General features: G+C 37.0%; 3 protein-coding genes across 5 annotated transcripts; 1 reads left to right on the top strand and 2 right to left on the bottom strand.

The window, feature by feature from the left end:
• Positions 1 to 23,301: 23,301 nt before the first annotated feature.
• LOC105442702 lies at positions 23,302 to 28,150 on the bottom strand. Its single transcript, XM_011675069.2, has 2 exons — positions 27,708 to 28,150; positions 23,302 to 24,956 (listed from the first exon to the last, which is right to left on the bottom strand). Exons 1-2 carry the CDS (start codon positions 28,084 to 28,086, stop codon positions 23,890 to 23,892), a joined length of 1,446 nt encoding a protein of 481 aa, XP_011673371.2. The 5' UTR covers positions 28,087 to 28,150; the 3' UTR covers positions 23,302 to 23,889.
• An 11,662-nt stretch (positions 28,151 to 39,812) lies between these two features.
• LOC579608 lies at positions 39,813 to 54,785 on the top strand. The gene is made up of 9 exons (XM_794954.5): positions 39,813 to 40,159; positions 42,215 to 42,440; positions 43,635 to 43,820; positions 45,676 to 45,967; positions 48,133 to 48,289; positions 48,709 to 48,875; positions 49,506 to 49,642; positions 50,873 to 51,039; positions 52,003 to 54,785. The coding sequence occupies exons 1-9, from the start codon at positions 39,878 to 39,880 to the stop codon at positions 52,393 to 52,395; spliced, it is 2,007 nt and encodes a 668-aa protein (XP_800047.3). The 5' UTR covers positions 39,813 to 39,877; the 3' UTR covers positions 52,396 to 54,785.
• Positions 54,786 to 56,543: 1,758 nt separating this feature from the next.
• LOC579550 lies at positions 56,544 to 63,792 on the bottom strand. Of its 3 annotated transcripts, none has more exons than XM_011675066.2 (10): positions 63,337 to 63,792; positions 62,145 to 62,387; positions 61,439 to 61,574; positions 60,613 to 60,875; positions 59,764 to 59,910; positions 59,114 to 59,337; positions 58,567 to 58,755; positions 58,135 to 58,309; positions 57,683 to 57,828; positions 56,544 to 57,163 (listed from the first exon to the last, which is right to left on the bottom strand). In XM_011675066.2, the coding sequence occupies exons 2-10, from the start codon at positions 62,286 to 62,288 to the stop codon at positions 56,881 to 56,883; spliced, it is 1,707 nt and encodes a 568-aa protein (XP_011673368.2). In that variant the 5' UTR covers positions 62,289 to 62,387; positions 63,337 to 63,792; the 3' UTR covers positions 56,544 to 56,880. The 3 variants fall into 3 exon arrangements, with proteins under 3 accessions (XP_011673368.2, XP_784753.3, XP_011673366.2); XM_779660.5 differs by having other exon boundaries at positions 63,309 to 63,791; XM_011675064.2 differs by lacking the exon at positions 63,337 to 63,792 and adding an exon at positions 63,098 to 63,230.
• Between the last annotated feature and the right edge of the window lie 8,297 nt (positions 63,793 to 72,089).

The raw sequence follows: 72,089 nt of genomic DNA, 5'->3' as shown, positions 1-72,089 counted from the left end.
GATTATTATGTTCTTATTACCAGGAATCACGATTTCAATAAAAAGGGATTCTATAATATTATTGCATGTTGAGAGATTATCTAGAACGGTATAATTCAGTTTTTTAAGGCTATATAAAGCAACGCCGCCACCCAGTCTTTCTTACCTATTTTTATGAATAAAATCGTAGTTATCAATAGAGTATGGGTGATTGGAATCACAAGTTAACCAGGTTTCAGTAAGACCAATTTAATAGGGATAATGGGTTTTGAGAGGGCTTATCAAGAAGCGAAAGTAGATCATCGAAGTGCCTATTTAAACTTCTAATATTCAAATGAAGCAAGGAAAACGTATCATTACGAAATTCTTTCACTACATTACGAAACTGATTAACAGTTACATATTTAGAAACGTTACGTTGAGCAGGATCATCAAAATCAAAGTCGAATTCTAGTTCTTCAAGTGAAGAGTTGATATTGTCCAGAATTATCAAATGAATTAGCAGGGGTGTTTGCTTCATCCTCAAGTGGAATAGGTCTGTGTAAATAAATAAAAAAAATCATCATCATTCACCGTATGGAAATGAATTCAGAATCAGTATCCGAACAAGAATAATTGACGATATGAGGAAATAAAATACATGATACATTTTGGCGCTGTCAAGGAGAGATGGGGAAAGGAAGAGAAAAATAGAGCATCCAAAGGCAGCAAGGAGAAAGAAGAAATGAACAATACATATGCATAAACTGTACAGAACATAGAAGATTGCTGTCGCTGAGAGAATAAACACGATTAGAAGAGATGGAATAACCACTTGAAACAAGGAGAGGAGAACAGACACATGAAGTTCATATGTAAGAACAAAAACATAAAATGAAACTCTGTCGGCATTACGAACATTAAAAGGCAATCGATACATGCAGGGGCATGTCATGATACAGGAAAAGCAAACGATGAGCCATAAGGCCCTATGACAATAATAATTGCGAATGAGAAAAAAAATCAAATAACGATGAATAATCCTTAAAATATAAAATAAGCAGATGATGTGTTGGAGAAAAAAAGGTCACCAAATGAAGTAATATGACAAGAAAAGATTGATAAACAGCTTGCGTTACATGTGATAAGAATTATCAAGAATTAGAAGCATGGTTCTTTTCAGATATTGTAATTAAACAAGGAAAACAATGGACTAAGTATTGTATTACAATTAAAAATGTTGTGAGAATCATGCACGGGTTGGAATATAATACAGAAAAAATAATGTAATGCTAAGGTTGATGAGGCCAATCAATCGTGGTGACAAAACTCAATTGCATTGGCAGTATTTCAATAAACGAATAATTCAAAAATCGAGAAAAGAATGTACAAGAAATTTAACAAGTGAATTAAAAATATCAAGCATAAGCGCCGGAACACCCCGCGCGGACAACGTGCAGAGGGGCATAAGTATTGTTCAATGACATACCCCTCCCCCAACCATCGTCCGCCCGGAGCCCCCCGGCGCACTTGGTACCACATAATATGCATGGTCCTTTTGAAGAATTTTATAACAGAGAAGAAACAATAAACGATTGAATGATTGTATTACCCGATTGCATGGCCCATCAATTGGTTACAACGAAGTTAAAGATACAAAACAGCTGTTATGTTGTGTCTGGATACGACAAGTCAATCAGTGTGACACAAACTCATTTACAATGCTATTTATTGAATAGAATAACAAATTCGAGTAACATAACAAGAAACAAAAGGATAGCGGGAAATATATATTTGATATGTATAATCGAAATGCATTACCCGATTACCCGAGCCGATTTGTTAGTTGAAAATACAACATATACAATGGAAATCAAGTATTTGTTGGAGATGCCATCGTAATAAAAACACAATTCAAACCGCAAATTATTGAATAAGGAATGTCATTATCATCAAAAGAATACACGTGTTGCAATCTGAGTAAGAACATGCTGTGAAATACCAGCAAGAAAATCATGGCTCTTTCGACAGTGTAACTAAAATAAAGACAGCATGATTGACTTGAAGAACAATAATTGTATGAACCATCGGCGTGTTACTTCAGACTAAAAATACTAAGAAAAAATGCAATGGCATGGTTACAGGAGCCAAGCCTGTCGTAAACATAATTTTCTTTTGTCATTGTAAATTCAAAAATAAACGAAGAATTTGGATATCATGGTCAAATGAGTAAGTACAACATACATCAACATGTGCTTTAGAAATACCAGTGGTAGAGAAGGAATGTTCTTCAAATATTTTAATTAAACAAAGAGGGCATGATTAAAAAATTACATTACTCAATAATAGTGTGAATCATCAGCCGGTTACATAAAATAAACACACGCGATATAATGCTATGATTAGAGAAGCCAGGCCGACTATGGTTACAAATCTCGGTTAATATTGCTATTATGTGTACATAAGACATTTAGGGGTGGTCGAAAGAATACAAACAGGAATTTAAAATGTGATTTGAAATAGAAGGGGTAAAGGTATAGCTCTTTCAATAACTTGGCTGGAAAGCATGATTGATCGATCACGCTAAACTCAATTGAATAAACACTGAGCTGGTTGCAATAAAATTTAAACCAACAAAATACCAAATCAAATGAAATGTTATTGTTAGATAAAACTGATAGTAATATACAATAAAGTACACATTGCTTTTATGTACTGAAAGGAAAAGAAGGACGAACCACAAGAAGATGCAAATAAGGACCCACTCAAGAGCTCATTTGCCAATAACCTACTAATTTAGATAAGTGGATATGTTGAAAACAATGGGGTTGAGGAACAATATAGCTTTCAGTAATATAAAAGTTCCTTAAAAATCCCCTTAAAATTTCCATTTCAAAACTATATCGAAGATCCCAAGAGAAATTATGGTATAAATGTCATTAATGAGACACAATAACATAACATACTAAGGTGGTGTACTATGATTACATTCTTTTTCCTCCTTCCTTCTTTCCTTTTTCTTTTTCTTAAGAGTATGATAACAATAATGCAAAAAATAGGTGTAACATCCGAGAGTCGAAATGATCCTCCTACACCAGAGAGATCGCTATATAGCGGTGAAAAACAAATTCGGTTCAAAATTATGTACAAGAACCATAACCTTAAATATTTTTCAAACGGATAATTCAAAGATTCAATCAATAAAGCAAGCCAATGATTTGGGGCTATTTTTTAAACTCAAGTAAACATTCAGAACAATGTTTCATTCTGAGATTGATTGATCATTGACCAATCGGAACGAAAAAGAAAAGAAAACATATAGCCTACTAGCCCGTAAACCTGTAAAAGGTCAATCAGGAACATGAACTTAAGAATACAGGTAGGCCTATTTTTCCAATTCCAAACACTTAGCTTGCTTAGCTTAACTCACCTTTTCCCCCAGTGATCTATGTGATATACTTCCTGTACTGTACTTTCTTGTCCTCTTTACATATATTTGTATTTGTAAGCGCTATGGTACTTATTGTTTTTAGCGCTCCTAAATATTCGATATTATTATTATTATTACAATCAGTCGACTAAAACTGTCAACTCAGGGACCGAAAAATGTATTTAACTCCCATTATTTACTCACAACAGAACTTTGTTCATTATTATTCGAACACTGTCCGATCAAGAACAAAAAACAAAAAACAACCCCCAGATAAAATTAAAAATCACGATAAATTGGCCAAACCGAACAAATTGATATTTTTTACCATTATCATGAGCTTGCAATCTTTTTCGAGCCTGCATGTTATTAGATTTTGATCTAAATTTGGGGGTACGCCTATATTTGAGGCTCACTTGTTCAATTCCAAAGACTTATCCTAAAAACAGCCCCCATTATTTTGTGGAATTAAGGGTCCAAAAGTGTACATAATTATACATGAAATTAGACACAATTTAACATGATAGAATAAAGCGACGTATTACATAATATCTTTCATTATTTAAATGTCCTTCTATCAAAAATATGCGAAGTCTGTAACAAGTAACTTGCATGCATGTCTTAATCAGTAGAATGTGTATGCAAAGGAAATATCCAGAGGCCTGCATACTAAGGAAGGATTTTGAATTCTATAGTAAGTCCGCCGAGGCATGACATCCATTCATCGTTGGCAACATTAATTAGTTTTTGTATGAATAGTATGCGTAAATGAATGGTATCACATGCAAACAGCGGAGTCACGATGAAGAAATAAATGATTTGCATTTTCAAGTCAACTTTGCTATTACTGTAGGTTCTGGGATTAATTGACCTTCATTGACCTACACATGCAAACAATTCTGGAAGTTATTGTGAAGTTATATTACAGCAGCCATTTTGTTTAATTCAAGCTTCTTATCTAAACATGATGTAAAGTCGAAAAAAGCAATACAAAAATACAGAAAATTAATTCGGTGATATGGGTAGTGTTTTCTCCCTAGATTTTTCATCTGCTGAAAGTATATGAGAAGCGTTTGGGAAAGCTTCCGCTCGTGGCATTTGTCGCAACAATGAATGACTTAATATGAACAATAATGAAACGTTAACTCAGTCAACTAATTAAAGGGAAAATCTAATCATTTTCAAGATTTTCATGAAGACTCAAGCTGGGATCCAGATAGCCTGTCCAAACCTGATGAACGATGTGACCATAAAGGATCCAGATAAACGACACATGGTTGAATAAAAACATACGCAATGCAGAAAATGAAGACAGATACCTAACTCTGATTTGGGAGATTCAACATGAATCTTTTAAGGGGACTTAGATCATGAAGTAAAAGATAAAAGGTAATAGAGATTGGTTAGGCTTACATTTTTCATCGATCTTAATCTCTGTAGTCATTCCATGTAGTCGCACCTTTCTCTTTCCATTGTAAATGGACATTGGTTCCCTTGACAAAGATTCTTGTCGCTAGTACCTTCTCCTTCCGTAACTTGTATGCTTCGTTCGCGAGGATCCAGCGGCGGGTCTTCATCGAAGGCGGTAGGTCGGTCCTAACAGTTAGACGCGTTTGGGCGTGGCCGGTCTCAGCGGGGGTCTTCATGCGCTTTCTATGTTGGTCTTCGAATGCCGCTAAGATGTTATTTTTTTCGCGCATAAAACAAAACCGTGCTATGATGGGGACAGGAGCTTGCCGGGCGGCTTGGGCTCCCGACTCTCGTCGCGGTAGACGGTGAGCGTTCGCTCTGGTGATGCTTGATGCTATGCGGTCCTCTATTCCAAGAGAGACAAAAGCCGCTTTCATTACGTCGTAGATGATTTCCCCTTCATTTTGTGGTAGGCCGTAGAAGAGTAAATTAGACTTCCTATCGTGTATTTCCAACGAGAGGATTTTGTTTTCCTAGGATTGGATTCTTTTTTGAACAGAATTTTTTAGTTTAGGCAATTTTTGATTCTCAATTTCCAAAATTTTTGCCGAATTGAAGTCCACACTGGTTTTGAGGTCATCAAACCTTTTGTTGATGCCAGTAATATCAGCAGATATTTTGTCTAGTTTACTAGATAAGAAGTTCTTGAAGTCAAGAATGTTATTCTGAAGGTCCCCAAGGGTGGGCTGGGACTCGCACTCCTCTGGCGAGTCATCGCCTCCCGACGTGGCAGCAGCGACTTTAGATGCTTTGGTGCGAGTCATCATGTCCGGCAACTTGTACCTCAGTGTATGCACATAATTAATGGGCGTTGGCTAATTTAGATTTCTGGGGTCCAAAATGACACGAAATGGCTGGAATACTCACATACAAGTTTGAATTTGAGACCAACAACGCGTTAGTCCAGTCACAAGATTATTAGACCGGTCAAATGATTCTAAAAGCAGCGTGGAAAATGATAATGGGCGTTGGCTGGAGAGCTCACTCGCTACACGTCCGCTCCTGCATGTATCATATTCAGAATGAATAAATTTCTCTTAGTGCATAGGCTTATAAGCTGAATGGCCTAGTTTGAAGTAGAGTAATATTTGCAGCTCAAAGCAATTAATACAAATATTTGTTGATCTCAAACCAAATCGAAGAAGATGTAATTTATATACCTGAAGACTCTGTAGCATTTCCTGTTTTGTGTTTATTTATATATATATTTTATAATGATACCCTTGGCTGGTTAATCTATAAAATCAGACACTATTTCTCAAAATGATAATAAACTAACATGGTGAATTTCTATTCAATACAAATGTATACTACTGCTCTGTACATGTTTAAAAAAGATATATTCATTCAATACTTTACAAAAAAATACCGGTTTTACATGATTCTAGATTCTCATTGGATTCTACAGAGTACAGGCTCTGTTACACCATGTAAGTCACTTCGTATTATTTCAACTTTTCCTATAAGCATTTTAAAAATTGCCTTTACGATATGTTTTAGATTTACAATATGTCCAATAAAGACTAAGCATTGCTTTTACTATCAACATGACCAATGCGTTGATCACTATATACAAGCTTGCTAAGAATGCACAGGTCTCCTTGGTTATAGGTATCGCATTGTAAACATAGTCAAATCCATTACAGACGTTGTGTGAAGAACTTCTACAATTATTCGAAGATTTCATAAAAGCGATAGTGCCTCCTGAGCATTCTTGATAAACGATGTGTTATAATATACAGAAGAGGTCAAACACTGGGGGGTGAATGAGGAAGAGAGAGACAGACAGAGAGAGACAGAGAGAAGGTCTAACCCTCTGAACAATTACTCGGAAAAGGACCATTCCAGAAATCGACTTTCTGATCGACATTCATCCTAGACCATGAAGACTGAAGAGTCAGATAGGGTCCAATCAAAGCAAAGACAAGGGTCCATTTGAGCTCTGGGCTTCCAATATGATCGATGTATGTTGTGTGAAGCTGAATAGCCACCCAGAAAGGGCGGTGTTGGTAGGACCGAATCCTTTCAAGGGCGTGGGAGAACCTCTGCCATAGGTATTCAAGATTCATGCTACCGAGCGCTATGCAAGGGAAAGCAATTAACATGATCTTCTCTGACCAGATGGTTATGTCTAGATACAGCTTGGCCTGCCTGTCAGAGGTATCCTGGAGGGTCTGTCCAGATATCACATAGTCCCAGGAGAGTCGCGTCAGGAGACCCCAAGAGGTCGTTATCATGGTAATAGCCATCCAAACACCCATCAGCTCTCGTAGAATGAGGTAGTCACGGTGTACGCGTCGTATCTCGCAACGGGCTGCGTCAACATCTCCTGTCAATGACACGCGTTGTACATTGTTCACCACACGATTGAGGTCGTGATGAAGCGACGCGCGCTCGATGTATATTAGATACCAGAAGAGACCGTATGCTACCAGTCCCCATGCCGAGGAAATGTCACTGAATAGAAAGTAATTCTGATGGCATTTGTGATGGATGACCGCCGATGTTATTGCTCTTAGGATGGCCTGAGTCAACGGCCAACAGATGAACATCAACATGAACAACGGCTTCAAGAGATGGCGATTCCTGGGAGAGCGTAGGACAAGGACTCTCCTTAGCACATAGGCCATGTCAAGAGGACAGCTGTGCATTCCATCAAGACCTGGTAGGAGCGCTGAGAGACGAATCATCAAGGCATATACTGGACCGAATAAAATTGGAAGAGTAAAGGTGACGTAGGAGATCATGTAGAGCATTTCGCTGGATGACCCCCATAAGTTGTATAAATACGTGCCCCCATCAACCAAGAAAAGTATGGTCAGGGTAGAAAGGTAGAGAAGAGAAGCTAATTCGAGGAGAACATTCCGCCAGCCCCCTGTAAAAAAAAAGTTAAAACATACCATGATGAAGCCTATGTCGTTGGTGTAGGCCTATCGGTTTTGGTCTAAGATTTAATGGCCGATCCAATGAGGAAGCTTTGTGCTCTTTTGTTTAAAGTAGAACGATATCATTCATTATTTCAGATTGAAAGGTAATTCCATCTGCGACATAAACGTATATCAATACAAGCCAAAATTAGACATTCTTTTTATGTGACACTTGACTAACGGAAGTTATACCAATAATATCTAATACTCAATTGTCATCTTCAAAAACTTAATGTCAGTTTTTGTTCTTTGTTGTTAAAATAAACAAAGATTAATGTAGTACGAGACTTTTACACTGAATGACCAACAAGTGGAAATGAAAGCGAAACTCAAAATAATGTGATTGTTTGGATTTATTGATCACGAATTTTGTTGCATTAAACTATAAAATATATTCTGCGTTTAGATGCTTAGGATTTTACTATCCAACAATGTTGGACTTTATTTTGGAGTCAATGGTTAAATGGGTTTGGGGTTCAGAGAGGAGGGTAAAATAGCTGAGCTGAGGAATATTCTGTTTGATTTGATATGATTTATTTTCTTCTGAATTCCATATAGATATATACAATTTTAGGTAATATAACATACATAAATACTTAAAGGTATTTTCTGACAATGGTAATTACATGATCAGTGGCACACAACATATGACTAATAAATTTGTAACAATTTCATGGTTCAAAGTAATATGTATCATCTTTATTGACGTACTGTTTATCTATCCAAAATCTAGGGATGATATACAGTGCGTCCCAGAAAAAACAAAACCGAGAATCATGTTTTATCATAACTTAATTACAATTATAATTAATAAATTACACATATTCGGAAATTATGGAAATGCAAGCATTTTTTTAAACAAACAGAACTTTGTTATTCCTGACTCATTTTTCCTGATTGATGTGTCATATGAAAGGGAAGAAATTTAACTTTCTGGAAATGTGATTTTCTCCTTGAAATTCAGATATCGCCCGCCAAATGACTTTTTGGTTTCCTCTCTTCAAATTGCGTTTAATCACTCATGCGTGAAATATGCATCATATGAGTTTCATCAAATGAAAGAGGAGGATCTAAGCTTTCGAAATATGTGTCATTTATTAATTATAATTGTGATAAAGTTATGATAAAACATCGATAGTTCTCGGTTTCGTTCTTTCTGGGATGCACTGTATGATAATAATGCGATATTCAAATAGCATTTTCTCAATCGATGCATCGGGAGAAGTCCATCCCGACTAAGCCACATTGGTTTTACATATTGAAAATCACCCTTGCTTGTTAATCTACCTGCATTTTTTTAAAAAGTAGTTGTGTTTCTTTTTTTTTTTGGGGGGGGGGGTTGAATTTTTTTTTTGGAGGGGGGGGTTGAAAGGGCAATTAAATTAACTTAAATAATAACAAAACGAAGTCAAATTTGCAACTAAATAATAGTTTTAAAAAATGACGAAAGCAATTTGTTTTTGTCACATACTTTTACCTAATGATTTAAAGGTAAAAGATAAATAAAAAGTCACATAATTATAACAAAGAAGGAATCACCAAAAACTCACGTTTAGAATTTTTATTTTTCCCAGAAGGTTCAAACTTTAACGCAATGAAATCGATGTCGCTTGCGTCTTCCACGTCCGTCTGCGTTTTGTTCGTGATCGTTTCCGTGATGTCGGATACCTCAGGTCTTTCTCTGTTGACGTCTTCGTCGCGTTTCTGTCGTCCGAGGTCATCTTTTGACGATGTTAACTCGGGATAGGAGGAAGGTTTCCACATTCCGACTACAACGAGAGCAAGAAACACAGCAATTGGCAGATGGTCATCGCCATCTTCATCATCCTCGTCTTTATTTCTTGAACTTTGCTTTTGTTGCTCGAAAGCAGACTGATCACCATCAAATGTTCCATAGTCGATCAATTGGCGGGCTTCCCTAGAGTATGGATCCATTTTTGATAGTTGGAGTGGAGCTAGACTTTTAGTGTGCCTTGAATGTTTCCAGAGCGAGTTGAGAATGCCGGAGTACCGAGCGAGCTGCCGATTTTAATGAGCAAATAAGGAAGTTACATTGACAAAGCAATGCGCCTCAAAACTGCAGTTACTCTATTATACGCTTTCATAGAGAGGAAGTAAGACCATAATATTGGTCTGGGGACTCCAACCATAAATTAAAATTGTGTGCTAACAGTTTGTCAATTAAAGTTACAGAGGTGACAATACCTTGTGTAATCTTTGTGATTGGAATGTAGACTAGTCATGAAAATCTAGGACTTCCCTTTACAATGATTGAAAGATATTGCTTCATTTTTTACCGTCATTTAGAGCTGAGACTTTATTTAATCCTGCCACTTCTATAGCCAGACAGAGGTGCTGTGGTCTCGTGGACAAGTTGCTAGAGAGTGGGTCACATGGCAAGGGGTTCGAGACACTGCCACATCACTAACTAAAATTGCCTAATTTATATCTTATTTCCTACACTCAACCGTGGTGTATTTGGATACCTTGTTGAAATAAATAAATAAGAATACATACATGGGTATATATCGATCGATGAATAAATAAAGACGGCTGACATTGTATCATCTTGTTGATAGAGTATCCGTTCGTAATTAATGTATGACTTAATTCGACATAAAAAGCAGGGATAAAAATACAAACCAGTGACAGTTACAGATACTGGGAACAAATTTGTATACCTAGGTGCTTTCGTTAGCTAATTTCGAAAAGTGAAACGAGACATCAACATTTCCACTCTACTTTTATTTTACTCGTTTACTCTTTTGTTGATCAATGCAAGATTCACGAAATATCTACCTAAATATGCCAAAAGATCAATTTTTGGTAGGACAAGGTGATTTGTTAAAGTGCAGATGTTTGATATTAAAAACATCGAAACTGTAAGTGGCCTCTGTGTTTTATATTTGCTTAGCTCAAAATAGAATTTTGTATAAACATTTCTTGTCAAACAAGGATGTTAGCCTTGACCACCTGTTTGAAATCTCCCCCCCCCCCCTCTCTCTCTCTCTCTCTCTCTCTCTCTCTCTCCCTCCCTGTCCAATGCACCCTCCCCATTCCTCTCTTTCTCTCTACTCTCGCTTCTCTCTCTCTGTCTCTCTGTTGATCGTCAGAAGATACATCAACCATGTAACTGATGAGACAGAATAACGAGAAAGCCAGACCAGCTAATATCTTTCTTCAAAATTATGTCTAAAGTTATGCCATCAGGAAAAAAATGAAAGCCATTTCCCTACAGATCAATGTTTTAAAAGTAAAGGTACTTCCAGGCGATTTGTTTTCTGCTCTACAAAATGTCTATATTGCAGCATCTCTACCCCCTCCCCTTTGCACCCTGACACAAGCGGGAATAAAGTGGATTATCCATTTTTGTATTAGTCACTGCAAAGCAACCTATGAGTCCAAGGACCAATTCGAAATGGATTGTCTTTGCTTGTATTCATTACGGACTTCTGTATATCGCAGAGAATGTTAAAGGTAATACAAAGTTTTGGTATGGGATCATGAATTTGGTTCAAATTAACATATTGGAAGCAAATGCGATCTTTAACAATTCAGTGATCGTTGTCGCCGTTGAAATCGAGTCTAAAGTTATGAAATTGAAAATAATACACTCTTTATGTTGTATAGCTCCCTCTCAAGGTCAAGATAATAATTAAGCCATAAAACAATGTTTCTTGACTAAAATCGACCGATTAGCTATTCCCGTTGGAAAATTATATATCACAACTACACATTCTGAGATTTTCATGGTCGCAGGTACCATTATACGGCCGTAGGCGCTATTTGAAATTTATCAAAATTTACCGGGAGCACCGGTAAATTTTTATAATCAATTATTCTCGAAAGCAGAAGTGTTTTAGGGGCTAAATTTTCTAGTGCTTATAATACATCCACAGGGGCATCCAAATATATCAAAATTGTAAGGAATCACTATCCACCAAATTTTCAAATTTCCCAAAACTTTGTATTATCTTTGAGAGGAAAAACAAGAGTAAAGTGAAAATAAAATGAAACGTTGTACAGTTGCTGTCTTCAATGAATTTGAAGCTAAGTGTCGATTAGGTTTTTGACTTCAAGCTAACTTTACATCGCTAAAAGTGGTTTACCTGTGCAAGAATAGCGGATGCTTCAGTCAAAATTACACAGCTATGGAAATGATTTTTTTTTTTTTACTTAATAAATAAAAGGGGCCCATATCAGAGGTGAAAAGGAATATTTATTTGAAGAGGCAGGGGCACTACTTGAAAAGGGTAAGCGGTAAGTGTAAAAGGGAAATGGGGGCACTCTTCCTATCTAAAAAAAAATAGCATTTTGGGGGCACTTGTAAAAGTTGGGGGTCACTGTGTAATCGCACATCTTTCTTACAATCTCTCATAGGCGACTTCCATCCTCCTCACAAACATACTACCACCTATTTGGAATGTCAAGAATGACGAATCTTAAAAACTTTTTGCGCTGGCCTATCATGACGTTCGTAAAATTGACTTTGATTTTCATTTCACGCATTCTCAGTAACTAAAGAGTATTTAATTCCGAGCAGTTCCATTTTACCACCATATAACTAACTCGATGGCATGGAATTGAGATATCAACGGAAATCAATCTCAATAGCCCTGTTCGTCACATTTTTAAATATGTGAGAATGGCATTTACGTATTAAGTTTCCATAGCGTATAGATTGGGGTATTATATTTGACATCTTGATATTTTTCTTGAAAGTCTTCTCGATCGTGTTAACTGTTTTTTCATGAAAGTAAATGAGAACATGAAAGTGAAAGGCGGATATGGAGCGATTACCTATCCCCCATGTTGACACTCCGCCTGCATTTGTCAACTCCTTTTTCCCATTAAAAGTTTAACGCACTTTTTTCGTCCTCCCAATCCTTCTTATGTTTACCTGCTTTGTGATAATCATTATAATTGTCTGAACGTTAGTGTTTGTTTCTATTCATCCCTCTCTGTCTCTTTCTCTTTCGCCCTCTCTTTCTTTTACTCTCTCTCTCTCTCTCTCTCTCTCCCTCTTCCTCTCGTACACACTTTCACTCTTTCTCTCTCTCTCACACACTTTCACCCCTCTATCTCTCTCTCTCTCTCACACACGCACACACACACATAAACACTTTCACTCTCTCTCTCTCTCTCTCACACACATACGTTCACCTTCTCTGTATCTCTCTCTCTCACACATACACAACACCCCCCCCCCCTCTCTCTCTCTCTCTCTCTTTCTCTCTCTCACGCACACAAACACACACACGCTCTCTCACTCTCTGCTCCCCACACACACACTTTCACCCTCCCTTTCTTTTTCTCTCTGTCTCACACAAACACACACACTTTCACCCTCTATTTCCTTTTTCTCTCTTTCTCTCTCTCTCTCTCACACATACACACTTTCACTCTCTCTCACTTTTTGTATTGTTTTTTTTATTGATTCCAAACAATACAAATCAATCTTAGAAATAAAAAAATTGTTTTTCCTTGACATGAATTCGCAACATTTTCATTAAATAGATTGTACGATTGATGAAAACAAAACTGAAATCAGTTGAAGAAGAAATTGGTAAAACTGAAGACTGTAAAAATGTTTTGTGTTTTCTCATATACATAGCTTAAGATGATACTGTTACGGCCCTCCATCCTAGAACGGGTCCTGGATGCTGGAGGGCTGGCCTGTCCCTTGCCTCTGTTACCGTCATCTGACGAAGAATTTGCCATCCTGAATAATGCGAGCGGTTTCTATTTGGCTTGTAGTTTAGAGGCCCTGACGTGGCTCCGTTTTTCCAAAGTATATGAGTGTGGAGATGAGAGGTGTTTTGGATAGCTGGACGTGTATTCTCCAAGAGAGGATTATATTACAACAGTCTATGGAGACTCAACTAATTACACGTTATGAAACGATGGATTGTTTAACTGTATACTTTATTAATACAAACATAAGTCAACTTCTCCAACACGTTATCATAGTTAACACCGACACCAATTATCTGTATTAATCTCAACAAGTAGTAAAGGCAGTGATTGCCTTTTGTAGAAACTCTATTTCTCGCTTCCAGTCCTTTTCCTTACTTTAGCTCAGCTGGAGCAAAGCGGAGAGTTCGCTATCTGACCAAGACGAGAGCCAGCGTCGAAGTGACAAAATATTAGCTGGTTACTGCAATTTATAGCATCTGAGACGCTCTGAGAGCTGCTTTACGCATGGTGCGCCCGTAATCGCGCTCTGAGCCCTTACGCCCCAAAAGCTTACTGCCCTCTACGTTTTCTGCAAGATAACTACCTGTAACGGGCTGGTCCGTTACAATACCCTTGGCTGTTAAATTGATAAACAACAGCCACTATTTCACTAGCTCTTCCAATTTCCTACTAACATGGTGAACTTCTATTCAACACAATGCATACTACTGCTCTTAAAGGGATAGTTGAGTTCTGTTTTCAGACCACAAATGCCTTCAAAGTGCATGGTTATTGCTCTTATTCTTATCTATGACATTTATAGTGCCCTTTTAGAACCTAAAATTGATATGAAGGTAATTTTAGACCCCACAATGTGTGAAATATAGCTAATACGATCGTACCAATTCAGCTCCACTTTCAAAGAATCACACTGACCGTTAAATAATTATTTAATTAAAAATATATAAGTAATATAAGCAACACGAAAATTCCGATAAAAAAGCCAACATCAGCATTGGCTGAAATACAACGTAAAAGGCGTTATTTCGTTTTTTCAACGGTTTTTTCAAATTTTTCAAAATATCTAATATTTGTGGTGGTACACAAGTATTAGAAATCGTTATATTTCAGCCGTCTCTGAACCGATTTTGATCAAACAAAGATGATTTTGTCATTTGAATATGATGTTCTTTCAGATTTGAAACTCAGTTTTTCATTATCTCACACAAAAAAATATTTTGTGTAGCGCGCTCTGCAACAGAACTCAACTATCCCTTTAACATGACGAAGACAGATTTAAATTCAATACTTTCAAAAAGATTACAATTTTCACATGATTCTAGATTTACATTGAACTTTACAGAGTACATGCACTTTAACAACATATTGATGAGTTACTTATTCGTTTCAATTCAATGTTTACTATAAACATTAAAAATCACCTATAAGATATTTTAACAATTTACAAAAGGTCCAATAAACATTAAGTTCTGCATTTACTATCAACATGATCAATGCGTAATAATTCACTATATACAAAATTGCTAAGAACGTACAGTTCTCCTTGGTTATTATGTATCACATTGTATACATAGTCAAATCCGTTACCGACGTGGTTTGAAGCACTTCTATAATTACTCGAAGATTTCATGAGGACGATAGTGCCTCCTGAGCGTTCCTAATGAACGACGTGTTGTAATATACAGAAGGGGTCATATACTGGTGGAGAATGAGGAAGAAAGACGGACAGAGACAGAGAGAAAGAGAGAAGGTCTAACCCTCTGAACAATTGCTCGGAAAAGGACCATTCCAGAAATCGACTTTCTGATCGACATTCATCCTAGACCATGAAGACTGAAGAGTCAGATAGGGTCCAATCAAAGCAAAGACAAGAGTCCATTTCAGCTCTGGACTTCCAATATGATCGATGTATGTTGTGTGTAGCTGAATAGCCACCCAGAAAGCGCGGTGCTGGTAGGACCGAATCCTTTCAAGGGCGTGGGAGAACCTCTGCCATAGGTATTCAAGATTCATGCTTCCGAGCGCTATGCAAGGGAAAGCAATAAACATGATCTTCTCTGACCAGATGGTTATATCTAGATACAGCTTGGCCTGCCTGTCAGAGGTATCCTGAATGGTCTGTCCAGAGATCACATAGTCCCAGGAGAGTCGCGTCAGGAGACCCCAAGAGGTCGTTATCATGGTAATAGCCATCCAGACACCCATCAGCTCTCGTAGAATGTGGTAGTCACGGTGTACGCGTCGTATCTCGCAACGCGCTGCGTCAACATCTCCTGTCAATGACGCGCGTTGTACATTGTTCACCACGCGATTGAGGTCGTGATGAAGCGACGCGCGCTCGATGTAGATTAGATACCAGAAGAGACCGTATGCTACCAGTCCCCATGCCGAGGAAATGTCGCTGAATAGAAAGTAATTCTGATGGCATTTGTGATGGATGACCGCCGATGTTATTGCTCTTAGGATGGCTTGAGCCAACGGCCAACAGATGAACATCAACATGAATAACGGCTTCAAGAGATGGCAATTCCTGGGAGAGCGTAGGACACGGACTCTCCGTAGCACATAGGCCATGTCAAGAGGACAGCTGTGCATTCCATCAAGACCTGGTAGGAGCGCTGGGAGACGAATCATCAAGGCATATACTGGACCGAATAGAATTGGAAGAGTAAAGGTGACGTAGGAGATCATGTAGAGCATTTCGCTGGATGACCCCCATAAGTTGTATAAATACGTGCCCCCATCAACCAAGAAAAGTATGGTCAGGGTAGAAAGGTAGAGAAGAGAAGCTAATTCGAGGAGAACATTCCGCCATCCCCCTGTAAAATAAAAAATTCAAATATACCATGAGGAAGCCTACGTCGTTGGTGTAGGCCTCTCGGTTTTGGTCAAAGATTTAATGGCCGATCCGATGAGGAAGCTTTGTGCTCTTTTGTTTAAAGTTGAACGATATCATTCATTATTTCAGATTGAAAGGTAATTCCATCTGCGACATAAACGTATATCAATACAAGCCAAAATTAGACATTCTTTTTATGTGACACTTGACTAACGGAAGTTATACCAATAATATCTAATACTCAATTGTCATCTTCAAAAACAGAATGTCAGTTTTTGTTCTTTGTTGTTAAAATAAACAAAGATTAATGTAGTACGAGACTTTTACACTTAATGACCAACAAGTGGAAATGAAAGCGAAACTCAAAATAATGTGATTGTTTGGATTTATTGATCACGAATTTTGTTGCATTAAACTATAAAATATATTCTGCGTTTAGATGCTTAGGATTTTACTATCCAACAATGTTGGACTTTAATTTGGAGTCAATGGTTAAATGGGTTAGGGGTTCAGAGAGGAGGGTAAAATAGCTGAGATGAGGAATATTCTGTTTGATTTGATATGATTTATTTTCTTCTGAATTCCATATAGATATATACAATTTTAGGTAATATAACATACATAAATACTTAAAGGTATTTTCTGACAATGGTAATTACATGATCAGTGGCACACAACATATGACTAATAAATTTGTAACAATTTCATGGTTCAAAGTTATATGTATCACCTTTATTGACGTACTGTTTATCTATCCAAAATCTAGGGATGATATACAGTGCGTCCCAGAAAAAACGAAACCGAGAATCATCGATGTTTTATCATAACTTAATTACAATTTTAATTAATAAATTACACATATTCGGAAATTATGGAAATGCAAGCATTTTTTTAAACAAACAGAACTTTGTAATTCCTGACTCATTTTTCCTGATTGAGGTGTCATATGAAATGGAAGAAATATAACTTTCTAGAAATGTGATTTTCTCCTTGAAATTCAGATACCGCCCGCCAAATGACTTTTTGGTTTCCTCTCTTCAGATTGCGTTTAATCACTCATGCATGGCATATGCATCATATGAGTTTCATCAAATGAAAGAGGAGGATCTAATCTTTCGAAATATGTGTCATTTATTAATTATAATTGTGATAAAGTTATGATAAAACATCGATAGTTCTCGGTTTCGTTCTTTCTGGGATGCACTGTATGATAATAATGCGATATTCAAATAGCATTTTCTCAATCGATGCATCGGGAGAAGTCCATCCCGACTAAGCCACATTGGTTTTACATATTGAAAATCACCCTTGCTTGTCAATCTACCTGCATTTTTTTTTTAAGTAGTTGTGTTTCTTTTTTCTGGGGGGGGGGGTTGAATTTTTTTTTTTGGGGGGGGGGGGTTGAAAGGGCAATTAAATAAACTTAAATAATAACAAAACGAAGTCAAATTTGCAACTAAATAATAGTTTTAAAAAATGACGAAAGGAATTTGTTTCTGTCACATACTTTTACCTAATGATTTAAAGGAAAAAGATAAATAAAAAGTCACATAATTATAACAAAGAAGGAATCACCAAAAACTCACGTTTAGAATTTTTCTTTTTCCCAGAAGGTTCAAACTTTAACGCAATGAAATCGATGTCGCTTGCGTCTTCCACGTCCGTCTGCGTTTTTTTCGTGATCGTTTCCGTGATGTCGGATAACTCAGGTCTTTCTCTGTTGACGTCTTCGTCGCGTTTCTGTCGTCCGAGGTCATCTTTTGACGATGTTAACTCGGGATAGGAGGAAGGTTTCCACATTCCGACTACAACGAGTGCAAGAAACACAGCAATTGGCAGATGGTCATCGCCATCTTCATCATCCTCGTCTTTATTTCTTGAACTTTGCTTTTGTTGCTCGAAAGCAGACTGATCAGCATCAAATGTTCCATAGTCGATCAATTGGCGGGCTTCCCTAGAGTATGGATCCATGTTTGATAGTTGGAGTGGAGCTAGCCTTTTAGTGTGCCTTGAATGTTTGCAGAGCGAGTTGAGAATGCTGGAGTACCGAGCGAGCTGCAGATTTTAATGAGCAAATAAGGAAGTTACATTGACAAAGTAATGCGCCTCAAAACTGCAGTTACTCTATTATACGCTTTCAGATAGAGAGGAAGTAAGACCATAATATTGGTCTGGGGACTCCAACCATAAAATAAAATTGTGTGCTAACAGTTTGTCGATTCAAGTTACAGAGGTGACAATACCTTGTGTAATCTTTGTGTTTGGAATGTAGACTAGCCATGAAAATCTAGGGACTTCCCTTGACAATGATTGAAAGATATTGCTTCATTTTTTACCGTCATTTAGAGCTGAGACTTTATTTAATCCTGCCACTTCTATAGCCAGACAGAGGTGCTGTGGTCTCGTGGACAAGTTGCTAGAGAGTGGGTCACATGGCAAGGGGTTCGAGACACTGCCACATCACTAACTAAAATTGCCTAATTTATATCTTATTTCCTACACTCAACCGTGGTGTATTTGGATACCTTGTTGAAATAAATAAATAAGAATACATACATGGGTATATATCGATCGATGAATAAATAAAGACGGCTGACATTGTATCATCTTGTTGATAGAGTATCCGTTCGTAATTAATGTATGACTTAATTCGACATAAAAAGCAGGGATAAAAATACAAACCAGTGACAGTTACAGATACTGGGAACAAATTTGTATACCTAGGTGCTTTCGTTAGCTAATTTCGAAAAGTGAAACGAGACATCAACATTTCCACTCTACTTTTATTTTACTCGTTTACTCTTTTTGTTAATCAATGCAACATTCACGAAATATCTCCCTAAATATGCCAAAAGATCAATTTTTGGTAAGACAAGGTGATTTGTTAAAGTGCAGATGTTTGATATTAAAAACATCGAAACTGTAAGTGGCCTCTGTGTTTTATATTTGCTTAGCTCAAAATAGAATTTTGTATAAACATTTCTTGTCAAACAAGGATGTTAGCCTTGACCACCTGTTTGAAATCTTTCCCCCCCCCCTCTCTCTCTCTCTCTCTCTCCCTCCCTGTCCAATGCACCCTCCCCATTCCTCTCTTTCTCTCTACTCTCGCTTCTCTCTCTCTGTCTCTCTGTTGATCGTCAGAAGATACATCAACCATGTAAACTGATGAGACAGAATAACGAGAAAGCCAGACCAGCTAATATCTTTCTTCAAAATTATGTCTAAAGTTATGCCATCAGGAAAAAAAATGAAAGCCATTTCCCTACAGATCAATGTTTTAAAAGTAAACGTACTTCCAGGAGATTTTTTTTTTTCTGCTCTACAAAAAGGCTATATTGCAGCATCTCTTCAAAATTATGTCCAAAGTTATGCCATCAGGAAAAAAATGAATGCCATTTCCCTACAGATCAATGTTTTAAAAGTAAAGGTACTTCCAGGCGATTTGTTTTCTGCTCTACAAAATGTCTATATTGCAGCATCTCTACCCCCCTCCCCTTTGCACCCTGACACAAGCGGGAATAAAGTGGATTATCCATTTTTGTATTAGTCACTGCAAAGCAACCTATGAGTCCAAGGACCAATTCGAAATGGATTGTCTTTGCTTGTATTCATTACGGACTTCTGTATATCGCGGAAAATGTTAAAGGTAATACAAAGTTTTGGTATGGGATCATGAATTTGGTTCAAATTAACATATTGGAAGCATATGCGATCGTTAACAATTCATTGATCGTTGTCGCCGTTGAAATCGAGTCTAAAGTTACGAAATTGAAAATAATACACTCTTTATGTTGTATAGCTCCCTCTCAAGGTCAAGATATTAATTAAGCCATAAAACAATGTTTCTTGACTAAAATCGACCGATTAGCTATTCCCGTTGGAAAATTATATATCACAACTACACATTCTGAGATTTTCATGGTCGCAGGTACCATTATACGGCCGTAGGCGCTATTTGAAATTCATCAAAATTTACCGGGAGCACCGGTAAATTTTTATAATCAATTATTCTCGAAAGCAGAAGTGTTTTAGGGGCTAAATTTTCTAGTGCTTATAATACATCCACAGGGGCATCCAAATATATCAAAATTGTAAGGAATCACTATCCACCAAATTTTCAAATTTCCCAAAACTTTGTATTACCTTTGAGAGGAAAAACAAGAGTAAAGTGAAAATAAAATGAAACGTTGTACAGTTGCTGTCTTCAATGAATTTGAAGCTAAGTGTCGATTAGGTTTTTGACTTCAAGCTAACTTTACATCGCTAAAAGTGGTTTACCTGTGCAAGAATAGCGGATGCTTCAGTCAAAATTACACAGCTATGGAAATGATTTTTTTTTTTACTTAATAAATAAAAGGGGCCCATATCAGAGGTGAAAAGGAATATTTATTTGAAGAGGCAGGGGCACTACTTGAAAAGGGTAAGCGGTAAGTGTAAAAGGGAAATGGGGGCACTCTTCCTATCTAAAAAAAAAATAGCATTTTGGGGGCACTTGTAAAAGTTGGGGGTCACTGTGTAATCGCACATCTTTCTTACAATCTCTCATAGGCGACTTCCATCCTCCTCACAAACATACTACCACCTATTTGGAATGTAAGATCAAGGATGACGAATCTTAAAAGCTTCTTGCGCTGGCCTATCATGACGTTCGTAAAGTTGACTTTGATTTTCATTTCACGCATTCTCAGTAACTAAAGAGTATTTAATTCCGAGCAGTTCCATTTTACCACCATATAACTAACTCGATGGCAAGGAATTGAAAATCAATCTCAATAGCTTTCGTCTCATTTTTAAATATGTGAGAATGACATTTACGTACTAAGTTTCCGTAGCGTAAAGATTGGGGTATTATATTTGATCTCTTGACTTTTTTCTTGAAAGTCTTCTCGATCGTGTTAACTGTTTTTTCATGAAAGTAAATGAGAACATGAAAGTGAAAGGCGGATATGGGGCGATTACCTATCCCCCATGTTGACACCCCCCCCCCCCTCCGCCTGCATTTGTCAACTCCTTTTTCCCATTAAAAGTTTAACGCACTTTTTTCGTCCTCCCTATCCTTCTTATGTTTACCTGCTTTGTGATAATCATTATAATTGTCTGAACGTTAGTGTTTGTTTCTATTCATCCTTCTCTGTCTCTTTCGCTCTCTCTTTCTTTTACTCTCTCACTCTCTCTCTCTCTCTCTTACACACTTTCACCCTTTGTCTCTCTCACACACACACACACACACACACTTTTACACTCTCTCTGTCTCTCTCCCTCACGCTTTCACTCTCTCTCTCTCTTTCGCACACGCACACACACACATACATCCTCTCTCTCTTCTTGCTCTGATACACACTATCTCACTCTGACACGCACACACACACCCCTCTCTCTCTCTCTCTCTCTTTCTCTCTCTCAACACACAAACGCACACGCTCTCTCACTCTCTGCTCTCCCCCAACACACTTTCATCATCTCTTTCTTTCTCTCTCTCTCACACACATACACACTTTACACACTCTCTCTCTCTCTCTCTCTCTCTGTTTCTCTCCTCCACCCACAAACACACACACACACACTTTTCCACATTCTCTCATTTTCAAAATTCATACTTTAACCCTCTCCTTTTCACATACACACACACTTTTATACATACACTCACTCTCATAACACATACTTTCACCCTCTCTCTCTCTCTCTCTCATACACACATACACATGCACGTTCACACACACTATCTCTTTCTTTCTCTCTCTCTCTCTCTCTCTCTCTCTCTCTCACACACACCAACCCACACACTTTCACTCTCTCTCTCACACACACCAACCCACACACTTTCACTCTCTCTCTCTGTATACTTCTTTGTTAGCCTCTCCGTTTCCTATTTTCTCCTTTAAAAGTCTATATTATAAGCAGGCAAAAAGAATAACGACAGTTTTATTTTGAAAGGATAACATGTTTATTTTCTCACCTAAATCAGAACAGCCTAAGTCATAGTGAGAATTTAGTACAAAGTTAGGTCCAAGGTATTTGAACATTCAGTGTCCTATTATGTAACAAAAATAATTCTTAAACATTAACACGATTAGTTTCCTTAATAAGATCTTCATACATGTAGCTATAGTAATGCTAACAAATTAGTAGGCTACCGCCATCGGGTGTAGATTAACCTTTTACCTGTTAGTTGGTAACGTATGGACAAGATACCTTGAAATGGCCCTTCTATATGAAGTCACAAATTTGGGTAACATTACTAATATCCTGAAATAGTCAAAGAGAAATAGGGGAACGGTCTGATTTGTTTGTATTCGACGTGCTTTCTATAACTACTAGGCTTACACATTTCCTTGGTTCTCGATGACAGGCGGAACTGAACTGCGTTGTGATGCGTCTTCGGAACTACGATGGCTTTATATCGACATCCCAATCGCCAGGCAAAGACATGGGTGACATGATCCTAGTTAAAGTGGAGAAATATTTGCTACTCAACAGCAATTGATACAAATATATTTTCGATCTCAAGTCGAAAATGAAAAGGGAGAATCTTTTTTTTTCTTCTCATATACATAGTTTAAAATGATACCCTTGGCTGTTTAATCGATAAAACCAGCCACTATTTCACTAGCTCTTCCAATTTCCTACTAACATGGTGAACTTCTATTCAACACAATGCATACTACTGCTCTTGAAGGGATAGATGAGTTCTGTTTTCAGACCACAAATGCCTTCAAAGTGCATGGTTATTGCTCTTATTCTTATCTATGACATTTATAGTGCCCTTTTAGAACCTAAAATTGCTATGAAGGTAATTTTAGACCCCAAAATGTGTGAAATATAGCTAATACGATCATACCAATTCAGCTCCACTTTAAAAAAAATCACACTGACCGTTACATAATTATTTAATTAAAAATATATAAGTAATATAAGCAACACGAACATTTCAACAAAAAAGCCAACATCGGCATTGGCTGCAATACAACGTAAAAGGCGTTATTTAGTTTTTTCAACGTTTTTTTCAAATTTTTCAAAATATCTAATATTTGTGGTGGTACACAAGTATTCTATTCTCAACTAGGTAACACAACTATCACTTTAACATGACGAAGAAAGATATAAATTCAATACTTTCAAAAGGTAACAAGTTTCACATGATTCTAGATTTACATTGAACTAAATTGAGTACATGCACTTTAACAACATATTGGTGAGTCACTGATTCGTTTCAATTCAATGTTTTCTGTAAACATTAAAAATCACCTATAAGATATTTTTAAAATTTACAAAATGTTTGATAAACACCAGGTTCTACCTTGGCTATCGAGATGATCAATTAATCACTATATACAAAATTGCTTAGAATGTACAGTTCTCCTTGGTTATATGTATCACATTGTATACATAGTCAAATCCGTTACCAACGTTGTTTGAAGCACTTCTATAATTATTCGAAGATTTCATGAGGACGATAGTGCCTCCTGAGCGTTCCTAATGAACGACGTGTTGTAATATACAGAAGAGGTCATATACTGGTGGAGAATGAGGAAGAGAAACGGACAGAGACAGAGAGAAAGAGAGAAGGTCTAACTCTCTGAACAATTGCTCGGAAAAGGACCATTCCAGAAATCGACTTTCTGATCGACATTCATCCTAGACCATGAAGACTGAAGAGTCAGATAGGGTCCAATCAAAGCAAAGACAAGTGTCCATTTGAGCTCTGGACTTCCAATATGATCGATGTTTGCTGTATGTAGCTGAACAGCCACCCAGAAAGGGCGGTGTTGGAAGGACTGAATCCTTTCAAGGGCGTGGGAGAACCTCTGCCATAGGTATTCAAGATTGATGCCACCGAGAGATATGCAAGGGTATACAATGAACATAATCTTCTCTGACCAGATGGTTATGTCTAGAAACAGCTTGGCCTGCCTGTCAGAGGTATCTTGGAGGGTCTGTCCGGAGATACCGTAGTCCCAGGAGAGTGTCGTCAGGAGACCCCAAGAGGTCGTTATCATGGTAATAGCCATCAAGACACCCATCAGCTCTCGTAGAATGAGGTAGTCACGGTGTACGCGTCGTATCTCACAACGCGCTGCGTCAACATCTCCTGTCAATGACGCGCGTTGTACATTGTTCACCACGCGATTGAGGTCGTGATGAAGCGACGCGCGCTCGATGTAGATTAGATACCAGAAGAGACCGTATGCTACCAGTCCCCATGCCGAGGAAATGTCGCTGAAGAGAAAGTAATCAAGATGGCATTTATGATGGATGACCATCCCTGATATTGCTCTTAAGATGGCCTGAGCCAACGGCCAAATGATGAACATCAACATGAACAACGGCTTCAAGCGATGGCGATTCCTGGGAGAGCGTAGGACACGGACTCTCCGTAGCACATATGCCATGTCAAGAGGACAGCTGTGCATTCCATCAAGACCTGGTAGGAGCGCTGAGAGACGAATCACCAAGGCATATAATGGACCGAAGAGAATTGGAAGAGTAAAAGTGACGTAGGAGATCATGTAGAGCATTCCACTGGAGACACCCCAGAAGTTGTATAAATACGTGCCACCATCAACCACGAGAAGCATGGTCAGGGTAGAAAGGTAGAGAAGAGAAGCTGATTCGAGGAGAACATTCCACCAGCCCCCTATAAATTAAATGTTGAAACATAGAATAATGAAGGAATTGATCAAAAGTTTAATGGCCGATCCCAAAAGGAAGCTTTCTGCTCTTTTGCTTAAAGTACAACGAAGTTACTAAACAAATGTGTTTGTCCATGTGTCAGTTTTATAAGTATTAAATAAAACAATATAGGCCTATCAATGAATTTCAAAAGAAAAAGGGGTAGAGAAGTAAATAAATAGACTAATGTAATAAATATAATTAATAAATAAAAATTGAATACAAAAAGAAACAGACATGACCCCCTCCCATCCCTCGGTATTAATGTTGACCTTGTACAATCGTGTGTCACTCAACACCTCCCCCCCCCCTTCCCCCCGCCCCCATGAGAACAGTGCCCCCACCCCATCCCATTGACAATACAAAGATACATGGTTGTTATACGTATCATTAAGATATATCTAAAAGTCAATTTATAAGTTGATGAAGGTTTGATTGCAGAGTGAAGGGCAATTCCAATTGCGACATAGGTCTACACGAATATCTAATGCATCCAAAATTAGACATTGATTGTGTGTGACACTTGACTAACGGAAGTGAAAACTTGTCATCTTCAAATACTTAATGTTTTGTTTTCTTGTTTAAACAAAGAAAGATCTTGTAGTACGAGACTCTTCACACGGGATTGCCAACAAGTGTAAATGAAAGCGAAACTCAGTATAGAGTAATTTGTCTGATTAATTGCTGACATTTTTTGTCGCTTAAAATTATAAAAGGTATTCTCCGTTTAGATCAAACACTGCCTGGCTGCATTTCGAGACAATGGATAATTGGGTTTCGGTTTCAGAGGAAAAGAGGGGATAAAATAGCTAAGCTGAGGAATATTCTTTCTTATTTGATGTGATTCATTTTCTTCAACATTTCAACATAACAAACTTAAAATACTGAAAGGTATTTTTTACAATGAATCATGAATATTAAAAATTATTCATAATTATTAAAGAAAAAAAAGGAAGAAAGAATTGTCAAAGCATCATATTTCATCAAATTTTATGAAAATTATTTGCGGAAGAAGGACTGCCATTGAGGGCAAAATGCTTGAAAATATGATAGCCCCCCAAAACCTCATGAAACGGATGAACAATTTTTTTTTCAATTCTATGTTACCGTAATGAATACGTGTCATCATGTAAACCAGTCATTGTTCTCATGTCATTGTTATACACTTGGTAATAACCGAGGCAGTTACTTCACATACACAATCCTTTTCTTAAAACGCAACAAAAACCTCTCAGTAGTTGAATAACATGTACATTTCTGTATACCTTAGCATTTAAAAAGAGTAGCCGCAAAACAATTGTTCCTCTATCCATCCACCTCTCTCTCTCTCTCTCTCTCTCTCTCTCTTTCTCCCTGTCTCCTGGAGCAAGTGAGTTTTTGACATTTCTTGCCATTGAATTCCTGTTGTTTTTTGCCTGTTTTATGTCATCATATTTTGCTGTCGTTGTAATCATAAGTTAAAGAGCTGCATGCACTACAAGCGCATGCTCACGCTGCAGCACTTTTGTATTTGCTATTATGTCAATCGTTCCCAAGATTGCGATTCGGAAAATTTTACCACTATGTACAAACTGTTCTTATTTTTACTGATTATTATTGTATAAAAACATGCAGTAATCAATAAATTAAATCAAGTCAAATTTATCAAGCAGAATGGACAAATAATTAAAAGCCATGTGTAAAATATAGGGATAATGATCATGATTCTGATGATGATTAGGAAGATTAAAATAAACGAAATATATACAGGGATTAAAAAAGAAAAAATATTATGACAAAGACTGAAAGGTTGACACAGGAATTTTACGGAGAGATAGCATATTCTGATAATAACATAACATAACAGCTATACAACATAAATAGTTTATTATGGACAATTTCATCACTTTAGACTCGATTTCAACCGCGACAACGATAAATGAATATTGTAAATCGCAGTATGTTCTTTTGAACCAAATTTATGACCCCATATCAAAAGCTTTGTATTACTTATAAGGTTTTCATTTGCAAAAATAATGGACTTGTGTATAAGAATTATAGTGGACTAGTGCATACGCTAAGGGCTTTCTTTTGTAATAATTAAATGTAGTTATACTTTTTTATGTACGGTAATATCAATGAAATATTATAAACAAGCGGGACATAAAGTAGCTTTTTATTTTCTATAATATACCAACATTCCTAAAAAATAGTTTATTTCAGCAAGTAAAACCTATTTTATGCACTGGCGGATGCGGGGGGGACACAATTGATGTTTATGCCCCCCCCCCCCCTCCCCACCACACCTCTGAAACTCAAGTGACATATTAAAAGGATATAACACCAAAGGGTGCATGTCATTACCCTCTTTCTAAAGTTCTTTTCTTGCTTTTTATCTGCGCAATATGCAATTCATGAATGTTACGTTAAAAAGATTGTCAATGATTCTGTTATTTACCCTCAGGCATTGATTTTTCTATTTAAGTCATTGCTGAGAATGTTTTAAAGGAATGAATGTGTCAGCAATAAAATTAATACTAAGCTGGGAATGTGAATATGTATTGAAATTATGAAAATAAAAAACCTCGCTTGAGGGAAAGAGAGAAGGAAAAAGAATTGCAACAAACAATTTTTTTTTTAATTACAAAAGGAATTTGTTACTTTTACCTAGTCCATTAAAGGTAAAAGAAAACAAAGTCACGTTATTATAACAAAAAATGGATCAACCAAAACTCACGTTTAGAAGTTTTCTTTTTCCCAGAAGGTTCAAACTTTAACGCCATGAAATCGATGTCGCTTGCGTCTTCCACGTCCGTCTGCATTTTCGTCGTGATCGTTTCCGTGATGTCGGGTAACTCAAGTCTTTCTCTGTTGACGTCCTCGTTGTGTTTCTGTCGTCCGAGGTCATCTTCTAACGATGTTAACTCGGGATGGGAGGAGGGTTTCCACATTCCGCCTACAACGAGTGCTAGAAATACAGCAATTGGCAGATCATCATTTCCATCGTCATTATCCTCGTCTCCATTTCTTTGCTTTTGTTGCTTGAAAGTAGAGTGATCGGCAACAAATGTTCCATAGTCGACCAACTGGTCGGTTTCCCTAGAATATAGATCCATGTTAGATAATTGGAGAGAAGAATCGTAGTGTGCCTTGAATGTTTTCAGAGCGAGTTTTGGATTGCTAGAGTACTGAGCCAGCTGCCGATTTTAATGAGCAAATAAGGAAGTTTCATTGCCAAACTAACTCGCATCAAAACCGCAGTTACTATATTACACGCTATCAGATTGAAAGGAAGTCAGAACTTAAAATCAACAGAGACCATGATATTGGTCTGGATGCTGCAACCCTAAAAAAGAAAAAATGTGAGTAAACAGTTTATTATTAGAGTTACAGAGGTGACAATACCTTGTGTAATATTTTTGTTTGGATAAACCTTTATGATAATCTTGGGACTTCCCTGGACAATGGTTGCGAGAAATTGCGTCATTTTGTTTACCCTGTATATATGGAGCTCTGACGTTATCTAATCCTGCAACTACTATAGCCAGAGAGAGGTGCTGTGGTTACGTGGACAAATTGCAGGGGTGAGGGTCACATGGCAAATGATACGAGGCACAGCCACATTACAGACTAAAATTGCTTAAATTAAAGTTCATTTGCTACACTCAACCCAGGTGTATTTGGATACCTGGTCAATTTTTTTTAATAAGAATAAATACGTAAGTAAATTAATTGATTGATAAATAAAGACGGCTAACATTGTTTCATCTTGTTATATCAACGGATTATCCGTTCGTAATTAACGTTTGAAAAAATTCAAGATAAAAAAGCAAGGATAAAAATACAAACCAGTGGCAGTTACGGACACCGGAAACAGATTCCTATACCTAGGTGCCATCGTGAGTAAAGTTAGAAAAAGAAAAAACGAGGGATCAAAATGTCTACTGTACTTATATTGTACTCGATTAGATAATTAAAATGTAATTTAGGGTTGAACTTTCTAAATTTTGTCTCGTTTGTTAATCAATGCAAGATTCAAGAGAAGTCTCCCCAAACATGCCAAAAGATCCATAGTTAGTAACGTATCACCCACACACACTTTCACCCTCTCTTACTTCGCCCCCTCTCACACGTACACACACACACACACACACATACTTTCTCTCTCTCTCTCTCTCTTTCTCTCTCATACACAAACACATACACACACTTTTACCCTCTTTCTTTCTCTGACAAACACGCACACATTTTCACCCTCTCTCTCTCTCTTTTAAACACACGCTCTCTCTCTCTCTCTCTCTCACCCACACACACACATACACTCACCCTCTCCTTCTCATCCTCTCACACACACACACACATACTTTTACCCTCTTTCTTTCTCTGACGCACACACGCACACATTTTCACCCTCTCTCTCTCTCTCTCTCTCTCTCTTTAAACACACGCTCTCTCTCTCTCTCTCTCTCTCTAACCCACACACACACTATACACCCTCTCTCTCTCCCTATCTCTGTCTGCTCTCACATGCACAAACACTTTTACAAACTATTTCACTGTCAAACACACACATACACGCACGCACACACACATAAATTGATAACATAACTATTGACTGTTTTACCTGTTGTTAAAACTGTCTCCTGATCGAACAAAAGTTTGTAAGATCGTGGAATAAAAGTTTCTCTCTTCACCCGCGGGTCTGAGTCACTAATCTTCTATACGTCCAGTCATAACCAACAATATGATCTTTAAAGAACCAAGTGGTTAGGAAAAGGCAGATAATATTGAATTACGTTGTTTGGATTATATGCTTATAATAATCACGTCTCCAGTAGTTTAGGCATATAAGAAAATAAACGAAAGTTGAAGAAAGGCATAACTCTTACCGATCTAAAAATAAGCTTGACGTTTTTGTTTGTTTGTTTGATTATTTTACCTGACTGCCAAGAAAGCAGGAATGTTTGTAAGTAAACAACCAGGGGACCGACGGCTTTCAGTTCCCTCCGAAGGACTTGGTAATGAGGATTAATGCCCTTATCAAGGGCACTGGCGCATGGGCTTGGTTTCAAACCCGGGACTGCCGGTTACGAGACCACTGCTCTATCATTGAACCATCGTGCCTTCTGAAATTTTGTTTTCGCTGCTCTTTTTTCTTCTAAACACACTCTCCGATGTACAAGGGCAGAAGTACTTAATGAAGACAAGCAAAGACAATTTATTTCATACAGGTCTAGAGATTTATTAGTTGCATTGCAGTGAATAATACAGAAATGAATAAACAACTTTATTCCCGTTTGTGTTAGGGGGTCGGGTGGGGACGCTGCAACATAGAACTTTTGTAGAGCAGAGGAAAAAATATCCTGGAAGTATGATTTCTTTTAAAACATTGATTGTAGTGGAATGGCTTTTATCTTTGTCCTGATGGCATAGCTTTGGGAATAGTTTTGATTAAATACAGTAGCTGGTATGGCTTCCCGACATTCTGTCTCATTATTTAGCATGGTTAATGTCTCTTCTGAAGATCGAAAGAGAAAGAGAGAGAGAGAGAAAGAAAGAGCGAGAGCAGAGAAAAAGAAAGAAGTGGGGAGGGTGCTTAGGACAGGGAGAGAGATAGGCAAAGATAAATAGAAATCTTTGCAAACAGTTGCTATAGGCTAACATCCTTGTTTTATAAAATTCTATTTTGAGCTGAGAACAGTTTCGGCTTTTTAAATATTAACCATTTGCACTTAAACAAACCACTTCGTCTCCACTTAGTTTAAAGTTTTGCTTACACATAGTTTTTCAATGGAACTTCCTTATTTGCTCTTTAAAATCGCCAGTTCGCTCGGTACTCTAGCATTGTCAACTCGGTCTGGACACATCCAAGGCACATTATGATTGTAGCTCCAATCGAATTATCGAACATGGATCCATATTCTAAGGAAGCTGACCAGTTGATCGACTACGGAACATTTGATGCTGATCACTCTGCTTTCAAGCAACAAAAACAAAGTTCAAGAAATGAAGACGATGGCGATGACCATCTGCCAATTGCTGTATTTCTAGCACTCGTTGTAGGCGGAATGTGGAAACCCTCCTCCAATCCCGAATTAACATCGTCAGAAGATGAACTCGGAAGACAGAAACTCGACGAGGACGTCAACAGAGAAAGACTTAGGTTACCCCACATCACGGAAACGATCACGACGAAAATGGAGACGGACGTGGAAGACGCAAGCGACATCGATTTCATGGCGTTAAAGTTTGAATCATCTGGGAAAAAGAAAACTTCTAAACGTGAGTTTTCGGTGATTCCTTCATTATCATAATTATGTGACTTTGTTTCATCTTTAACCTTTAATGCATCCAGGTGAAAACTAGGCTCATAGTAAGAGACAGGAAAAAAAATTGTTTGGGTTTTTTCATTCAAGTTTGTTTAAATTTGGGTTTGGGTTTTTTTTTGGGGGGGGGGTTTCAAGTTTTTTTTTAAATTGTTCTTACGAATCCCCAAAACATCAACAACAACTACAACAACAACGAAAAAGAACAAAATAAAACCGGTAAAGTAACTAGCAAGGATGATTTTCAATATGTTAAATCAATGCGGCTTAAAATGACGAGGCCGGAACGGACGTCTCCCGATGCATTGATTGAACAAAATTGCTATTGAAATATCGCAGTATTATATAGTATCATTACAACAATATAAATAATTATCAAGTCTTGACAATTTAGAATATATATCATCCGTATATTTGTGATAGATATAAAGTACGTCAATAAAGATGATACGCATTACCTGGAACAATGAAATTGTTTACAAATTTATAAGTCACATGATGTGTGCTACTGATGATGTAATTACCATTTGGCCTCAAGTAGTTATGTTTCTGTCAAAATAATAGATAGGTAAAACTAAAAGTCCTTTGGAAAGAAATTTCTGGACATCGAAAATACTAGAGCCTGAGCTCGCGTGCATTTTTCACAAAGTGCACATTTTGGACAAACGTTCGAAACCTCGTTCATCCGAACCATGCCTTATGAAATCAAGGGCGGATCAAGGAATTCTTTTCAAAGAGGGAGGAGGGATTCTACTTTTTCTTTCTACTGACAAGCAAGGAAGCAAGTAAAAACAATCTTTCGAAGAGAGTAAGGGCATGCAACTTTTGTCCTTATGGTATGTCACTTGAGTTTCAGAGGGGTGATGGGGAGAGGAGAGCGGCAATGGCCATAACTCTGGCTGGTAGTGACCCCCCCCCCCCCCCCATCCACCAGGGCATGGAATAGGGTTTACTTGCTGAAATATACGAATATTGTAAGGAATGTTGGTATACTATACAAAATGAAAAAATATACACGTATATATCCCATGTAACACGCTTGTATACAATCAGTGATATTCCGCATAATATAACATATTATGATACTTCATATTTCATACTTATGATACCTCATATTTTTCTCACAAAAAAACCTAACAGTCTTTGACATAAATTCCCTAAAAAGTTTACTGTTCATGTTTAAATATTTGAAGAATATGCTCCCACTTTCATTCAAAACATTTTCATCATAAATATATCAATTCACTCTTACCCTACCCGCAATTCCTTTAACTTTCAACCTTTCTTATTCAACCAGAAATTATTAATTGCACGTAAAGACACATGGTCCAGATCTAGGGAAAAGTATGTTACGATCTCCTTAAAAATTTCTGTGTCAACTTTTCAGGCATTTTCATAATATCTTTCATCCCTGAATATCTTTCTTTTATTACAATCATCATTATCAGTATCATTATCATCATCATTATCTTCATCATCATATTTGTCCTTATATTTTACAAATGCTTTCAATTTTGTCCATTCTGCTTAATAAATATGTTCATCCGTTTCATAAGATTTGTTTCGGGCTGTCATATTTTCAATCATTTGCTCTCAATGGCAGTCCTTCTCCCACGAATATTTTTATATATGTTTGATGAAATATGATACTTTGACAATTTATTTTTCTATAATAATTATGTATGATTTTTTATATTAATGATTCACTGTCAGCAAATACCTTTTAGTATTTTATGTTTGTTATATTACCGAAAATTGTTTATATTCATATGGAATGCAGAATAAAATAAATCACATCAAATGAAATTGAATATTCCTCAGCTTAGCTATTTTACCCCTCCCCCCCCCCCCCCCCTCTCCCTCTTAAACTAAAACCCAGTAACCCATTCAATCCCAATGCAGTCCGAGAGTATTGGAAAGATAACTCATAATCGTCTAAACACTGAAATATATTTCGTTATTTTAAGCGATAAAATAGGTAAGTAATCAAAACAAGCACGTTTATATAGAGTATCGCTTTCATTCCCTCTTGTTGGCAATTCTGTGTGAAGAGTCTCGTGCTCCATAGATCTTTGTTTATTTTAACAACAGCAAAAAAACAACATTAAGTATATGAAGATGACAATTGAGTATTGTTTTTATTGGTATCACTTCCGTTTATTCAAGTGTCACACAAAAACAATGTCTAATTTTGGATGCAATAGATATTCGTGTAGACCTATGTCGCAATTGGAATTGCCCTTCACTCTGCAATCAAACCTTCATCAACTTATTAATTGATTTTTAGATATATCTTAATGTCAAGTTTAACAACCATGTATCTTCTTATTGTCCATGGGATAGGGTGGGGGCACTGTTCTCATGGGGGCGGGGGAGCCGATGAGTGACATACGGGTCTACAAGGTCAATGTTTAGCGAGTGATCGGAGGGGGGCATGTTCTTTTCTTTCTTTTTTTATTCATTTTTATTTATTTATTTAAGTTATCACATGAGTCTATTTATTCAATTCTCTTATCCCCTTTTTCTTTCAAAATCCATTGTAAGCATATCAAGTTTTTATTTTATACTTATAAAGCTTACACATGGTCACACTAAAACAAGAAGTCTTTAGTTGGTGCCCATAAGAGTCATTTCATTCTATTTTAAGCAGAAAAGCACAAAGTTTCCTTATTGGATCGGTCATTAATTCCATGACCAATACCTATAGGCCTACAACAACGTTATAGGCTCCATCATTCTATGTTTGAACATTTACTTTACAGGGGGCTGGCGGAATGTTCTCCTCGAATTAGCTTCTCTTCTCTACCTTTCTACCCTGACCATGATTCTCTTGGTTGATGGTGGCACGTATTTATACAACTTCTGGGGATTATCCAGCGAAATGCTCTACATGATCTCCTACGTCACCTTTACTCTTCAAATTCTCTTCGGTCCATTATATGCCTTGATGATTCGTCTCTCAGCGCTCCTACCAGGTCTTGATGCAATGCACATCTGTCCTCTTGACATGGCCTATGTGCTACGGAGAGTCCGTGTCCTACGCTCTCCCAGGAATCGCCATCTCTTGAAGCCGTTATTCATGTTGATGTTCATCTGTTGGCCGTTGGCTCAGGCCATCTTAAGAGCAATAACATGGGCGGTCATCCATCATGAATGCCATCTTGATTACTTTCTATTTAGTGACATTTCCTCGGCATGGGGACTGGTAGCATACGGTCTCTTCTGGTATCTAATCTACATCGAGCGCGCGTCGCTTCATCACGACCTCAATCGCGTGGTGAACAATGTACAACGCGCGTCATTGACAGGAGATGTTGACGCAGCGCGTTGCGAGATACGACGCGTACACCGTGACTACCTCATTCTACGAGAGCTGATGGGTGTCTGGATGGCTATTACCATGATAACGACCTCTTGGGGTCTTCTGACGCGACTCTCCTGGGACTATGTGATCTCTGGACAGACCATTCAGGATGCCTCTAACAAGCAGGCCAAGCTGTATCTAGACATTGTCATCTGGTCAGAGAAGATCATGTTCATTGCTTTCCCTTGTATATCGCTCGGTGGCATCAATCTTGAATACCTATGGCAGAGGTTCTCCCACGCCCTTGAAAGGATTCAGTCCTACCAACACCGCCCTTTCTGGGTGGCTATTCAGCTACATACAGCAAACATCGATCATATTGGAAGTCCAGAGCTCAAATGGACCCTTGTCTTTGCTTTGATTGGACCCTATCTGAGTCTTCAGTCTTCATGGTCTAAGCTGAATGTCGATCTGAAAGTCGATTTCTGGAATGGTCCTTTTCCAAGCAATTGTTCAGAGGGTTAAACCCCCATTCTTTCTCTCTCTCTCTCTCTCTCTCTGTTTCGTTATATTCTTCTCTTCTTCTTCTTCTCTCTCTCTCTCTCTCTTTCTCAGTTCTCCTCTTTTTTCTCTCTCTCTCTCTCTCTTCCTCATCCACCCCATGTATTTGACTTGTTCTGTATATTATAACACATCATTTATTAAGAACGCTCAGGAGGCACTATCGCCTTCATCTTCGAATAATAATACCAAACCATGTCGGTAACGGAATTGACTATAACATACAATGTGATACATTATAACCAAGGAGAACTGTACATTCCTAGCAATTTTGTATATAGTGAATAACGCATTGATCATGTTGATAGTAAATGCAATGCTCAGTGTTTACTGGACTTTGTGTAAATTTGTTAAATATTGTAAAGGTAATTTTGTAATTTTTATAGAAAACATTGAATTGATACGAAGCGACTAAAATGTGTTGTTACAGAGCATGTGCTCTATAAGTTCAATGTATATCTAGAATCATGTGAAAGTTGTATTCTTTGTAAGTAATGAATTGATATCTTTCTTCGTCATGTTCAGAGTAATAGCGCATATTGTGTTGAATAAAAGTTCACCATGTTAGTAGCAAATTGGAAAAGCTAGTGAAATAGTCGCTGGTTTTATCGATTAAACAGCCAAGGGTATCATTTTAAATTATGTAATTGAGAAGGAAAAAAAAAGATTCCTCTTCTTGATTTTTGACTTGAGATCGAAAATATATTTGTATCAATTGCTGTTGAGCTTCAAATATTTCTCTATTTTAACTAAACCTCGAAGCTAAGAGGCCTATGCGATAAGAAACATTTAAAATATAAAAAGATAGATAGAAATAACCACCTCATCAAACAAGAGAATGCTTTCATTAAATGATCAATGATTTATCGAAATTAAGATGTTTGACTGAAAACCATTGACATGTACATTTATATGTATATGCTTCAATTGAAACATGCGCTGTGATTTGATTTAAGTCGATACACATAGAATGTAGTGTAGATTAGAAGTGTAGTGTAATACTAGTAATACAGATATGATTAAAGTTTTTGCGAGGCACATATTGCAATTTGACTCGGAATTTGTTTCAAAAATAAAAATTATGAAACCCATCTATGACTATCTGACACACAGAACACAAAGCCTGCTGACCACATGCCTGGTATAAAGTTACAGAACGTTAACAAGTTTGCGACATATAGCAGTTGAATAAATTTGAAAGAATTTACATTTTCAATCATTAACAATAACATGAGATATTGTGACGAACACTAAAATTGTTGACCATACATTGCAAGACAAACGAATGTCACCAGCGATATTATTTTCTATACTACATCCGCAATGAGTAATATAATTAGCACTATAATGGTTGTTCGCAAGAAGTTCATTGTATTTTATTTTGTTGTTGAGTGGCCGTTCAGAAGGGGGACTGGGACACGCCACCGGCAAAATTATAGCGTCTATTTAAGATAGACGGGCGTTATCTCATATACTTTAACACAGAGTTAAAGCCCTTTTGGCTCTGAACAGGCGATGGCAGACCCTAAATAAAGTACACATTTTATTTTAAAAAGTGATTTTATAGTGCCGCCTGACAATTTTAGCTACAAAAATGCTTTCCCCTAAATAATACGTTAACAGATGTCGTGTTAATGTTGGCATTGTTTAATCTTTGGTTGTTAGAAACCGATTTCCATGAATTTGAGCAGGGTGCATCTACAATCGGTGTGGGGAAACTGATATATCTCGCAGAACCAAGATAAGAAGTGAATGTTAAATTTACATACAGCGATCATTCTGAAATATCAAATGTCTCCATAAAACTCGGAACACAATTCTAAATAAAGCCTAATTTCCGAAGCCACAGGACCAAAAACCAAACAAAAACACATATGCAGGCTACTAAACAGCATAACTGGCAGCGGCAGCAGAATATGAGAATGACATTAACTCGAATCACCCTCAAAGCGTATTTCATATTTAAAAAACTAGTCGTGTAGGTATGATAACTTTCTGTATCGAATACATCTTTCTTTATAATTGTGTCATATCTCTAAAATATCAACGACCTCTAACATATCGTCTTCCGTCTCGTATACCGCCCTTATTGTGAGACCGTCGATAGTAAGGTCCTGCTTGACTCGGTTCATGACCCTGATGATAATCGTTATCGGGATGACTGTTGTATGAAGATGGGTACAATGATGAGGAATCACTGCAGTGATCACCCATGTCTTCGCCGTGCGATTGGGATGTCGATATAGAGCCATCGTAGTTCCGAAGACGCATCACAACGCAGTTCAGCTCCGCCTGTCATCAAAAAAACAAAGAAAGGTGTAAGCCTAGCTATTATTAGATATCACGTCGAATGAAAAAAATAATTAGACTGTGCCCTTAATTCATAAGGAATGTTACCCGAATATATGACTTTGAATATATTCAATTCAATTCAATTCAATTCAAAGTTTATTCAACACTCTTCATAAAAACATTTAAAACATACAAATACAGAATGGAATGATAAAAAAAAAAAAACAAGATAGTGATAACAAATAACAATGGCAATTTATGAGAGCATTTGGGATAGGCAGAAAGGAGGGGTTCCTTATATGAAAGCCTACCCCCAAAACACATACATACAGGAAAAAAGAAACATGAACAAAAGAACAGAACAAAAAAAAAAAAAAAAAAACATACTAAAACATACTGTCATGTACAAATAGAGTAACAAAAAGTGTCAATCTTCCCCATGCTATTTATCCTGATTATTATACTTATTTCACATAAATTGTTTATATCTAATTTTAATATAGAGGGCAATTTCAAGATAATTTGTCCATTTGTTACCAATCAGGTAAAAGGTTTTAGTACACCCGGCGACAAAAGTCTTTACTTTGATTGTCTCACTGTAGCTGTGAGGATATTATCAGAGAAGGCTTTCGTTTCTATGTTTAAGAATTATGTTAACATAATAGGACACTGAATGTTCAAATACCTTGGACTTGACTTTTAATTGGTATAAATATTCAACATGACTAAGACGGTTCTGATTTCGGCGAGAAAATATTACTTAAATCGAATAATACATAGACTTTTAAAGGAGAAAAGAGGACACAGAGAGGCAAAGAATGAAGGGTTCAGAGAGAAAGAGAGTTTGCGTGTGTTTGAGAGAGAGAGAGATAGATACAAAGAGTGTGTGTGTGTGTGTGTGTGTGTGCGTGCGCGTGTGTGTGTGTGTGTGTGTGTGTGGTTTAATTATAACCATGTAAAATCATAAAATGCTCACTTGACCTGATTCGAGCTGTAAAGTGTTTCCAAGATAATATAATTCAAAATGTTTTTAAAAAACTGTGTACACAACCTTGGTTGCTTTTAATTAAAAAGTCATAATAAATTACTTTGAAATATATCATGATGAAGTATAGAGTTCCTTGTTTTTTGTTAAATGATATCCTCATCGTTAAATTCATCAAAAATTATTTCTGCCACGGGTGACTGAGCACCAGGGTCTTTGAAAGTGTTGTCAAAATCGCCTTGGCCCTAATTGTATACGTGTACCAAGTTTGGGCTGATGGAACGAATGTGGCATGGGTCATATATCATTTGCATAATGCTTCTTATGGTAGTAAAAGATAAATTATGCCCTGTGCTTCAGTGCTTCATTCTTGAAAATGATGCGATGTATATAGGTTTTCACAAAACTTTTTTTCAATACATAGGATAACATTTAATTAATTTGAACAGCCTACAAAGGCCATTTTTTGAAAAAGAAAAAAATCATGTTTAGCGTCCCCGCCCGCTTTCCTTTTTGGGGGGCAACCTACTTTGTGATTTTTTTTTCACTTTTTTTTAATGAAAAAACATGAAAAACATTCTGCTAAAATGATCTTTTCCAGAAGTTTCAACAACAACAACAAATTGCTGGCGGCCATCTTGAAAAATAGCCCGACTGTCAAGGAAAATGTACCGAGCGGCCATTTTGAAGGGGAAAAAAGCCAGGCCTCCTTCTTCCTATTTTTTCTAAAAGGTAGGACGCTAAAAAGTGATGTTTGTTTGTTTTGGGGGCATTACTTCTCGTCTCCTGATATATAGGTTCTCTCTGTATGTAAAGAATTAAGCAATTGTTTTGGGATGAGATAAAAACATTCATTGTTGCAGCCCAAACTTGGTACAACAAGAGTTTAATTATACTTTTTGAAAATCCTGGTCCTTTAAATAGAAATTAGCTACCCTTTAACGTGAGATATGATTTAAGGTCACATAGGTAATAATTTTTTAATTAGAAGCTACCAAATTTGAGTACATTTTTTTATACGCACTGTATATAATATTATATATAAAGAGAGAGAGGGGGTGAGAGAGAGACCGAGAGATAAAGATACATGTATTTAATATTTGATATATATAATAATGATAATTTATATACATATATTGTTCTCTCTCTCTCTTTCTCTCTTTGTCTTTCTCTCTCTCTCTCTCTCTCTCCCTCTCTCTCTCTCTCTCTCCCTCTCTCTCTCTCTCTCTCTCTCTCCCTCTTTCTCTCCCTCTTTCTCTCCCTCTTTCTCTCCCTCCGATTCTTGTTCATCTTGCTCTTTATCGCTCTCGCCCTCACTCTCCCTTTACTTTCTCTGCAGCTCTAGCTGGCCTCTTCACTCAAGCGCGATCACATGACCTTAGTGGTCACATGATCGTTGTGTTTTCATAACGAGTACGAGTTCGAGTGAACCGTGAAACATGGAGTTTCTCTTTTTTGTTTTCTTGTTACTAATCGGGACATTGTCCACTTGCTTAGGATCATTAAGTCCATCACGACTATGTGTGATAGAAAATCGGGTTGGAACCCATCGGGGAATGCTTGCTTTCCGATCGGTTACTCCAGTTGCTGTGCAGATAAGCTACGGAAATTCGGAGGCTTCGTCAGCCGGATGGAGTCCGTGGAAGACGCTTGGTGCTCCGCTGGCCAGTCAGCCGATGTCCAATCCGGTGTGTGAGCACACCGATCGGAATCAAACTCAGGTTTGTCCACCCCTCGTTGTTTCTTCTTTAGAAAAATGTCATATTATACTTCTTTTGATGCACATGTATACAAAAGTTTGATTTGCAAGAATCTCCTGAATTGAACATGTATTGTTAGAGGAAGAGAATTGAGAAGGAGAAAAATGAAAAGAATTAAGAAGAAGAAGGAACAAAAATGAAAGAAGGAGGATGAGGAGGAATTACATGTAGGAGAAAAGAAGAAGAGTATGATGATGATTAGGCCTAATAGTAGTCATAATGCACATATCGTGATTGTTGCAGTTTAATTTCATTATTCAGTTAGTAGAATGGTCTGGATGGTAGTCCAAACAAATAAACTAGAATGGAAAAGGACAAGTGTACAACTAGTCTACAAGCAGTGAGAGAGGGAGAGAGAGAGAGAGAGAGATATTGTTACAGCTGATAGCTCATGTACAGTATCATAATAGAAGATTGAATCCCTTTCGATTCTGAGCCCTGATTATCCTGCTTCTCTTTGGAAAGCAACAATGATCAGGCTCAGACGCTTGGTCACATGATGATTATTCCTTACAAAATTGTTAGCTTGCGCTGTATTCTAGGTACCGGGTAATGGTAAATTTTGAAAGGATTAAAAAGGATTATTTTAAGGTTGGTTAACTTGATTGCCACAGGGATTGGTGATGGGGGTAAGGAGTAAGATAAGTACATATAAGTTCAGTGCCAAGATCTATGAAGATCTAAATGACTGTACTTTACTATGTTTGAGTAAAAAGTGAGCAAATGCTTTAATAGGAAGCTGGTTTCTTGACCTGTTACGTATTGGAACCTTGTGATTCCTGTACTTAACCTATGGGAATAATTATGACAATTCAGTAGTCAATGGGTTAACTTTATTTGAAGGCTTCTAGAAATGAATTTAGGTCTTCAAGAAAGCTTTGAGTTCAGAATTGAGCAGTAAAAGTTTGCTTTAATGACTGTCAATTTTAAAAGCAAATTATTCAGGACTTCAGGTGATGTGGTAAATTGTGGTTGCAATTTAATTGGCAATCATTCGGGCAGATAGCTTTGGTTTTAACAAATCAAAGCCTTCATTACAATATCTGATAATATCACTCTGAAAATGGAAGAAAGAATGATAGAGTACTGATATTACTAAGTACAAGTAGAAGGTTTGCTACTTCTTTGTGGGGAAAAATGGTTCTGTAGAGGAATTACATGTACACTAGAAATAAATCAGTGGTTGAATTAAATGTCTTGAACATAGAGGTCAGGGCCTAGGCTTAGTCACAGAGGGTAGAGGAGATGGGGCTCTTAACACCAAGCAAATGACAAATGACAATGTAATGTACATGTACATGTAAGTCCAGAATCTGGACGGTGTTATTTTCTTTCGCGGTCGCGATCTCTCCCATCCACAAATTTGCATGCGTCATTAGTAAGCCCAGTCGAAACACATTTTTTTGCTGGGCACAGAAATTTTGAGATCATATCATCTTCGGCTTGCATCAAGTAGAAGGAGATCGTTTAGTAGGTGATCATCGGATCATTGCAAGTTAAATTGGCCAGATTCTGGAATGCGATGGCCAATTTGCCTTTTTCTCGTGCACTTCAAACACCAATGCCCCACCCATAACACCAGTGCTCCCTGCAGTAGCTGGAGTCTGCTGGACTCTTCAAGGTAACAAGGTCAAAGGTTAAAAACGAAACAAAGACAAGCTTGTATTATTGGACCCCAAAGATCAGGTGTCAATCATTTAATTTTTCATAGTCATTAAACTTCTCGATTTAACGTTTTCATAGTAGTGTGTAGTGGTGGTTATTTTACCTGACTGCTAAGATAACCCCCACTACACACTAGTACTACTATGGAAACAATGATGATTATTGATTAGTATGGCCTGTTACTCTGTCAGCAGGATGAATATAGTTTAACCAGACAGTACATGTAGTGTACATACATGTATGTGCTTGATGATATATCTCAATGTCATTCCATCATAACTTCATGCTGGTCGATGCCATGTGAGTAGTACCCACCAAGACATTTTATCTTCTTGCTCATCTCTCTTCTAGATCTTTGTGCAAGCCTCCAATGGACAGGTCTACAGTGCAGTGCAAGATGCCGTAGAGTTCTTGAAATTTTCTCCATGGAAGAAAGTTGGTTCAAACACCATCCCTGTCACCGAGCCCAAGCGATCCATTCTTGTTGATTCTGTATCTGCATACTGGTATGGCAAGGAGCTGATGGTCTTCGCTCGCTCAATCAGCAGCAATGCTTCACAGCTGTATTGGTGTAAAGGTATCTACTCAATTATCATTAAATTGTTTGGTTATGCACACCAGGCGCGGATCCAGGATTTCTTAGGGGGGGCCCAAATTTGAAATCAATTTGAAATTTAGTGTGCTGAAATTTGAAAATCGTGCCGGCCGATATTTCACTCAGTGGGGGGGGGGGCCTGGATCTGCCACTGATGCACACCCTATCCTTCACCATCATCCTTATTAAACCACAAACTACTCTGACATGAATTATGATTACCCAATTGGTAACAGTGTATTTCAAGGAGAAAACCCTCTTGCTCGAATTCACAGATACCAGTAAGCATATTCCATGCTTGTTCAATGAGACCTATCATCAACTTGGTCTGGGGCCAAATAGATGCATCAAGAAATAATTTCTGAACAAATATTTGATCTTAATTGATAATTACCCTGTAAATGTTGACCTTCAAGAGATAGAGAGGTAGAGATAAGGATTATTTTTCACTTGGTGACTGATATATTAGAGTGGTCAGATTTGTCAAATACTTTGCTTGTGCATTTATACACAGGAGGCTTGATGGCATAGGGAGGGGGTGGAACTTGTCCCCTTATGCTACTCTTGAATTATTTCTGTTTCCTTTTATGAAAATTATGTCAAATCATTTTGTTGCACCTTCCTTCCTGTTGATTGCATTAATGCTCTGAATAAAGGCAATCATTTAATATGAAGTTGAAATTAAAGAGCCATTTGTAAAATCACTCTTCTTTTTCTTGTTGTTGTTGTTCTTCTTCTTATAATTATTACTTGTATTATAATAATAATAATAATAGTGGGTTCTTGTTTAGTGCTCATGTCAGTCAGATTTGACCCTCCTGGCACTCCCGATTATTACTTAGTAGTAGTAGTAGTATTAGTAGTAGTTTTATAATTTTATAGTATTGTTGTTATTATTATTATTATTATTATTGTTGTTGCTATTGTTATTATTCTTATCATTAATATTAGTATTGTTGTTGTTATTTTTATTATTGTTATTATTATTATTGTCATTATTGTTGTTAGCAGTAGTGATAGTACTGTAATATTATTATAATTGGTAGTAGTAGTAGTAGTAGTAGTAGTAGTAGTAGTAGTAGTATAAGTATAATAGTAGTTTCATTATTATTATTAATGTTATTGTTATCATCATCATCATCATTATCATTATTGTTATCATTCTCAAACCTTTAGGCAATTCAACCAGTTTTGGTTCGTGGAGTCGTCTTGGTGGTACAGCCATCTTGGGTACAGATGTCACGCTCATGAAGAATCCTTACAGCACAAAGTACGAAGCTTTCATGATATCACCTAGTGGACGGATGCACAGGACATGGCAACACGATGCTAAGAGCTTTGCAGACTGGACTGCTATGGATTGTAAGACCAAGAGCATGTTCATACTTCTATTTGATTGCCTAGGGTACCAAAGCCTTGTTCACATAATAATAATAGTTGTTACTTTGTTCTTATATAGTCTAGGACCGCATTTGAGGACCACAGGCCCTCTCAAAGTGCTTACAGATATATATTATTACCCCGGTCATCGGATTCACACTTACCCCCACACAATGTATGCACTTTCTCTACTCCCTGGGAATGTTCCAGCCAGGCGTCAGTTTTACAAGCGCACACTTGCTCATCTAACCACAATAACTTTCGCATCCTACCAGGTACACATTTAACCCCTGGGTGGAGAGCCCGGCCCCCCCCACTCAGAGGTCGGAATGACCGCATGCGTGTTGCCAAAATGTCCGGTAAAGGGGTACTTTTCGTGCTACAAAGTCGGGCCCGAGAATTGTAAAAAAAGGGGTGTATTTGACTTTTCACCCGGAGATTTCTTTAAAAAGGGGGTGTTTTTTTTTCTTTTTCTCTCATCTCTTTGGACTCCTGAGAAATTATTCCGAATTTTGGGGGGTACATTGAGCATTTTTCCTGATTTAGGGGGGTCTCCAAGGCAGGAAAAGCCCGCGAAATTCCCACGAAAGGGGGGTTCGGAAATATTGGCAGTCCTCAGATAGGGGGTGCTTTCAAAAAGAGGGAACGAGCATATGCGTACCCTAAATAACATTGAGTGGGGGGGCCGGGGTGGAGAGTGGCAAACAAAGATCATTGTCTTGCCAAAGGACATTAGTGCCGCAGCGGGACTTAGACCGTGAACCGTGATCCACAGCCGGGTGACATATCCACTTGACCACGACACATGGCAATGTATACAAAATCTATTTTACATGTAGAGAAATGCAAAGTAGGTGTTAAAAAAGTTATCTCCACGTAACAAGGGCTTATACGGTACCTTAGCAAAATAATGGCACGAAAAGACACATTGGAACCCAAAAGGCATACCAATTTATGATGTTTGAGAATGGATAGGGTGTTCTTTTTTTCCTCACAAATCTGAATGAAATTTCAGGTAACATTAATCCTAGTACATGCATTTCCCAGCTCCACATTCTAACGAGGTGGTTATAGCACTGTTTGATAAAAAAATGGTTTTTGACAATAATGATTTTGCCATCCAGCTGCATCTTTTTGTGTCACTTCACTTGGCTAAGTTACGTACATGTACATGTGTAAGTGTACTCCTAAGTGTATCAGGTACAATACACTTTGTACCAGGATGTTTTATTGTGCCGCAGAAGGGGGGGGGGGTAAGGCGGTTAACCATTCACTGCATCGTGCGTGTGTGAGCAAGGCATTACACAGCTCAGTGAAAGTACTACGTCATATCTACTTCTTCAAAATCAGTTGCAAATTCATCAATTTTGTGAAATGTTGTTGGCATTCAGAATTTCATAAAGAAGAATGGCGTTTCATTAACCAATTACTGCCATTGTTTCATTTGAACCGACATAGTAATTCTGACAAATAGAAATGAAGCAGTGAATCTCTTTTGCCCAAGAATAGTGTCAGCAAAAACGCATCCTAAGTTACTGTCATAATTTCATAATCCATTGTGATTTATTCAATGACTATACAATCATGTATACACCCAACTTGAAACGAGAAACTCCTCCCTATTACAATTTTCGAAGTACTTTTATTATTAATATAAATTCAGTAAAATCTGGCTTTGAAGCAATGATGAACAATAAACTATATATCTATCTGTTGATATTTCAATCTATCTACTTTGTTTTTCTTATGATTGATTACTATTTCAACAATATATTATGTTTCTGATATTTAAACTTGAAATATTGCTTAATAAAGCTTTAATGTTTTGTTTTTTCAGTTGCGCCAACTTTCTCCACCATTTCCAGACCCGATGCTGAAATAATGGGTTACAGCATCTTCAATGGCAAGCTTATGGTTGGAGGGGTAGGAGAGGATAATTATATTCATAGGTGCTCCCAATCTACCTGTGATGGAGTGGACAATCCCTGGGGTTACTGTACGTGGGGCTCCTGGTATCAGACTGGAGGGAAGATTCCATTCACTCTAGGAGGGGTGCAGAACAATTTTGCCATGAGCAGGAATGTGCACTTTGGGGTTGAAATATTTGGAGTGCAAGATACAACTGGACAGTGAGTATAAACCTTGACTTATTTTTTGTTAATCACACCCTTTTGCGATGATAATCACTGGAGTGTTGGCTCAGTCAGTAGAGCATTCTCAGCAACCGGAAGGTTGGGGTTTGAACCCTGGCCGCGTCATACCAAAAGATGTTAAAAGGTGGGAGTTGCTGCTACCTTGTTTGGCGTTCAACAATAAGGGATAGAGCAACGTTGATTTGGCACTGCTCAGTGGCTGCCGGGTTCACGATCAATTGGGCAAAAAGAATTTCCGTTTCGGTTTAATAAAATTTGGAGTGGACTGTAAAAGATTATTATTATTATTATTATTATAAACCTTTCTGATTTGTCAACAGCACCAGAAAGATATATAGGAAAAAAAAGCAGGAAGTACTAGACCAAGAAGAAACCCAGAACTAACTGGGAGGGGAACATTAAGACCGGGAATGGAATGAAATGATGATGCGAGAGTGTACTAGGGTGGCGGAAAACAGAGATGTGTGGAAAAAGGTGGAATCAACCTTCGACCAGGAGGAGATACCTTGATAGAAAGAACAGCAGCAAGTTTCATGGCAAGAAACTTTTGTGAATTGCAAATAATTAGTGTTGCGTTAGTTGTGATTCTTTCTTTTTGTAGTTTCAGGCACACATGGTTTTATCGTTAATGATGTTAGCAAACCTTCTTCAGTATACAAATGATGTATAGGTTTGAGTGCGTCGGTAGGGATTGTGTGCACAAGGTACCTTTAAACCCACGAGGCGCAGCCGAGTGGGTTTTAAAACAAAATTTGAAGGTACCACACACACACAATTTCACCGACCCACAATTTAAACCAGTGCATCATCTGTTTTATGAAATAGGGCCAAAAAAAAATTTAAAAATACAAAAATCTGTTATTTTACAGATTACTGGGTGCATGGCAAAATCATGCTTTCCGTTAATTACGAACGCATGATTTTGCCATAGCCATGTATCCGGTATGCATTGACAATAAAAAGGCATTATTAGAGTACCATGAATAGAATGCAAGCAACTGCATAGGATGATCAATAAATAGGCATTAAAATCAATTAAATTAAATAAGGTAAAATATGACGATAGAGGAGCATAGAAGCATACTTAGGACGTCTTTTTTCCCTTCTTTTTTGCATGCTATATTAAAAGGAACAAGGAAGTTGCCTTTTCTTTTGTTCTTACTAGATAAGGGACATATGACACACTGTAATAGAATACCCAGATCTATATATCACCATAAATGAAACGAGCTGATAAGTAAATTTAGAAGTGAGGTCAAAACGTGGTGTTTCATTGATTAAAAAGAAAAAATCATGATGTTTGTTTTTGTCATGTCCACAAAATTTGACCTCAGTTATGGTCATATTTTTCATTGTTTCATAGGCATTGTCTTAGCTAGTTGATCTGACTTTATTCACAGTAATACTTAGTTGACCATCTGCTAACAGTTGATAGCCACACTCATGTATACACTATACATGCAATCATATTATACAACGTGGTTGTATATTAATACTAATGCCTCTATGTTTTAGTTGCATGTATGAGATTGACTGATTTTACACGAATGTACATGTAGCTTTTGATCCAATAGTCTTTTATTTTAGATATTCTTTCTATGTCTTACATTAACAATGGCTTTTCTTTATTTCTTCCTATTTTTTTGGTTCAAAATTCTTATCGTATCTCTTCATTCTTAGTCCAGTTTTTCTGAAATTTGACTAGCAGATTTCTCTTGATTAATTATTTTTCCTTCTACTACCGCACGTGCCACATCTATAATGCATTCCCTTTTAAAGACATGTAGAGTTGTTGTAAAGTATTTGGCACCACCTGTGCCTGGGAGGCAAAACGTGAACTGAATCATTATGACCCTTGGGTCTCTCCTCCTGGTATATTACTGATTGGGGGTGGGCAGGTGAACCACTACACCAGGGTCCCCCCTACTCTTATACAAATAGTTCAGTAGGTTCTTGACGTGCTAAGGTGGTGACTCTTCTCTTCTCTGGGCCTCCATTTTAACGTCCAATCCAAGGGACAGAGTGTTTTCCACATAACATAGCCTACGTCAATAAAACAGGAGGGGGCACGTCAACACATAGGGTATTCTAGTAATGATGCTATAGTCCTTTTTCATAGTCTTTTCATTCCTGATTGACAGGTTATGGCAAGCCTGGCAGCTCGATAGAGACGCTTCTTGGAATACATGGAGCAAGATTCCTCAGGACCTGTCTAAGGCAGCGTTTATCAATAACCCATACATCACCGTCAACAAGGGTGGCTGGTGGATGGCTTATGGACTCAATGCCAGCAACCAGGTAAACATCCATCCATTCATCCATCCATCCACTGTTTCTTACTTAGCACAAAAAACCAAACAGCACATTGCTCAAATCAATGCGCTTTACATCAAGAACTTCATGATAAAAAGAAAGAAAAAAGAAATAAGTCGACATTGACGTAAGAGGTGTGTATCTTAAGGTTTTTCTTAAATGAGTCAAAGTGGAAGTATGGGTGAGAGACAGGAGGGTGCTCCATCAGGGGTTTTTGTCTGTTGGAGATGTTCGAGATCTGAAACCTTTCTTGTATGTGTTTTATCAAAAATATTTATAAGCAATAAACAATGTACACATTTGCTAAAATATGTGATTCTTGGGAATCTGGTATAAAGTGTTGAAGCAAGAGGTTTACTGTTGCCAATGTAGTTGCCAATTTAATCATTTATCGTTCCCCACAGGTAGTAGTGATGGAGCCAGCACGGTCCCTCAATGTTACACCAGACAGTGTAGCATGGGGCACCAATCTCTCAGTGTCCTGGTCTGTGGCTGTGGATGAGGCAACCAACATGGACTGGGTGGCTATCTTTCCTTCTGGAGCAAACGATGATGAATATGTGGATTACAGGTGGGTCTATGGTTAACCCTATTATAACTAGGCGTTTGAGAGCTATGTTTTACTTAGGAGAGGGGGTCATTTTGAACTCCCAAAGGGAGGTATGACTGATGTTGATTGCAGGTAGAAGATGATTGCAGGTATGATTGATGTTGATTGCAGGTATGATCGCAGGGATGATTGAAGGTGATTGCAGAGACAATTGAACTTGACCAAGGGTTTGATTGACATTGAGTGAAGGTATGATTGAAATTGGTTGTAGGGATGATTGAAGGTGATTGCAGGGATGATTGAAGGTGATTGCAGAGACAATTGAACTTACCAAGGGTTTGATTGACATTGAGTGAAGGTATGATTGAAATTGATTGCAAGTATGTTTTTGGAGGACTCAATCACTCAATCTTGGTTTGCATTCAGTTAGAGCAAGCAGTGTATCCATGGGTTCTTACCTACCCACTGACTGCAGTTGATGTTAGTCTCATGATATATTTATAACTGTATGTCCAAGGAGCTCTCAACCTTGGAAAGCATCCATTAAGAACGGTCAATGTTTCTATGGCTTCATTAATATGTAATGACTGAAGTTGAAGTTAATCTGTTTGATTGAAGTTGAAGATAATCTTTAAAAATCTTTTATTTCAGGTATGTTCAAGGAACTCTCAACCCTGGGAAGTACCCAGTAAGAGCTGGCAATGCATCAATGGCTTCATACCTACCTAATGGCTCGTATCAGGTTAGATACCTCGTCAACAAGAAGTATGTCAGCATCGTAGAGACATGTAGGTCGTCAAGACTTTTACCATTTTTAGAATGTCAAGGTCCTCCCACATTTCTCCAATTAAACAATTATTTTTATCTGGCTAGCAATTTGCAAAAGTCTTCCTCTCATGTACTATTATTATTATTATGATCAATATATCATTATCTTATGGGACTATAGTCATTTTGAAATACATCTAGAAACTAAATCAAAGAATTATCTTCAACTGATTTTAAGCACTGCCTCAATTTCACATTAGGCCCTATAAAAAAGATGTTGTATTGCCTTTTAGGTGCCAAAACATGGGTCGGTCGGTCAGAAATCTTGTTGTTTTTTTCCTCTTTTTTTTTTTACTCCCTCTTTTGGCTGATATTTCTCAGTTTTGAATGCTTTAATACATTTTTTTCTAAAAAAAGGGGGAAAAACAACTTTTTTTAAAAGCCGACCGTAGATTTCAACAAATTTGGGTCAGTTGCAAAGGGCAATACAACATCTTTTTTTTTAGGCCTTATGGTGGTATTGATAGAGGGTGGAAAAAATACCTGATTAAAAAAATACACTGTTGGGGTCATGGGTTCAAACCCCAAGATGGTATTGTAGCTAGCGTTTTTACATGAATTGCTCCTTTCTACCCAGGTGTGTAAATGGCAACTGGGCGATCCAACTTCACAGGTTGGGCGATCCAACTTCACAGGTTGGGCGATCCAACTTCACAGGTTTTCACAACCTTCATGGAAAGCCCCGCATATAACCTTTGTAAACATAGTTAAAATTTACTGTTACTTTGTATATTTTGATTTTTATATTGCGAAATAAAATTGAATTGAATTGAATTGAACTCAGTAGGGAATGAATGTCACTGTGGGTTGAATTAACATGTATATACCTGTAAATTGGGGATAGGCTTGAATGGTCTGCATGGAGGAAGGTGTGTGCAAAGTTCTGTTTGGAATTAGAATAACAAGCTATAATGGGTAATTGAAAGCACTTCATGAAGATACTTTGACAGAAGAGGTTATCATAACTAAAACATGATTGATTTGAGGGACCATTACGGTTACAATGAATAAGTTTGCTCTCTTCTTCTCTGGCCGCCATCTTTTGCACTCAGAATATTGCTACAAAAATTTGTATTTGTATAATTTTTGTCATTCTAATTTTGTTATCACCATGATTATATTGTTTCGTTGTCATATTTCTTGAAAGTGCCGAAAAAATAATTAAAAAATAAATAAATATCCCTCTTCAGATATCACTTATTACAATGAATCTCAAGAGAGTGACTTGCTGCAGCTTTACCAGGGGATATTCACAGGGCTCGGAGCATTCAACAAGGGCATAGGAGAATGTGTGAATGACAGCCTTCTTACCGTGGAGAAGTTTCAGGCTGCATTTGATGCCTTTGAGAATGCTCAGGTAATGACCGTTACACCCTTTTCACCCTTGGTTTGTTAAATCACTTGGAGAAAAAATAGAAAATAAAATAGCCAAACCGTACTGCTATTTATAGCACTCATATTTTTTCCTCTTCCATCTGCTCTGCTACTCATTTCCTTACAAAATTATGTATTTTTGGCACAAGATTTTTTTAGGCTGCCTACTCTAGTACTGCAAATGAGACCTAAGGTTGCAATCCTGTGATAGGATGTTAAAGGAGACCCCGTGTAGAGGAGAGTCACCACCGTTGCATGTTAAGAACCCACTGCACTATTTGTATAAGATTAGGGGGAAACCCTGGTGTAGTGGTCCACCTGCGCACCTCATTATAGTATGACAATACTCTGTAAAGAGGGATGTACTCCAATGAAAGAAGAAGACTGATAAGCATGAATTGAGAGTGATATTGTATTTAATTCTGAGAGTGCCACCGAGTACCGGTACAAACATATTTTTTACGGAATTTAAGTGACAAGATTGCAATCAAAGCCCCCTTGTTCATCCTTCATCTTGATGGTATCTGTGTACATTTCAAAATGCTCAAAAAAAGATGTTCCTTATCTGGTTGAAAAGCACTCCTAATTGTAGATGATCTTGGTCATCAAAATCAGACTAGATGACCTGAAAAGTACTCCTTTCATAGAATATAGAACTGTAATGTGAGCAAATTGTAATGTTGAGATTATATCATCCCCAGGACTTAAACACTTGAGTAGAAAGATATGAAAATGTAGGCGTAGCATAGAATTTTAATTATCCTGCTGTTTATCAAGTTGAATTATTGAAATGTGACAAATCCGTTCTCAAAGCTTTTCGAATAATGGCTTAATATGGTAACACATTTTTCCTGATATGGGCTCTATTGTAGGTAATTATTTTTCTAAATTTGTGTTGTTAGTTTTTATCATGAGGATTATTCTAAAACATTTTTTCAACCGTCAGATCTATGAAGGTCTCCAGCTCCTAGGAACAGCCTTACAAGACGTCGCTTACACACTGAAGGAATGTGAAGAGATTTACATCGCCGTGCAACTTGAGAGCTTCATCAAAGACCTGGTAGAATGCACGGAGAGCGACTGTACCAAGTTTGTCGTCGATCTTCTGGAAGAGATCATCATTCTGTATGTGAACGAGTACGAGATCTACGGAGACATCAAAGGTGCGTCAAATAGTTTTAATCTGCTTGAAGCTTACCAGCAAGGAGGTCTGTGCATTGGAAGGCTGGTGAAGGCATGTCTTGGGATAGTGCCACCGGGGAAGGACTATGGCAGAAGAAAAGATGTGAACAAGATCGGGCTTGAGCATCTCAAGTGGAGTAAGGTGGACAGAGTTTGAAGTAAATTAATATGCAAGGTACTTAAATGAAATGTATTGGCTAGAAGAAAAGCATCCAGACTGCAAAATGCATTCTTTATCACCCAGAAGTAGAACCACATTTTTTTCCCCTTCAAATTCAAATTCTTTTAGTTCACCTCTCTTAAAAAATACAATGTATGCAGAAATAAACAATTTAACAAGAACATTGAACAGAAAATAGTCAAATGATACAAATTTTAAAATATTGCATCCACTGTGATGAAGCGGATGTGAGGGAGAAGCAAAGGCCATTGACCTGCTCCCTGTATTAACATTCCATCACTGTCACAAATCAAAATTCAAAGTATAACATCACTATCTATTACCCTTGTTTGTTCTGGCTGTGTCTTTTTGTGTCACTACATTTCTCTGGGCTACTTAAATCAAATTACAATCGGTCTTCCATTTTATGCTATATTTAAGATGAAATGTATTTGGGAAACTTTAAGTTTAATTAAGCACATTTTACTTGATTTTTGTTAAATAATTGGTGCTTTAAATTATTGAAAGACATAAGAAGAAAGTCTTTACTATGGAGATACAGTAGATGAGCTATGGAAGCAGTACTAATATTTAATACTTCATAACATTCTTCTTGAAAATCATGCTAACTTTTTGTTAGCATATATATAATATACTAAATATTGGGCTTTTATTTAATTATTGATATATTTATTTTCTGTTATAAAAGAAGACATAAGCTGAACAACCCCAGATTAAAAAAGTGCGCTATTTCAAGGCTCTCTTTTAATTTGATTTTTTTTTGGTCATATGCCTCAGCCACTGTTTAAGTATCATACTTTAAGATTGATTGTTTGTCAAGCTATACTTGAGATTACAATACTGCAGAAAAATTCCTTATCATTATATAATATCTAGATTTGATTTTAGATTCATCAGGTGTTTGTCATTATCATTATGGACAGGTAAAGTAAAATTGAAGTTTATAGCAGAATATAGGTAGAGGTTTATTGATTTTAAAGGTTGAACTTTCCATCTAACATGATATGATGCCAAAGCAGTGTGTCCACATAGTATCCAAGGGAAAAAGTATAATATTTCTCAGAAAAAATGAAAATTGCAGATTATAATGATAGGTATTGATCCATCAAGGAATTGAAGGGATGAGAGAAAATGGCAAACTAGGCCAGAGGAAAAAAATATAGGTGAGCATGTAGCACGGAAGGCTGAAGACAAATGGGAAGAAATCTTGTTTGGCTGAAAATTTAGAAATATTACGCAATTTCAACAACTATCAAGAAGTCAACTTAACAGCTATTTCATTGCCCTTTTGTTTTGCTGTTATGTTTTGATTAGGTAACCTGTCATTGTACTGTTTATAATCTTAATAATTGATCCATCAGGATTATTGAAATAGTGTTAAGTTGATTTCCTAAAGCCTCTTTGATAGTCCTACAAGGACCAAAAGAAAAAAAGGAGAAGGAAAAGACTTACGTAGGCAACAGAAAAGGCTGGAGTTGTGGATAGTGCAATATAAAAGTTGAAGATGAAATTTGGATATGGCTGAAATATAAAAGATATGAATGAATGAGTGCGTGATGACAGACATGCAAGGAGGAAAGGAGATGGACATGGCACAGAACATGGTCAGAGGTGGGAAGGGATGGTCAAGAGTAGATGAGCATATAGGAGAGAGAATGAAGGGGACAAGGCAATGTTGTTCTCCATTATGAGGTGAAAATGAAACTCCTTGTAGCTACATTTTGTGGATGAATGCAGACAGTAAAACAAACAAAGCTTATTATGTTGTTAAGGAACACGAGGCTATCAGCAAAGGAATCTTCCCTGAAATGACTCTGCACAAATAAATCCTGTATAAAATCTTAAATGGATGTTATTCTGAATCAATGTTGAAGAAGTCAAATGTAGCTGTATTGGCTAGATGACGAGTAAGATGAAGTTACAGATACTGCCTTCTTGTCTGTTTTTGTTCACATAAGGAATACAAATATACAGAGTAAAACTGAGATATATACATGTAACTAAAGGCAGTCGAGGGATGAAAGTTATGATATATATAAGGTTTGAATGATAAGAGTAGGAAGATATTAGTACTTAACATGAAGTAGTTTGAAGGAGAGATGGGTACAAAGAAATAACAGGATTCAAAAGCATTCTTTCATGAAACCTTTGTTAGTACAAGTTCTCCAATATCGAACACCTGTTTATTTCACTTCACATGTTTTAATAGGATATCAGCAAACTTGTACTTCTGAACGTTTCTTAAATCAATGCTCTGGATTCTGAGAGGAATTAGCAGCAAGAAACTGAAAGTGCAAAGGCTAGAAATGTGGTCCAGAGTTTTTAAATAAATGTCTAAATCTGATTAAAATAACCATGCAATACTATGCTCTTGAGTTTGATGTTTAATATCATTTTCCTAGCATTTTTTTAATCGTGTTAGAAAATGAGAAAAGAAAGTGTTGCTTTTGCAAACAGTGTGTGTGTGTGTGTGTGTTTTGTATATATAATTATATAGAGAGAGTAAGAGAGAGAGAGTGCCTCCAAGAAAAGATGAAAACTGAAAACAAACGGTAGTTGTGAACAAACTATGAGCCTTATATTTATAATTTTCTCATTAGTGTTTATTAATAGAAAATGATATGAAACTGTTGCTTCTGCATACTACAGTATGTCCAAGAAAAATGGTGATTGTGAACAAGCCATGAACTGTATAAATATAATTCCATGCTTTTTATAAAGAAGTTATATGCTTTTAAATCATAAACTGTTTACATATAACTCTATACACGCTTTACTGAGCAACATTATCATGGAGCTAAAGCTATGGTCACAAAGGTTTGTACGAACGATTATTTTGTACGAATCTACCTGTTTTTCCATTGGCTTCCAGAATTTCCATTGTATAAAAATTGTTGGTATGGCGTTCACAGCAGTTTGTAAGGGCATTTGTGACCTTGATGATGGAATGGGTTGTTTTGCAAAGCCATTGTGTTGCACAAAGCAATCCTTCCTTCAATCGGTGACTCTTTCTGTGTGTGTACGTGTGTGTGTGTATGTCTCTCTCTCTCTCTCTCTCTCTCTCTCTTTTTCCCTCCCCCCCCCCCTCTCTCTCTCTCTCTCTCTCTCTCTCTATTTCATGCCAATGGTGAGTAATCAATAATTCAGAGCATAAAAATAGTTAAAAATAACAAACTAATTGCATGTTGTTTATTACAATTAAATGTACGTAGACTATATAAACTCACGAGATGTATATAAAATTCTCTCCCAACTTCATTGCATTATCGAACCATCATCGTTATTGTTATTGTAGAATTAAACATTAATGTTTGATCTGTGATAAAATGATGAAAGGCAATAGTAGTGTAGCAAATAATGTGCGAGTACCTGTATGAGATTTTCAGAATAGCACTTGCTATGATAACAATTAAAATACATGATAATGGCAACAAATATATTGTTCACCAATAAATCACTCTATTCAACAACAAAAATGAAGAATAACAAGGAACTTTCAATCGTTTCACACATAATTACTGTACTTCTATGATAAATTTCATTTATATTATTCTTATTCTATATTTGAAAGTCCTTTGGTTTCAAAAATGAACAAAATAGAAAATTTGTAACACTTCATCATACAAAAGTAGTATACCAATTGCACTTTAGCAAGATGTAAGAATATGCTGCATAATGATCATCACTACATGTAGTAATATATAAATAACAAAATATAAACAGAAAACGTAATAAAAGAATTTTTGTGGCAAATGTAAAAATGAAATTATTGTAAGAAAGCTCTCTAGGAATGTTTGTAGATTGATACAAAAAATCGAGCACTATATCAATATCATATGACTTGAATCTATTTCAGGTTCGACAAGGAATTCTGTAGGAGTTGACTGCCTTGCTAACTACCACAACTTAATTTTTGCATCTGCAGATGTTCCCATACATATGTTGAGAAGAAAGAAGCAAAAGTGATTTAGTTCATATTTCCCAGGTTTGATTGCACTCTTAAAGCTTGTTCAGATATGACACGGTACTGCGTGTAACAAAGTTCATATGCGTATTCACTGAGATCTATGTAGTAAGATAAAGAAATATGAAATGTATTACACTTACATTTTAATTTTTTTTTTATTTACCACAGCATATCTGAAGGAGGCTCTATAAGGACACAATCTGTCTAGAATCCAGACTAGAACTTGTTTCAAGTTGAATCACCTTCCTGTTTTTAGTGTTGTCATGGAAAATAATTGACAGGAAACAATAATCAAGCTGATCATGATAAGGCTTCTGCAGAACAGGTAGAAATGATACAGATTATCAGATAGTGGCTAGTCAGACAGGTCAAAAAGAACAGTTGGTATGACAAAGAATTTGCTTGTAATATTTCAACAGCCCCATTTTGGTGTTTACAATGAATGCATGCTTTTGATGGGGTAATGTTGGTAACGGTAAGCTTAATTGATAAATTCATGGTTCAGCCTGTCTCTGAGCATCGGTCATTTCTTGGGCGATTCGGTCCACCTTCTTCTTGAAATCACCGGTGGAAGTGGACAGTAGACCCAGGACACTGTCAAGCTTGGTCAGATCAGGCCGGTCACGACTGAACTTGAACTGCATGGGGTGGATACCATCAGCGGTCAGCAGACTGACCATCTGACCAGGAGCGTGCTGGCTGCGAAGGAAGGAGATGAAGACCAGTTTGGCATCGCTGTACACCTCTTCCCGGTATTTCTTGAATAGTGCTTGGAAGCTTCAGGTAGAGAAAGAAACAGAGTATATCTTGGTATTCAATGCATAAAATGTACAATGATGTATAATCTATGAAAAAAATAGAGGCAACAGTTTTGTGTGTCAACATGTATGCATTTAGATAATTTGAAAAATATTTTGCACACACCAAAGACAGTGTTGAGGGACAATTGAACTGACATTGATAAAGGATGGACATAATATCACTAGTAACATTAAACACCAAATACCATCTATGAATCTAAAGACTGTGTACATGATACACCTCCAGTATACACACATCATATCTCTTATATTTAGACTCAGAACAGTCTGGTCTGTTCTTGATGACATAAAAAAAAATAAAGTAACTATTCATTCACAAGATTTCAAATATTTTCTGAACAATTTCCATATTCCTTTGATGAAAAAGGTATGAACTAATGAAAAAGTCCCCAATTTGCTTTACATTATGATTTTGTAAATTTTTGCATAATTATATTGCTCAACCAATAAAACTTACATCTAATCTTGAACTTACCGATAGCCATTATTATCACAGTTTTCCTCCTCATCCGTCACAACTACGAATGTCTTGATAACCTCCTTGCGTTCATAATACGGCCAAAGACTGGCTGCAGGGGCCGTGCTTCCATGTGTCTTCAGAGTAGAGGCCATCTTAAGTATCTATGATCATAACATATCGTGATAACAATTTACTTATTTTCAAATACTTGTTAAATTCTTCCCAAAAAATACTTCATCTTTCTAGGCTTACTAGAATCTCTAATCGCAATTGGACATCAAAGAGGTTTGGATTAAAGTATGGCATCTAGTAGATAACCTTTCTCAATGAAACTAGCTGGCATAACATTTAAATTGCCATGGAAGTTTTTTTGACATTAATGTGAATAGTACTGTTTGAGCAGCGGTAGAGCTAATCCCTTATTAAGTCACGAGGAAAAAAAGGGGTTCAAGGGTTTGAACACTTACCTCAGTTATGGTTTTCGGGATCTTTTCAGGCACATAGTCCTTATTTGAGAAGAAGGAGAGTTTTGCATCTGTGATGGCAGTCAGAAGACCTGCTATGATAGTACTGGTCTTGATGGCAATGTCCATGGAAGGTGACCGGTCACCAAGTATAGCTACAGGAGCCTCCAAGGAAACCCTGATAAAAAAAACAAAATATCGTTTCCAGTTTAGTCATATATGGCTTCAAAGTTAAACAGCTTTCACTTGACCAAACCAGAGACAGATCCTTTGTTACAGGTTTTGATTGTTCACTAAGCAGACAAATATTCTGAAGGAATTCCTTCCCACCCGGTATCCATGTGACCTTTACATCTATCAGTCAAGTGCTTACATCACTTGTGTACAACACCTACATTCTCGTTTTGTATATTAGTTACTGAGCTGTAAACTCACTTCATGGTTTTGAGCCTCTTTGCTGCCTCGGGAATGAGAGACTCCATGACGCAGGATCCAATCCCTTGGGTCTTCATCAAAAGCAACCTCTCGATCAGCTTTCCTGAGGGTAGAGTCACTGCCTCCCCATCGCTGATACGACGGCAGATCACCTCATCTACCTTAGGGCAATGCAGATCCTCATAGTACCTAGAAAGAGAATATAAGGATCATTAGAGTAGATAATCTTGGATTCTATCTAATGATGAAATGGTATTTTAGAGCTCAAGAGGTATAGCTGGATGTAATCTTAGTTCTAGTAATTACTTTATTTTCAGAGAAGTGTCATTAAAACTAGCCCTGTAGTGTTAATTTGTCCAAAACTCCATGAATGTCAAGTCTGCCAACATAAAACTGACATGGCAAGTATTGAGATTGAAGTGTCGTCATCTCCTATGACGGTGGCAGTGGTGGGATATAAAACCATGCCAGTAAAGTGACAAGAGCTACATTAGATTAGTAGGTCCATGGTTCAATGAATGGGTCACAAAAGATTCATGGCACTCACCACAGGAGGGTGTCGACCTTCTCCTCGTAGGTGGCTATACGTTCCTTGCTCTCCTCTGTGAGATTGACGGTGAACTGCTTGATGTGAGTGTACGGAACATCCACTCCCTTTACCAATTCATCGATGTTTTCAGCATTCATCCCAGCACACTTGGCAACCAAGCTTTCACTTGGTGCTGGCTCACCAAAGCAGTATGGCAGGAACCATGGCTTCTCAGGAAAGTCCTACATTATAAACATATATATATATTTTATGAAAGGAATTACTCAAGCAATTATTCAAAGAATAAACTAATTAACGTTTCTTCTTCAGCTGACATTAATATTCTCATTCATTGCTATATACATTGGTCTAATAAAAAGTCACGTAACTGAACACAATATATATATACATGGAATAAAATTTATTTTAAAAGATTGAAACTACAAATATTATCAGAAAGAATATTAGTTCAGAAAATAGCAAAATAATAGAGTTTACATAAATTGGTGTTTCTTTACCCCCCATTTCCTTAAACAATAATGAAAGTCTTGCCGAAAGTTCAAAACTCTACAATTTTGTACCCATTTAAGAATGAAATTTGATATACATACATATACCGTTGGTACTGTGAAGTGTACATATAGAAAAATGAGGGAACTTTATGTTACCTTTTTTGGATTAAGATGGCAAATATCAGCCAGAGTTTTCCATGGTTCCTTGGGATAGTGCAGAGCATAGAATTCCAGCTGAGCACTGGTCAGACTGCGTACCCAACGGCGGATATGACGACTCAGCGCTCCACTCACTGAACCAACCTGTCATGCAAACACACACAGTACGGATAATCAAAACATAGCAATTAAATTCTTTGTGTTGGTAAATGGTTTATTTGTCCTGTGCTTGTAGCTCGTAGATGTATGCCATCATATTCTCTTGCACAAATTTTCTTTATGAGTTTGATTCCACATACATTTTAAGTCACAATTAGACATATATTCTTAAAGGTAAAGACCAGTTATGGTCATGCGATTGCATTGTGGAAGAAACGTTGTGGAATCGATCAGAAAAGGTTGATCATCTAGCATCTAGCATCTGCAAGGTTCTGGAATTATCAAAATGATAAGAAATTTGGCCCAGTCTTGGTAAAGTTACAAGCACTATACACAGAAAGATGTATATGGGACTACCCTATATCTCTCACAGACCATGAGAGAAACAAATTTACCAAATATATGAATTAGTAGGCGGTTTCCCGGCAAATTTTTTATCATGATGTATTAGTCAAAACATATTCTTTCACATGATTGGTAATGAGAGCTTCCATTTCATTTTTTGAAATTGGGGCGTTTCCAATACTGGTCTTTACCTTTAACCCTAGCCTACTCACATGTCCATAACACATAAACTACCTTGAATTTAAAAGCATCATAAAACCTGAGGCAATATCACTCGCACTGAATTAACCATAAATTTTCTAATGAAACTAAATACTTAATTTGTCAAAATAGATAGTTTACCTTAGGCTTGGTGGCATTGAAGTTGTCAATATCCGATTTGACCTTTGACATCTTTTTAGGGTTGACTTTGACCTTCTCCTGTATCTGTACCTGAAGCTGCCTGAGGTGGCGCTCTTTCTCCCGCATCCTACGCCCTGCATCCAGGAGGTTAAGAGCCTTCAGGATCTCTGCCATGGTGAAGGTTTCAGAGTCCTGAAGGAAGGTCTCAGCCAGGGCGTGGTCCTTGCGAGCCCATGCTACAGCCAATGCACGAACTTTAATCCCTGTTTGAATAAAATAATAATAATGATAATGAAAATGGTACTACTTACCGGTAACTGTATTAATAATAATAACAATACTAATGACAATGATAATTATAATAATAACAACATCAAACAACAACAACAACAACAATAATTTACATTTATAAAGCAATTAATTTACATGTTGTTTCTAAGCACTTTACATAACTTACAAGTTGAATAAGTAAAACGTAATAAACATAAAAATATAAACCAACATACGTTGATAATAGCTTAGCTGATTAAGACACACATCATGTACGCAAATACACAGTGTTCAAGAACTGACATGCCAAATAATGAATGAAGCCTTGGTTATATATGATGCTGCAAAACCGCTGGCGTTTTTTAATGATAACTTGAAGTATAATACACTTGACATTTCTGTCTCTCATAAAAAACAGAGCTTTGAATACACATATGACCTTTGTTGCTTGCAGCTCGTTTTCATTCAGATACGGGTTAAAAAACTGCAGTTTTGGGGGGAGAGGGATTGTTACCGTGTCATATCTTAACAAACATTTTGCAAGAATCCTTATTACCTTGAGAGACACTGACGCCATTGGCAAGCAGGACCTTCATAGTAGCCAGATAAACATTCTTGTAGCTTTCCTGAGCAGCCAAGTGCTGGTCAAAGGTCACTTTAGATGATGTGAAGAGCAACTCGGGTCGTTTCTCCTGTCACCAACAAAATGAAAGGTTGCACATAACCATATCAATTGGATGTAAACATACAGACATTTTTGTACTTTTCAAATCAGATCGTACCAAAATATGTCTTTTTTTGCTTGGTTAATTGCTCATTTTCTCAAAACACTATAATAAGTGATTAAAATGTATACTTAATATTCATAATCCTCTATTCAAAGATTCACTTTTACACACAATACACAACTGGGGATATTCATATGGAAACCAGTATGCAAGTATTTGATTGAAGGTGGTATTTAACTGTTTCTGGAGTGCATATATATGAATCTATTTTAAATTGCGCAGAAAAAAATAGACAGATTATTTCTTGAGAACTTTACATAACTATTTCTAAAACAATTAGTCAATAACTGCACTATATTCCTGCAAACTTAATAGTTATTTGATTATTATTTATTATTATTATCTTCTTTCCTGGTTGGATTTTTATACTTACCATTCTGATGGTGGAATCATATCTCAAAATAAGTTCAATGGTATGTGGAACAATTCCAAATCAGATTACCTTTTTATTTTGAAAAAACAAAAACAACTTACAAAGTCCTGATCAGAAGTAGCTGTTTCAGTGAGGTTCCATACATCTGTATCCTGATCAGACTGCTGTCCTCTGCCACCCTGATTCCTTCCACCACCCCGGCCACGTCCACGCCAACGTCCACGTCCTCGACCTCGTCCAGGCATTTTTGTTTTTATATGTGAATTGGGGTGTTGAATTTGGAAGGCTAGACTTTCATTAAGTGATGTTTGCTGTGGCTCAGGAGATTCCCGAGTGTCAATTACCTGTAGAAATCAATTATTTGAAAATTGTAGATATATATCCTATATATATTTGGAAGGCTAGATAAATATACACATATATATATATATATATATATATATATATATATATATATATATATACATATATTACTACATATCTCAGTGCAGATCGTCAAAGCTTGGTTGAGAGTTTAATTCAAAAGAGATATGATCACATTTCATATCTTGTAAACAACTTAAGTGTATTAGTTAAAGAGCAATTGAATGTAAATATGTATATAACAATTTTGGGATCCTGTGCGTTAAGCTATATCAGATTATTAAATGAACGTTTTTTTAAAATTATATTTAATTTGAAAATTCCATTCACCTATTTCTTGTAAATGATCAAGAATGATTCTTGAATGATCAGTTATTTCAAGGGGATACCAATTAATTTGTATTTTACCTGTTTATATGCTTGTGTATTTATCTATTTTGTTTTTAATGCTGTTATTTGTTTTTATTATTACCAAACAGCCAAAAAGGGCCTCATGGAAGACCACCAAATTGCAGCTTGTATAAATATCAGAAATAAATAAATAAATAATGTCTGGCTTGTTTTTTATGCTCTATAATTCTGGTAAGGTGGTATGGCAGTTCACCATTTACGGTAACGGGAATGAAAGTAATCATAATGAAAATAATTATAATCATAGTCATAATAATAACAACAAAAACAATAGAAATACCATGCATGCATAGTCGACATATTCAACTCCCTCCCTTCCGGCCTATAATCCTCTCTGCTTTTCCTACGACCCTCTCGGTCGCGCCTCCCGCTCGCCACAGCGGACTCTACGAGCAGGAACAGAGGCGAGCGCGAGGGGCCCGCGGTCGAGATCGAGAAGCGAATCTTCCCTTGCAGCTGAATGCTTTATGAAAGTCAAAGTAACAACTTACCTATCAGGTATTGCAGAGGGTACTTCACCTTCAATTTCCCATCAGCTCCGATTCTAATGGTGTTATCCAAAACTGGCAGAAGCTCTTTTATAATACTCTCGGACTATAGGCCACAGCAGCCGACAATTCTTGCACCACACGTTGACACACTTCTCTTGTCGTAATTGTTGTACCGTTTTTGAATGACGTAATCACTGGGAAATTGCTTGCTGCTAGTCTCAACAAATCAGACCGCTATATGAGAAATGGTGTTTCGATTTTTGTACTTCACCGTCAATTTCCCATCAGCTCCGATTCTAATGATGTTATCCAAAACTGGCAGAAGCTCTTTTATAATACTCTCGGACTATAGGCCACAGCAGCCGACAATTCTTGCACCACACGTTGACACCCATCTCTTGTTGTTGTACCGTTTTTGAATGACGAAATCAGTGGGAAATTGCTTGCTGCTAGTCTTAACAAATCAGACCGCTATGTGAGAAATGGTGTTTCGATCATGTTTTTTGTAGGACTATATATTTTATGATCAACTTGAAAAGTTCGGGAATGAATTGATTTACCCTTTCCAAATCTATATCTAGTTCATATATAGTTATCTAAGGATCTTGGCCCTCGTACTAGTATAAATTTGAGACTCAAATCTCATGCCCGATCATGCCCGATCCATGCAAATACATATTCAAATTATGGTTTGTCTACTTCTCCAGTCTACAGTCATAATTGCCTTTCATTTTGGGGTTTGTTTGTTTTTGTTCTCAATATCTGTCTATCTAGCTCTCTGTCTAACTAGCTGTTATATATATATATATATATATATATATATATATATATATATATATATATATTATAGATGCATAATTTTGTTAACTTTCGCTTACTCAGACATAGTGGTGGTGGTTATTTTATCTGACAGCTAAGAAAGTAATAAATGCTTGTTAGTAAGCAACCAGAAGACCGACGGCTTAAGGTCCTCTCCGAGGGGCCTGGTAATGAGGATAAATGCCTTACCAAAGGGCACTAGGCGCATCGACTTGGTTTCGAACCCGGGTCACCGGATAACGAGACCAATGCTCTACCGACTGAGCCATCGCAGACGTATATGAATAATAATTGTTTTTAGTAACAGCTAATTTACATCTAATTTGGCGTTTCATTGTCATAACTTGAATATTCTGTTCGCTTAAATGTCGATTCATATTTCTTGTGGTGGTATGTTGATAATTGTTTTTACATGTTTCTGTTACTTGAAGTTACTTTTAGTTACTGTTACTCATTCAGTTTACGCAGAGTAATTTTTTAATCATTGATGGGTGCTTTGTTGATGCTGGTTTGTCAATAGGTATACACATATGATGAGGATTCCTCATATTTTCTTTCATATTCGTATTAATGATTAATCTCATATTATTCATTCTATTCTGAAGAGTAAGTTTGAGAAACATGTCATCCTGAAGTCCGAACAAGAGCAATGTTAATTTTTCGACAATATGACCTTTCTCACTATGTTTTAATTGTTTTATTTTTCTTTATTTGTATGATTTTTTATTTTGTTTTATTTTTCTTTCTCTTGCATGAATATATATTTACTAGAGCCATGTAGTTATGCGTTTGTGCAGACAAGGGCGCTACACAGACTTGGGCACTTTTGAGTCCAGACCGATGTACATTATCTCTTTCATGACCTTTCAGAGAATCAACTCTGACTCTTTCCTTTTTCTGAAGTGCTAAGAACTGTATATGGCTGCTAGATATGGATGCATGAATAGAGCTAATTGGATGATTGACGTTAACAGACAACCAACATATAAGATCAAAGATGTTTATGTTACCAAGCGTTGATCTTATTTTTTTTTCTTTTGGGGGGTTAACCCTGTACAAAATTATTTGCACTTAAATATGTCAATAAAAATAACGCAGTACAAAGAGGTTGAATAAAAAAAAATGTATACATCTAGCCATGTCTTGTAGAATACACTATGTGAGAAATGACATGTACTTGTATTTTGCTTCTACCATTGTGTTGTATTTTGTACTTAACATTTTGATGATAATATATGTGTATGTAATTTCTGTACAATTCACATTGGTCAGGTTTGAAAGGTTATATGGTGAGAGAACCTTTTCATAACGAGCAGCTTGCAATATGATTTGTATAGCAATACAAGTTGTGAATGTATATTGTTTCGTTTGAAAGATGAAAACATAAAACATTGCTCAAGGATTTTTAAAGAAGTGCTTTGCCACACTTATCTGACTTCTTCTATTTTGCACTTCTAGATGCAGTCGATTCCCCATCATGATTCATCCACAATGTGTATGTGCATTTCAAAGTGTCACTTCCAAATACGGCCTAAACTGACCTGATGTATCCCCCGTTATCAAATAATTGGAAAACAACACAATGTAATGTAAATGTAACATACTTTTGCTTTTATATTTCTGCTATCCCATTGTCGAGAACCATAAGGACATTAGTAATACACTGTGATATAATGTACAGTTTGTACGCAAACCTTAATGCCCTTCTGGATCTCAGCTGCTGTTCTGTCGATGAGAAAGGTAGCGGTACAGACTTGAAAATGTTCTCCTTGGCCTTTATTCTGCTAAAAGTCAAACCCGACCCTGGGCTAAAGGTTTTTTTTTTGTTCGAATCGGGTTAACAAAGGAAGTCTGAGCTCTATTTTTTCTGATGCAATTCTTCTGTTTGAATGGGCAATGGACCGGTTTACTAACATTACAATTTTACGCATACTTTTTAAGCAAAGGCTTTTCTTGAAAACATGGAATCTTGCTTGAATTTTGAATAATTGAAATTAACAGCGGAAAAACATCAAATCACTTTAATAAAAAGCATTAACATATCACCAAACAGATTAGAAGAGGAAAAAGATAAAGGAAATTGGTAGAAAGTAGAGAAGAAAAGAGAGAATAAAAGAAAGGGAAGGAGAGGGAAAGGGAGAAAGAGAAGGAGAGGGAAAAGGAGAGAGAGATAGAGAGATATAAATAAGCCATGTCAAGAGCAGTATATGAATCGGCATTGTATCACACAGGTTTAAAAAAATTGTCCTTGTACATACGTTTAAAGACATCGATAGATTTAGCATTTTGAAAGGCAAAAGGAAAACTATTCCAGATTTTACCACCATGCAGCGTATCTAAAACAATTCTTAAAACACTTAAGATTAGGCTTGGGTAAAACAACATTCAACGTTTTGGCAAGTCTAATGTTAAAACCATGTCTGTGAAAAGCCGTTTCCACTTTACTGCACAATCGTACTGAGACTTTCCATGAATACAGTTGTATATTGTACATGCATAAAATAGTCCCGTCTAGTATCAATGGATTGCCATTTTAATGAATACATTATATTCAAGCTATTAACATCATATTCAAAATTCCCTACGACAGTGAGGTAGCAGTGCAAGAAAATATCTTATAAAGAGAGAGAGAAAAAATCCTGATGGGTTTTAAGCACGATCTAATAAAGAAAAGACCGAAAAGACTTTCAAAAAGGAACATAACTATATTTACTATATCAACTATAGCTGCAAGCGAGCTAAGGAAGAAATTAAAGAAAATGTACTTAAAGTCGCTTTAAATTAGGGGTGCATGTTATGGAGAAAGGAAAAGGGGGCAATAATCAAAAGGGAAAAGGACACCTTTTAGAAAACATAAAAGCACGTGTCAAAGTAAAAAAAAAGGGGACTTATTAGAGGTGAAAATTTAGTAATCATCGCACGGTGAAAGTGGCACTCATCAGAGATTAAAATATGGCACAGTATAATAAAGGAAAGGGGGCTTTTGTTGAACAAAATGGGCATCTATCAGATAGTAATAGGAACATTTATCAGAAGTGAAAAGGGGAATGTATGAGGGGAATGGGCTCTTTATAAAACAACGTGAGGGCACTTATCTCAAAAAAAGGGGGAACATGTCAAATAAAAGGGGCGGTTATCAGAGATGAAAAGGGGAACTCAATAGAAGCCGAAAGAGCAATTCGTAAAAGGAAAAGGGCCATTTGTCAAAGTTAAATGGGCACCTCTCAGATTTAAATAGCGGCAATTATAAGAGACGAAGTGGGCACTTATCGGGAAGGCACCATGCCCCTGCCCCTCCCTCCCGGAGCGCTGCCTCTTGAATGGATTTCGGATGACTATTAAAGGAATAATGAAAGATTATCGTATTATCGTATTTTGCAGCCAACATCAAATGGCAATGGCAATAACATGTAAAATGTACACTAAAAGGGAAAATAAAAAGTATTAAAGCACAAACAAATTCAAACATGGTGGCAAACCTCATTACAAGAAATATAATATATATAGGCGTGAAGTAAATGGTCTAGGAGAAGAAACAAACAAAAATGACATTACTAATATGAATTAAGAGGCACAAGAACTAATGTCCTTTGACGAGACATTGATCTACATTTGCCACACTCCACCCAGGTGAATTCAATGGGTACCTGGTAAATGAAACGCAGCGCGCGTAACAGCTGCACTGCTAAAGCCAGAGTATTATGCTACATTATTGTAGAGCGCTTAGAGACTTCTGATAAAGTAAGTGTTTGGCGCTATATAAGCAAGGATAATTATTATTATTATTATCAAATGGGATTCAAACCGTATAAAGCAATATAAATCAGTTGAAAATGAAGTATTGATAAGAAATATTTTATATATTTTGTTTAAATGGCAAGTAAGTGACACGATCCTATTTGTTATTGCTTAGGGAATTCCATAGAATGGGTTCATAGAATAATCCCAAATGTCCACAGTTCTTTTAAATACGGAAAATTCTCAATTTGAGCATTTTAGAATAACCATTGCTAAAGTAATGGTAGTCGCTTATAATGGATGTTAATAGATCGGTTTACTAACATATTCAAATTGTTACTTTTAAACATAGTTTGTTCACTTTTAAACAAAGTTTGTTCACTTTTAAACAAAGTTTGTTCTTGACAACCTGAAAGCTTGCCAGTGCCTTGCCCGATGTAGCAACAATATTATATACGGACTGAATTATTGTGGTTAATTCATTGATAACATGTTAAAGGGACTTTGTAACTTTGTTCAGATGAGAGAAAATGGTGCTAATGTAGTGACTTCAATGCTAGATGTACAATTAAAGATAATCTGAAAGTTTGAGTGAAAATAGACCATTATTAATGATAACAATTGGAAACACTGATCTGATCGATTCCTTGATTCTCCCAACTATATTATTATTACACTTTAAAGGGCCACTCTAACCCAACTAACATAGCCTTTCAAAACATGAATACACCTCTAATTATTAATATTCCAGCCTCTGATTTTTCAGAAATCTCTAAATTGACCAAAAAATGATAATAGCCATCCATTTTCACAGTTCTCACGCTTGTTGCGGGCTACGCCCCTCGGAAAAAGGTGATACGGTCACGTGGCTTGATGACGCATTTGCCGTCATCGCGGGCATGTCCAATTTGATAATTTCATAATTAGGAATGACGAAATTGCCAGAAACCGTACTGGGATTATCAATTGCATATTATTTTTCGGATAAATGTCTTTTTTTCTCCAATTAATATCATAGTTTGCCTTTTTAAAGACATGTTAATGCCTAAATCATCCTCCTTTTCACCGGAGAGGCGCATGTAGTGACGTCAAATGCGTCATCACCGAAACTGGGCTTTTTTCTGCGCGTTCTGAGTCGTCCTTTTTAAAGCTAGATTTTAGAATTATTGATGATTTCGTTGTCATGTTCGGAATCTCCGTCAAAAATTATTCTACATGTCTTTTTTTTTCATCTTTGTTAGCCCATTTTGGTTAGAGCGGCCCTTTAATTACATTTTAGATGAATGTAAATCGCTCAAAGCAATGAATTGGTTTTATATACCATTCCAGACATTATGTTTCATATTATGTCTCATTTTCATGGAAAAACCGGTGGGAAATATTCAAAAATAGTTGGGAGAATTTACTGGTAGAGTGTGTTGCACAGTGACGCCTCCAAGGAAAACCATATGTATCTTTGTTGTTTGAGAACTTTTCAGGATTGTTTTGCATGTTAGAGGGTTAGTACAGTAGAAGGAATATAAGAAGTAATATTTCATAAAAAAATTACGCAGATTTTGTCATCAACCTTCAACACTGTCAATACTGAGTCACTTTAATGGACAACTCGTCAATCTGTCCTCGAGAAAGATACATCCATACGTTTGATGTTTAATAGTAAACCGGCCTGTTACCCAGGGGTAGCAAAATGAGTATTAATACTGCACTTCCTGCATGTATCATTACCCCAGCAATTTCAGGTTTCCACTGTACACCTGAATCGAGAGAGACAATGCGGACAAAGCATCTTGTCCAATGATGTAACCACCAAGCGAGGATCGAACCTCTCATATGAGACTCAACACCCTTCACCAATATACCTCTCCTTTACCTGCATACTATGGATAGAGTGTTGTATAATAACTTGTAATTCTTCACCGGGAGTCATCGATGAAAACAGCATCAATCTTGTTACTCGGGTATCTCAAACAGGTCATTTCATTAAGCTGATCTATATACGTACGTCACTCTTTTGAATAATTGGTGGAGCTCTATCTGAACAGTCAACAACTTATACATGCCATATATTGTTTAACAACCGAAACTGCTCATACAAATGTTCGAAATAGCTGTCCCAAAATAGAAAATCATTGATTTCAAGCTTTCTATTTGCAAATAAGAACATGAATAGCATACATTTCCAGTTATTTTAATGAATATTGCACATACTTTAATCGTTCCAACGTCCTTCGCGGAAGGCAGATCCCTTGTTACAGTAGGCTGCCTCAGTAAACCTAATCATTACATGCCTTTCTCTGTCGAGGAATGGCACCGATGGATCCCAATATTGCGACATTAACCGCGACAACAGCGATTATAGAAACTGAGAATTAACAAATTACCAACCTATCGGCCTCGCAACCCTGGGATCACGCTTTAAAAGGCCAGTGAGACCGTTATAGCGGGTCTCATGTGCTATCGGTCTTGCAAAACCTGTGATAATACTTCAGAAGGCCCGTGAGACCGACATTCCTAGTCTCGTCTCAAGAACATTCACCAAGATACCTCTCCTTCACCTGCATAACATGGATAGGGTGTTGCATAATGTGTGTAATTGGGTTTTTACAGAAGTGTAACAATCAGATATGATTATTTACGTCTGGGGACTGCCTTTAAACGTCACCATCCGAAAGACGTGAATCAGTTTCGAACCGGGGTCGCCTAAGCTGGTTTGTAGGCAAAGACAGAGAGCTGACCAAGTGACGTACCACTAGTACCACTAGTCACATAATGACTTTGCATTCTACACCGAGAGTTATCGATGCAAACAGCAGGGCCATAGCCAGAGTTTAATGTTTGTGGGGCACATACTCGGGCATGTCAAACAGATTTCTTTGAGCTGATACGTCACTATTTTGAATATTGGCATGATTGGTGGAGCTCTGTCTGACCAAGCAACAACTTATGCATGCCAAATAATATTTGACAAAAGAAGGTGCTCATACAACTGTTATACGTGGCTGTCCCAAAATCGAACATCCTTTAATTTAAGTTTTCTATTGGAAATATTTGCTTTAATACTGCTCATATTTCAATCATCCCCACGTCCTTCGCGCACGACAGAACGCTTGTATAGTTCTGCCTCAGTAGACCTAATCATAACATGCCTTTCTCTGTCGAGAACGGCACTGATGGTGACGTAAATCGCGACAAAAGAGATTATATGAATTAAACTTAAAACCTATCGGTCTCGTAACCCTGTGATTACACTTCAGAAGGCACGCGAAACCAACATTGCTGGTCCCATGGGCTATCAGTATCGTGAACCCACTGATAACTCGTCAGAAGGCAGATGAGACCGACTTTGCCGGTCTCACGAGCTATCAGTATCGTGAATCCTCTGATGAAATTACTCTTCAGAAGGCAGATGAGACCAACTTTGCCGGTCTCATGAGCTATCATTATCATGAACCCTGTCATGACTGAATGTAAATAAGCAAAATATTTTAAAGATGGCCCTTACCATATATTCTTTACACTTGCATATTATTTTGTAAAAGTATGCCGATAAATTCAGAGAATGGGGAAGTCCCGATCGCTGGCCTGTTTTCGAACTCTTTGATTATATCTCGTATTAAAAAGTGTTCGTCGAGACGTTTGTTTTCATGGATTTCCTTTAGGGTTTTTTCTTCTCACAAATGTAAACACGGCCCTTCAGGAAGTACTGCTTGACTATTCACAAAAGATGATGTGACCAGGGAGGTGACCCAATAATTCAAAAGACCCAGTGGAACGAAGCAGCCCCGGGCTTAAAGAGAAAGTTGAATTCTGGGCAGAGGTTAAACATAATTTGTGAGCGTTATCATTGTTATTATGCAAGTGTGGAAGAGCATCGGAGAAAAAGTGCTCCCTGAAAATATGGCTCTTCAAATGCCTTCATATTCTAAATATGACAAATTATTAACCGTCAGCCTAAAAATTAGGCCCGATTTTTATGTCGCATGTTTGTGTAGTCCCATATACATCTGTATGTGTACAGTGCTTGTTACTTTACCAAGACTGGGCCAAATTTCTTATCATTTTCATGACTGCAGAACCTTGCAGTACACACCAATACTTATATGCTAGATGATCAACGTTTACTGATCGATTCCACACCGTTTCTTTCACAATGCATTCGCATGACCAGAACTCAACTTTATCTTTAAGGTATAGAGCATGCGCACAACTTGTTACAACGATTTG

The sequence above is a fragment of the Strongylocentrotus purpuratus genome, unplaced genomic scaffold, assembly GCF_000002235.5.
Source record: "Strongylocentrotus purpuratus isolate Spur 01 unplaced genomic scaffold, Spur_5.0 spur5_scaffold_15, whole genome shotgun sequence".
NCBI classification, from domain to species: Eukaryota; Metazoa; Echinodermata; class Echinoidea; order Camarodonta; family Strongylocentrotidae; genus Strongylocentrotus; species Strongylocentrotus purpuratus.
Note: the sequence above shows the minus strand (reverse complement) of the source record. Positions and strands in the feature narration are given on the sequence as shown.

Bases quoted from the DNA above. Each gene is read 5' to 3' on its own strand.
- LOC105442702 (XM_011675069.2), bottom strand. From the start codon at position 28,086: ATGGATCTATATTCTAGGGAAACCGACCAGTTGGTCGACTATGGAACA. The intron at 24,957-27,707 runs GTGAGTTTTGGT...TTTAATTTATAG, and splicing joins GAAAAAGAAAACTTCTAAAC to GGGGCTGGTGGAATGTTCTC.
- LOC579550 (XM_011675064.2), bottom strand. The intron at 58,756-59,113 runs GTGAGTGCCATG...TTCTCTTTCTAG, and splicing joins AAGGTCGACACCCTCCTGTG to GTACTATGAGGATCTGCATT. The intron at 57,164-57,682 runs GTAAGTTCAAGA...CTCTACCTGAAG, and splicing joins TGTGATAATAATGGCTATCG to CTTCCAAGCACTATTCAAGA.
- LOC579608 (XM_794954.5), top strand. From the start codon at position 39,878: ATGGAGTTTCTCTTTTTTGTTTTCTTGTTACTAATCGGGACATTGTCC. The intron at 40,160-42,214 runs GTTTGTCCACCC...TCTCTCTTCTAG, and splicing joins CCGATCGGAATCAAACTCAG to ATCTTTGTGCAAGCCTCCAA. The intron at 43,821-45,675 runs GTAAGACCAAGA...TTGTTTTTTCAG, and splicing joins AGACTGGACTGCTATGGATT to TTGCGCCAACTTTCTCCACC.